The sequence below is a fragment of the Lithobates pipiens genome, unplaced genomic scaffold (assembly GCF_037356315.1).
Source record: "Lithobates pipiens isolate NorthernLeopardFrog02 unplaced genomic scaffold, aLitPip1_a1.2 Scaffold_121, whole genome shotgun sequence".
NCBI lineage: Eukaryota > Metazoa > Chordata > Amphibia > Anura > Ranidae > Lithobates > Lithobates pipiens.
In genome coordinates this window covers 120,384-192,101 of record NW_027507709.1, presented here as the reverse complement: position 1 = coordinate 192,101, position 71,718 = coordinate 120,384, and the positions used below count along the sequence as shown (strand labels likewise).

The window sequence follows — 71,718 nt, the reverse complement described above, 5'->3', positions numbered from 1 at the left end:
TACCAATCCCTCCACTGACCTCCATTCAGTGCCCTCCACCCCTCTCTACCAATTCCTCCACTGACCTCCATTCAGTGTCCTCCACCCCTCTCTACCAATCCCTCCACTGGTCTCCATTCAGTGTCCTCCACCCCTCTCTACCAATCCCTCCACTGACCTCCATTCAGTGTCCTCCACCCCTCTCTACCAATCCCTCCACTGACCTCCATTCAGTGTCCTCCACCCCTCTCTACCAATCCCTCCACTGGTCTCCATTCAGTGTCCTCCACCCCTCTCTACCAATCCCTCCACTGGTCTCCATTCAGTGTCCTCCACCCCTCTCTACCAATCCCTCCACTGACCTCCATTCAGTGTCCTCCACCCCTCTCTACCAATCCATCCACTGGTCTCCATTCAGTGTCCTCCACCCCTCTCTACCGATCCCTCCACTGGTCTCCATTCAGTGTCCTCCACCCCTCTCTACCAATCCCTCCACTGACCTCCATTCAGTGCCCTCCACCCCTCTCTACCAATTCCTCCACTGACCTCCATTCAGTGTCCTCCACCCCTCTCTACCAATCCCTCCACTGACCTCCATTCAGTGTCCTCCACCCCTCTCTACCAATCCCTCCACTCACCTCCATTCAGTGTCCTCCACCCCTCTCTACCAATCCATCCACTGGTCTCCATTCAGTGTCCTCCACCCCTCTCTACCAATCCCTCCACTGGTCTCCATTCAGTGTCCTCCACCCCTCTCTACCAATCCATCCACTGACCCCCCATTCCAGACACCACAAGATCTCCTTACCATGATTGACACTTTTTCCCAACTAGGGATCAGCTTTGAGTTCGCCTCGACCATTGCCTGTTCAGCGAACAGTGAACAATTTGGGGTGTTCGCTGCAAATTTGAAAAGAACACCCTGTACAAGTCTATGGGAGAAATCTAAAGTGGTAATTTTAAAGGCTAATATGCAAGTTACTGTCCTAAAAAGTGTTTGGGGACCCGGGTCCTGCCCCAGGGGACATGGATCAATGCTAAAACAAAGTTTTAAAAACTGACGTTTTTTCCAGGAGCAGTGATTTTAATAATGATTAAAGTGAAACAATAAAAGTGTAATATTCCTTTAAATTTCATACCTGGGGGGTGTCTATAGTATGCCTGTGAAGGGGCTCATGTTTCCCGTGCTCAGAACTGTCCCTGCACAAAGTGTCATTTCTGCAGGAAAAAAAGTCCTTTAAAATCACTCGCGGCTATAAGGAATTGTCGGCTCCCGTAATACAGAGAACACTCACTGAAAGTCATTGACAAAACAATAAATTTAAAAAAAAGCGTGGGGGTCCCCCAAATTCAATTACCAGGCCCTTCAGGTCTGTTATGGATTTTAAGGGGAACTCCACGCCAAATCTAAAAAAAAAATGGAATGGAGTTCACCCTAAAAATCCATACCAGACCCTTTATCCGAGCACGCAACCTGGCAGGCTGCAGGAAAAGAGCGGGGACGAGAGAGCGCCCCCCCCTCCTGAACCATACCAGGCCACATGCCCTCAACATTGGGAGGATGCTTTGGGGGTCTGTGACCCCTCAAAGCACCATGTCCCCAGGTTGATGTGGAGAAGGGCCTCATCCCCACAACCCTGGCCTGTGGTTGTGGGGGTCTGTGGGCGGGGGGCTTATCAGCATCTGGAAGCCCCCTTTAACAAGGGGACCCCCAGATCCCGTCCCCCCTGTTTGAAATGGTAAGGGCCCTACCATTTCACACAGAAAGTGAAAAAAATGGTTAAATAAGACAAACACACTTTTGAAAAATTCCTTTATTAAAAAAAAAAAAAAAAAAAGATTCCAGCGGTGCTAATCCACTCTTGCTATCCAGTGATGGATGATCTCTTCTCCGGGGTCCAGCGATGGATGATCTCTTCTCCGGGGTCCAGCGATGGATGATCTCTTCTCCGGGGTCCAGCGATGGATGATCTCTTCTCCGGGGTCCAGCGATGGATGATCATCTCTCCAGGGTCCAGCGAAGGCTGATCTCTTCTCCGGGGTCCAGCGATGCATGATCTCTTCTCCAGGGTCCAGCGATGGATGATCTCTTCTCCGGGGTCCAGCGATGGATGATCTCTTCCCTGGGGTCCAGCGATGCATGATCTCTTCTCCGGGGTCCAGCGATGCATGATCTCTTCTCCGGGGTCCAGCGATGGATGATCTCTTCCCTGGGGTCCAGCGATGCATGATCTCTTCTCCGGGGTCCAGCGATGGATGATCTCTTCCCTGGGGTCCAGTGATAGATGATCTCTTCTCCGGGGTCCAGCGATGGATGATCATCTCTCCGGGGTCCAGCGATGGCTGATCTCTTCTCCGGGGTCCAGTGATGGATAATCATCTCTCTGGGGTCCAGTGATGGGTGATCTCTTCTCCGGGGTCCAGTGATGGATGATCTCTTCTCCGGGGTCCAGCGATGGATGATCTCTTCTCCGGGGTCCAGTGATGGATAATCATCTCTCCGGGGTCCAGTGATGGCTGATCTCTTCTCCGGGGTCCAGCGATGGGTGATCATCTCTCCAGGGTCCAGCGATGGATGATCTCTTCTCTAGGGTCCAGCGATGGATGATCTCTTCTCCGGGGTCCAGCGATGGCTGATCTCTTCTCCGGGGTCCAGTGATGGATAATCATCTCTCTGGGGTCCAGTGATGGGTGATCTCTTCTCCGGGGTCCAGTGATGGATGATCTCTTCTCCGGGGTCCAGCGATGGATGATCTCTTCTCCGGGGTCCAGTGATGGATAATCATCTCTCCGGGGTCCAGTGATGGCTGATCTCTTCTCCGGGGTCCAGCGATGGGTGATCTCTTCTCCGGGGTCCAGTGATGGATAATCATCTCTCCGGGGTCCAGTGATGGCTGATCTCTTCTCCGGGGTCCAGTGATGGGTGATCTCTTCTCCAGGGTCCAGCGATGGATGATCTCTTCTCCGCGGTCCAGTGATGGATGATCTCTTCTCCGGGGTCCAGTGATGGATGATCTCTTCTCCGGTGTCCAGCGATGGGTGATCTCTTCTCCGGGGTCCAGTGATGGGTGATCTCTTCTCCGGGGTCCAGCGATGGATGATCTCTTCTCCGGGGTCCAGCTATGGCTGATCTCTTCTCCGCGGTCCAGTGATGGATGATCTCTTCTCAGGGGTCCAGTGATGGGTGATCTCTTCTCCGGGGTCCAGCGATGGATGATCATCTCTCCGAGGTCCAGCGATGGATGATCTCTTCTCCGCGGTCCAGTGATGGATGATCTCTTCTCAGGGGTCCAGTGATGGGTGATCTCTTCTCCGCGGTCCAGTGATGGATGATCTTTTCTCCGGGGTCCAGCGATGGATGATCTTTTCTCTAGGGTCCAGCGATGGATGATCTCTTCTCCGGGGTCCAGCGATGGATGATCTCTTCTCCAGGGTCCAGTGATGGATGATCTCTTCTCCGGGGTCCAGCGATGGATGATCTCTTCTCCGGTGTCCAGCGATGGCTGATCTCTTCTCCGGGGTCCAGCGATGGATGATCTCTTCTCCGGGGTCCAGCGATAGCTGATCTCTTCTCCGGGGTCCAGCGATGGATGATCTCTTCCCCGTGGTCCAGCGATGGCTGATCTCTTCTCCGCGGTCCAGTGATGGATGATCTCTTCTCTAGGGTCCAGCGATGGATGATCTCTTCTCCGGGGTCCAGCGATGGATGATCTCTTCTCCGGGGTCCAGCGATGGATGATCTCTTCTCCGGGGTCCAGCGATGGATGATCTCTTCTCTGGGGTCCAGCGATGGATGATCTCTTCTCTGGGGTCCAGTGATGGATGATCATCTCTCCGGGGTCCAGCGATGGATGATCTCTTCTCCAGGGTTCAGCGATGGGTGATCTCTTCTCCGGGGTCCAGTGATGGATGATCTCTTCTCCAGGGTCCAGTGATGGATGATCTCTTCTCCGGGGTCCAGCGATGGCTGATCTCTTCTCCGCGGTCCAGTGATGGATGATCTCTTCTCCGGTGTCCAGCGATGGGTGATCTCTTCTCCGGGGTCCAGTGATGGATGATCTCTTCTCCGGGGTCCAGTGATGGATGATCTCTTCTCCGGGGTCCAGCGATGGCTGATCTCTTCTCCGCGGTCCAGTGATGGATGATCTCTTCTCCGGGGTCCAGTGATGGGTGATCTCTTCTCCGGGGTCCAGTGATGGATGATCTCTTCTCCGGGGGCCAGCGATGACTGATCTCTTCTCCGCGGTCCAGTGATGGATGATCTCTTCTCCGGGGTCCAGTGATGGGTGATCTCTTCTCCGGGGTCCAGCGATGGATGATCTCTTCTCCGGGGTCCAGCGATGGCTGATCTTTTCTCGGGGGTCCAGCGATGGATGATCTTTTCTCTAGGGTCCAGCGATGGCTGATCTCTTCTCCGGGGTCCAGCGATGGATGATCTCTTCTCCGGGGTCCAGCGATAGCTGATCTCTTCTCCGGGGTCCAGCGATGGATGATCTCTTCTCCGGGGTCCAGCGATAGCTGATCTCTTCTCCGCGGTCCAGTGATGGATGATCTCTTCTCTAGGGTCCAGCGATGGATGATCTCTTCTCTAGGGTCCAGCGATGGATGATCTCTTCTCCGGGGTCCAGCGATGGATGATCTCTTCTCCGGGGTCCAGCGATGGATGATCTCTTCTCCGGGGTCCAGCGATGGATGATCTCTTCTCCGGGGTCCAGTGATGGATGATCATCTCTCCGGGGTCCAGCGATGGATGAGCTCTTCTCCAGGGTTCAGCGATGGGTGATCTCTTCTCCGGGGTCCAGCGATGAATGATCTCTTCTCCGGGGTCCAGTGATTGGTTATCTCTTCTCTGGGGTCCAGTGATGGATGATCTCTTCTCCAGGGTTCAGCGATGGGTGATCTCTTCTCCGGGGTCCAGCGATGGATGATCTCTTCTCTAGGGTCCAGCGATGGATGATCTCTTCTCCAGGGTCCAGTGATATATGATCTCTTGTCCGGGGTCCAGCGATGGCTGATCTCTTCTCCGCGGTCCAGTGATGGATGATCTCTTCTCCAGGGTTCAGCGATGGGTGATCTCTTCTCCGGGGTCCAGCGATGGATGATCTCTTCTCTAGGGTCCAGCGATGGATGATCTCTTCTCCGGGGTCCAGCGATGGATGATCTCTTCTCCAGGGTTCAGCGATGGGTGATCTCTTCTCCGGGGTCCAGCGATGGATGATCTCTTCTCTAGGGTCCAGCGATGGATGATCTCTTCTCCAGGGTCCAGTGATGGATGATCTCTTCTCCGGGGTCCAGCGATGGCTGATCTCTTCTCCGCGGTCCAGTGATGGATGATCTCTTCTCCGGTGTCCAGCGATGGGTGATCTCTTCTCCGGGGTCCAGTGATGGATGATCTCTTCTCCGGGGTCCAGTGATGGATGATCTCTTCTCCGGGGTCCAGCGATGGCTGATCTCTTCTCCGCGGTCCAGTGATGGATGATCTCTTCTCCGGGGTCCAGTGATGGGTGATCTCTTCTCCGGGGTCCAGTGATGGATGATCTCTTCTCCGGGGTCCAGCGATGGCTGATCTCTTCTCCGCGGTCCAGTGATGGATGATCTCTTCTCCGGGGTCCAGTGATGGGTGATCTCTTCTCCGGGAGCCAGCGATGGATGATCTCTTCTCCGGGGTCCAGTGATGGGTGATCTCTTCTCCGGGGTCCAGCGATGGGTGATCTCTTCTCCGGGGTCCAGCGATGGCTGATCTTTTCTCCGGGGTCCAGCGATGGATGATCTCTTCTCCGGGGTCCAGCGATAGCTGATCTCTTCTCCGGGGTCCAGCGATGGATGATCTCTTCTCCGGGGTCCAGCGATAGCTGATCTCTTCTCCGCGGTCCAGTGATGGATGATCTCTTCTCTAGGGTCCAGCGATGGATGATCTCTTCTCTAGGGTCCAGCGATGGATGATCTCTTCTCCGGGGTCCAGCGATGGATGATCTCTTCTCCGGGGTCCAGCGATGGATGATCTCTTCTCCGGGGTCCAGCGATGGATGATCATCTCTCCGGGGTCCAGCGATGGATGAGCTCTTCTCCAGGGTTCAGCGATGGGTGATCTCTTCTCCGGGGTCCAGCGATGAATGATCTCTTCTCCGGGGTCCAGTGATGGATGATCTCTTCTCTAGGGTCCAGCGATGGATGATCTCTTCTCCGGGGTCCAGTGATTGGTCATCTCTTCTCCAGGGTCCAGTGATGGATGATCTCTTCTCCGGGGTCCAGCGATGGCTGAGCTCTTCTCCGCAGTCCAGTGATGGATGATCTCTTCTCCGGGGTCCAGCGATGGATGATCTCTTCTCCGGGGTCCAGCGATGGCTGATCTCTTCTCCAGGGTCCAGCGATGGATGATCTCTTCTCCGGGGTCCAGCGATGGATGATCTCTTCTCCGGGGTCCAGCGATGGATGATCTCTTCTCCGGGGACCAGCGATGGCTGATCTCTTCTCCGCGGTCCAGTGATGGATGATCTCTTCTCCAGGGTCCAGCGATGGATGATCTCTTCTCCGGGGTCCAGCGATGGATGATCTCTTCTCCGGGGTCCAGCGATGGATGATCTCTTCTCTAGGGTCCAGCGATGGATGATCTCTTCTTCAGGGTCCAGCGATGGATGATCTCTTCTCCGGGGCCAGCGATGGCTGATCTCTTCTCCGCGGTCCAGTGATGGATGATCTCTTCTCCGGGGTCCAGCGATGGCTGATCTCTTCTCCAGGGTCCAGCGATGGATGATCTCTTCTCTGGGGTCCAGCGATGGCTGATCTCTTCTCCGCTGTCCAGTGATGGATTATCTCTTCTCCGGGGTCCAGCAATGGAAGATCTCTTCTCCGGGGTCCAGCGATGGCTGATCTCTTCTCCGGGGTCCAGTGATGGATGATCTCTTCTCTGGGGTCCAGCGATGGCTGATCTCTTCTCCGCGGTCCAGCGATGGATGATCTCTTCTCCGGGGTCCAGCGATGGATGATCTCTTCTCCGGGGTCCAGCGATGGATTATCTCTTCTCCGCGGTCCAGCGATGGATGATCTCTTCTCCGGGGTCCAGCGATGGATGAGCTCTTCTCCAGGGTTCAGCGATGGGTGATCTCTTCTCCGGGGTCCAGCGATGAATGATCTCTTCTCCGGGGTCCAGTGATGGATGATCTCTTCTCTAGGGTCCAGCGATGGATGATCTCTTCTCCGGGGTCCAGTGATTGGTCATCTCTTCTCCAGGGTCCAGTGATGGATGATCTCTTCTCCGGGGTCCAGCGATGGCTGAGCTCTTCTCCGCAGTCCAGTGATGGATGATCTCTTCTCCGGGGTCCAGCGATGGATGATCTCTTCTCCGGGGTCCAGCGATGGCTGATCTCTTCTCCAGGGTCCAGCGATGGATGATCTCTTCTCCGGGGTCCAGCGATGGATGATCTCTTCTCCGGGGTCCAGCGATGGATGATCTCTTCTCCGGGGTCCAGCGATGGATGATCTCTTCTCCAGGGTCCAGCGATGGATGATCTCTTCTCTAGGGTCCAGCGATGGATCATCTCTTCTCCGGGGTCCAGTGATGGATGATCTCTTCTCCGCGGTCCAGTGATGGATGATCTCTTCTCTGGGGTCCAGCGATGGATGATCTCTTCTCCGGGGTCCAGTGATGGATGATCTCTTCTCCGCAGTCCAGCGATGGATGATTTCTTCTCCGGGGTCCAGCGATGGATGATCTCTTCTCTAGGGTCCAGCGATGGATGATCTCTTCTCCGGGGTCCAGTGATGGATGATCTCTTCTCCGGGGTCCAGCGATGGATGATCTCTTCTCTATGTTCCAGCGATGGGTGATCTCTTCTCCGGGGTCCAGCGACGGATGATCTCTTCTCCGGGGTCCAGCGATGGATGATCTCTTCTCCGGGGTCCAGCGATGGATGATCTCTTCTTCGGGGTCCAGCGATGGATGATCTCTTCTCCGCGGTCCAGTGATGGATGATCTCTTCTCCGGGGTCCAGCGATGGATGATCTCTTCTCCGGGGTCCAGTGATGGCTGATCTCTTCTCCGCGGTCCAGTGATGGATGATCTCTTCTCCGGGGTCCAGCGATTGCTGATCTCTTCTCCGAGGTCCAGTGATGGATGATCTCTTCTCCGGGGTCCAGCGATGGATGATCTCTTCTCCGGGGTCCAGTGATGGCTGATCTCTTCTCCGGGGTCCAGCGATGGATGATCTCTTCTCCGGGGGTTCAGCGATGGATGATCTCTTCTCCGGGGTCCAGCGATGGATGATCTCTTCTCTGCGGTCCAGTGATGGGATGATCTCTTCTCCGGGGTCCAGCGATGGATGATCTCTTCTCTGCGGTCCAGCGATGGATGATCTCTTCTCCGGGGTCCAGCGATGGATGATCTCTTCTCCGGGGTCCAGCGATGGATGATCTCTTCTCCGGGGTCCAGCGATGGATGATCTCTTCTCCAGGGTCCAGCGATGGATGATCTCTTCTCCGGGGTCCAGTGATGGATGATCTCTTCTCCGGGGTCCAGCGATGGATGATCTCTTCTCCGGGGTCCAGCGATGGATGATCTCTTCTCCGGGGTCCAGCGATGGATGATCTCTTCTCTGCGGTCCAGCGATGGATGATCTCTTCTCTGCGGTCCAGTGATGGATGATCTCTTCTCCGGGGTCCAGCGATGGATGATCTCTTCTCCGGGGTCCAGCGATGGATGATCTCTTCTCTGCGGTCCAGCGATGGATGATCTCTTCTCTGCGGTCCAGTGATGGATGATCTCTTCTCTGGGGTCCAGCGATGGCTCATCTCTTCTCCGGGGTCCAGCGATGGATGATCTCTTCTCCGTGGTCCAGCGATGGATGATCTCTTCTCCGGGGTCCAGCGATGCATGATCTCTTCTCCGGGGTCCAGCGATGGCTGATCTCTTCTCCATGGGTCCAGCGATGGCTGATCTCTTCTCCAGGGTCCAGCGATGGATGATCTCTTCTCCAGGGTCCAGCGATGGATGATCTCTTCTCCGGGGTCCAGCGATGGATGATCTCTTCTCCGGGGTCCAGCGATGGCTGATCTCTTCTCCGTGGTCCAGTGATGGATGATCTCTTCTCCGGGGTCCAGCGATGGATGATCTCTTCTCCGGGGTCCATCGATGGTTGATCTCTTCTCCGTGGGTCCAGCGATGACTGATCTCTTCTCCAGGGTCCAGCGATGGATGATCTCTTCTCCGGGGTCCAGCGATGGATGATCTCTTCTACGGGGTCCAGCGATGGCTGATCTCTTCTCCGCGGTCCAGTGATGGATGATCTCTTCTCCAGGGTCCAGCGATGGATGATCTCTTCTCCGGGGTCCAGCGATGGATGATCTCTTCTCCGGGGTCCAGCGATGGATGATCTCTTCTCTAGGGTCCAGCGATGGATGATCTCTTCTTCAGGGTCCAGCGATGGATGATCTCTTCTCCGGGGTCCAGCGATGGCTGATCTCTTCTCCGCGGTCCAGTGATGGATGATCTCTTCTCCGGGGTCCAGCGATGGCTGATCTCTTCTCCAGGGTCCAGCGATGGATGATCTCTTCTCTGGGGTCCAGCGATGGCTGATCTCTTCTCCGCTGTCCAGTGATGGATTATCTCTTCTCCGGGGTCCAGCAATGGAAGATCTCTTCTCCGGGGTCCAGCGATGGCTGATCTCTTCTCCGGGGTCCAGTGATGGATGATCTCTTCTCTGGGGTCCAGCGATGGCTGATCTCTTCTCCGCGGTCCAGCGATGGATGATCTCTTCTCCGGGGTCCAGCGATGGATGATCTCTTCTCCGGGGTCCAGCGATGGATGATCTCTTCTCCGCGGTCCAGCGATGGATGATCTCTTCTCCGGGGTCCAGCGATGGATGATCTCTTCTCCGGGGTCCAGCGATGGATGATCTCTTCTCCGGGGTCCAGCGATGGATGATCTCCTCTCCGGGGTCCAGCGATGGATGATCTCTTCTCCAGGGTCCAGCGATAGATGATCTCTTCTCCGGGGTCCAGCGATGGATGATCTCCTCTCCGGGGTCCAGCGATGGATGATCTCTTCTCCAGGGTCCAGCGATAGATGATCTCTTCTCCGGGGTCCAGTGATGGGTGATCTCTTCTCCGGGGTCCAGTGATGGGTGATCTCTTCTCCGGGGTCCAGTGATGGATGATCTCTTCTCCAGGGTCCAGTGATGCATGATCTCTTCTCCGGGGTCCAGTGGTGATGGATGATCTCTTCTCCGGGGTCCAGCGATGGCTGATCTCTTCTCCGCGGTCCAGTGATGGATGATCTCTTCTCTGGGGTCCAGCGATGGCTGATCTCTTCTCCGCGGTCCAGTGATGGATGATCTCTTCTCCGGGGTCCAGTGATGGGTGATCTCTTCTCCGGGGTCCAGCGATGGATGATCTCTTCTCTGGGGTCCAGCGATGGATGATCTCTTCTCCGGGGTCCAGCGATGGATGATCTCTTCTCCGGGGTCCAGCGATGGATGATCTCTTCTCTAGGGTCCAGCGATGGATGATCTCTTCTTCAGGGTCCAGCGATGGATGATCTCTTCTCCGGGGTCCAGCGATGGCTGATCTCTTCTCCGCGGTCCAGTGATGGATGATCTCTTCTCCGGGGTCCAGCGATGGCTGATCTCTTCTCCAGGGTCCAGCGATGGATGATCTCTTCTCTGGGGTCCAGCGATGGCTGATCTCTTCTCCGCTGTCCAGTGATGGATTATCTCTTCTCCGGGGTCCAGCAATGGAAGATCTCTTCTCCGGGGTCCAGCGATGGCTGATCTCTTCTCTGGGGTCCAGTGATGGATTATCTCTTCTCCGGGGTCCAGCAATGGAAGATCTCTTCTCCGGGGTCCAGCGATGGCTGATCTCTTCTCCGGGGTCCAGTGATGGATGATCTCTTCTCCGGGGTCCAGCGATGCATGATCTCTTCTCCGGGGTCCAGCGATGGCTGATCTCTTCTCCATGGGTCCAGCGATGGCTGATCTCTTCTCCAGGGTCCAGCGATGGATGATCTCTTCTCCAGGGTCCAGCGATGGATGATCTCTTCTCCGGGGTCCAGCGATGGATGATCTCTTCTCTGGGGTCCAGCGATGGCTGATCTCTTCTCCGTGGTCCAGTGATGGATGATCTCTTCTCCGGGGTCCAGCGATGGATGATCTCTTCTCCGGGGTCCATCGATGGTTGATCTCTTCTCCGTGGGTCCAGCGATGGCTGATCTCTTCTCCAGGGTCCAGCGATGGATGATCTCTTCTCCGGGGTCCAGCGATGGATGATCTCTTCTCCGGGGTCCAGCGATGGCTGATCTCTTCTCCGCGGTCCAGTGATGGATGATCTCTTCTCCAGGGTCCAGCGATGGATGATCTCTTCTCCGGGGTCCAGCGATGGATGATCTCTTCTCCGGGGTCCAGCGATGGATGATCTCTTCTCTAGGGTCCAGCGATGGATGATCTCTTCTTCAGGGTCCAGCGATGGATGATCTCTTCTCCGGGGTCCAGCGATGGCTGATCTCTTCTCCGCGGTCCAGTGATGGATGATCTCTTCTCCGGGGTCCAGCGATGGCTGATCTCTTCTCCAGGGTCCAGCGATGGATGATCTCTTCTCTGGGGTCCAGCGATGGCTGATCTCTTCTCCGCTGTCCAGTGATGGATTATCTCTTCTCCGGGGTCCAGCAATGGAAGATCTCTTCTCCGGGGTCCAGCGATGGCTGATCTCTTCTCCGGGGTCCAGTGATGGATGATCTCTTCTCTGGGGTCCAGCGATGGCTGATCTCTTCTCCGCGGTCCAGCGATGGATGATCTCTTCTCTGGGGTCCAGCGATGGATGATCTCTTCTCCGGGGTCCAGCGATGGATGATCTCTTCTCCGCGGTCCAGCGATGGATGATCTCTTCTCCGGGGTCCAGCGATGGATGATCTCTTCTCCGGGGTCCAGCGATGGATGATCTCCTCTCCGGGGTCCAGCGATGGATGATCTCTTCTCCAGGGTCCAGCGATAGATGATCTCTTCTCCGTGGTCCAGCGATGGATGATCTCCTCTCCGGGGTCCAGCGATGGATGATCTCTTCTCCAGGGTCCAGCGATAGATGATCTCTTCTCCGGGGTCCAGTGATGGGTGATCTCTTCTCCGGGGTCCAGTGATGGGTGATCTCTTCTCCGGGGTCCAGTGATGGATGATCTCTTCTCCGGGGTCCAGTGATGCATGATCTCTTCTCCGGGGTCCAGTGGTGATGGATGATCTCTTCTCCGGGGTCCAGCGATGGCTGATCTCTTCTCCGCGGTCCAGTGATGGATGATCTCTTCTCTGGGGTCCAGCGATGGCTGATCTCTTCTCCGCGGTCCAGTGATGGATGATCTCTTCTCCGGGGTCCAGTGATGGGTGATCTCTTCTCCGGGGTCCAGCGATGGATGATCTCTTCTCCGGGGTTCAGCGATGGATGATCTCTTCTCCGGGGTCCAGCGATGGATGATCTCTTCTCCGGGGTCCAGCGATGGATGATCTCTTCTCTAGGGTCCAGCGATGGATGATCTCTTCTTCAGGGTCCAGCGATGGATGATCTCTTCTCCGGGGTCCAGCGATGGCTGATCTCTTCTCCGCGGTCCAGTGATGGATGATCTCTTCTCCGGGGTCCAGCGATGGCTGATCTCTTCTCCAGGGTCCAGCGATGGATGATCTCTTCTCTGGGGTCCAGCGATGGCTGATCTCTTCTCCGCTGTCCAGTGATGGATTATCTCTTCTCCGGGGTCCAGCAATGGAAGATCTCTTCTCCGGGGTCCAGCGATGGCTGATCTCTTCTCCGGGGTCCAGTGATGGATGATCTCTTCTCTGGGGTCCAGCGATGGCTGATCTCTTCTCCGCGGTCCAGCGATGGATGATCTCTTCTCCGGGGTCCAGCGATGGATGATCTCTTCTCCGGGGTCCAGCGATGGATGATCTCTTCTCCGCGGTCCAGCGATGGATCTCTTCTCCGGGGTCCAGCGATGGATGATCTCTTCTTCGGGGTCCAGCGATGGATGATCTCTTCTCCGGGGTCCAGCGATGGATGATCTCCTCTCCGGGGTCCAGTGATGGATGATCTCTTCTCCGGGGTCCAGGGATGGATGATCTCTTCTCCGGGGTCCAGCAATGGATGATCATCTCTCCGGGGTCCAGCGATAGATGATCTCTTCTCCGGGGTCCAGCGATGGATGATCTCCTCTCCGGGGTCCAGCGATGGATGATCTCTTCTCCAGGGTCCAGCGATTGATGATCTCTTCTCCGGGGTCCAGTGATGGGTGATCTCTTCTCCGGGGTCCAGTGATGGGTGATCTCTTCTCCGGGGTCCAGTGATGGATGATCTCTTCTCCGGGGTCCAGTGATGCATGATCTCTTCTCCGGGGTCCAGTGGTGATGGATGATCTCTTCTCCGGGGTCCAGCGATGGCTGATCTCTTCTCCGCGGTCCAGTGATGGATGATCTCTTCTCTGGGGTCCAGCGATGGCTGATCTCTTCTCCGCGGTCCAGTGATGGATGATCTCTTCTCCGGGGTCCAGTGATGGGTGATCTCTTCTCCGGGGTCCAGCAATGGATGATCTCTTCTCCGGGGTCCAGCGATGGATGATCTCTTCTCCGGGGTCCAGCGATGGATGATCTCCTCTCCGGGGTCCAGCGATGGATGATCTCTTCTCCGGGGTCCAGCGATGGATGATCTCTTCTCCGGGGTCCAGCGATGGCTGATCTCTTCTCCGCGGTCCAGCGATGGATGATCTCTTCTCCGGGGTCCAGCGATGGATGATCTCTTCTCCGGGGTCCAGCGATGGATGATCTCTTCTCCGGGGTCCAGCGATGGGTGATCTCTTCTCCGGGGTCCAGCGATGGATGAACTCTTCTCCGGGGTCCAGCGATGGATGATCTCTTCTCCGGGGTCCAGCGATGGATGATCTCTTCTCCGGGGTCCATCGATGGATGATCTCATCTCCGCGGTCCAGCGATGGATGATCTCTTCTCCGGGGTCCAGCGATGGATGATCTCTTCTCCGGGGTCCAGCGATGGATGATCTCTTCTCCGGGGTCCAGCGATGGATGATCTCTTCTCCGGGGTCCAGTGATGGGTGATCTCTTCTCCGGGGTCCAGTGATGGGTGATCTCTTCTCCGGGGTCCAGTGATGGATGATCTCTTCCCCGGGGTCCACTGATGGATGATCTCTTCTCCGGGGTCCAGTGATGGATGATCTCTTCTCTGGGGTCCAGCGATGGCTGATCTCTTCTCCCCCGCGGTCCAGTGATGGATGATCTCTTCTCCGGGGTCCAGCGATGGATGATCTCTTCTCCGGGGTCCAGTGATGGATGATCTCTTCTCCGGGGTCCAGCGATGGCTGATCTCTTCTCCGCGGTCCAGTGATGGATGATCTCTTCTCCGGGGTCCAGTGATGGATGATCTCTTCTCCGGTGTCCAGCGATGGGTGATCTCTTCTCCGGGGTCCAGTGATGGATGATCTCTTCTCCGGGGTCCAGTGATGGATGATCTCTTCTCCGGGGTCCAGCGATGGCTGATCTCTTCTCCGCGGTCCAGTGATGGATGATCTCTTCTCCGGGGTCCAGCGATGGATGATCTCTTCTCCGGGGTCCAGCGATAGCTGATCTCTTCTCCGGGGTCCAGCGATGGATGATCTCTTCCCCGTGGTCCAGTGATGGATGATCTCTTCTCTAGGGTCCAGCGATGGATGATCTCTTCTCTAGGGTCCAGCGATGGATGATCTCTTCTCCGGGGTCCAGCGATGGATGATCTCTTCTCTGGGGTCCAGTGATGGATGATCATCTCTCCGGGGTCCAGCGATGGATGATCTCTTCTCCAGGGTTCAGCGATGGGTGATCTCTTCTCCGGGGTCCAGCGATGGATGATCTCTTCTCTAGGGTCCAGCGATGGATGATCTCTTCTCCAGGGTCCAGTGATGGCTGATCTCTTCTCCGGGGTCCAGCGATGGCTGATCTCTTCTCCGCGGTCCAGTGATGGATGATCTCTTCTCCGGTGTCCAGCGATGGGTGATCTCTTCTCCGGGGTCCAGTGATGGATGATCTCTTCTCCGGGGTCCAGTGATGGATGATCTCTTCTCCAGGGTCCAGCGATGGCTGATCTCTTCTCCGCGGTCCAGTGATGGATGATCTCTTCTCCGGGGTCCAGTGATGGGTGATCTCTTCTCCGGGGTCCAGTGATGGATGATCTCTTCTCCGGGGTCCAGCGATGGATGATCTCTTCTCCGGGGTCCAGCGATGGATGATCTTTTCTCAAGGGTCCAGCGATGGATGATCTCTTCTCCGGGGTCCAGCGATGGCTGATCTCTTCTCCGCAGTCCAGCGATGGATGATCTCTTCTCCGGGGTCCAGCGATGGATGATCTCTTCTCCGGGGTCCAGCGATGGGTGATCTCTTCTCCGGGGTCCAGCGATGGATGAACTCTTCTCCGGGGTCCAGCGATGGATGATCTCTTCTCCGGGGTCCATCGATGGATGATCTCATCTCCGCGGTCCAGTGATGGATGATCTCTTCTCCGGGGTCCAGCGATGGATGATCTCTTCTCCGGGGTCCATCGATGGATGATCTCATCTCCGCGGTCCAGTGATGGATGATCTCATCTCCGCGGTCCAGCGATGGATGATCTCTTCTCCGGGGTCCATCGATGGATGATCTCATCTCCGCGGTCCAGTGATGGATGATCTCTTCTCCGCGGTCCAGCGATGGATGATCTCTTCTCCGGGGTCCAGCGATGGATGACCTCTTCTCCGGGGTCCAGCGATGGATGATCTCTTCTCCGGGGTCCAGCGATGGATGATCTCTTCTCTGGGGTCCAGCGATGGATGATCTCTTCTCCGGGGTCCAGCGATGGATGATCTCTTCTCCGGGGTCCAGTGATGGGTGATCTCTTCTCCGGGGTCCAGTGATGGGTGATCTCTTCTCCGGGGTCCAGTGATGGATGATCTCTTCTCCGGGGTCCACTGATGGATGATCTCTTCTCCGGGGTCCAGTGATGGATGATCTCTTCTCTGGGGTCCAGCGATGGCTGATCTCTTCTCCCCCACGGTCCAGTGATGGATGATCTCTTCTCCGGGGTCCAGCGATGGATGATCTCTTCTCCGCGGTCCAGTGATGGATGATCTCTTCTCCGGGGTCCAGCGATGGCTGATCTCTTCTCCAGGGTCCAGCGATGGATGATCTCTTCTCTGGGGTCCAGCGATGGCTGATCTCTTCTCCGCTGTCCAGTGATGGATTATCTCTTCTCCGGGGTCCAGCAATGGAAGATCTCTTCTCCGGGGTCCAGCGATGGCTGATCTCTTCTCCGGGGTCCAGTGATGGATGATCTCTTCTCTGGGGTCCAGCGATGGCTGATCTCTTCTCCGCGGTCCAGCGATGGATGATCTCCTCTCCGGGGTCCAGCGATGGATGATCTCTTCTCCGGGGTCCAGCGATGGATGATCTTTTCTCTAGGGTCCAGCGATGGATGATCTCTTCTCCGGGGTCCAGCGATGGCTGATCTCTTCTCCGCGGTCCAGCGATGGATGATCTCTTCTCCGGGGTCCAGCGATGGATGATCTCTTCTCCGGGGTCCAGCGATGGATGATCTCTTCTCCGGGGTCCAGCGATGGGTGATCTCTTCTCCGGGGTCCAGCGATGGATGAACTCTTCTCCGGGGTCCAGCGATGGATGATCTCTTCTCCGGGGTCCAGCGATGGATGATCTCTTCTCTGGGGTCCATCGATGGATGATCTCATCTCCGCGGTCCAGCGATGGATGATCTCTTCTCCGGGGTCCAGCGATGGATGATCTCTTCTCCGGGGTCCAGCGATGGATGATCTCTTCTCCGGGGTCCAGCGATGGATGATCTCTTCTCCGGGGTCCAGTGATGGGTGATCTCTTCTCCGGGGTCCAGTGATGGGTGATCTCTTCTCCGGGGTCCAGTGATGGATGATCTCTTCTCCGGGGTCCACTGATGGATGATCTCTTCTCTGGGGTCCAGTGATGGATGATCTCTTCTCTGGGGTCCAGCGATGGCTGATCTCTTCTCCCCCGCGGTCCAGTGATGGATGATCTCTTCTCCGGGGTCCAGCGATGGATGATCTCTTCTCCGGGGTCCAGTGATGGATGATCTCTTCTCCGGGGTCCAGCGATGGCTGATCTCTTCTCCGCGGTCCAGTGATGGATGATCTCTTCTCCGGGGTCCAGTGATGGATGATCTCTTCTCCGGTGTCCAGCGATGGGTGATCTCTTCTCCGGGGTCCAGTGATGGATGATCTCTTCTCCGGGGTCCAGTGATGGATGATCTCTTCTCCGGGGTCCAGCGATGGCTGATCTCTTCTCCGCGGTCCAGTGATGGATGATCTCTTCTCCGGGGTCCAGTGATGGATGATCTCTTCTCCGGAGTCCAGCGATGGATGATCTCTTCTCCGGGGTCCAGCGATGGCTGATCTCTTCTCCGCGGTCCAGTGATGGATGATCTCTTCTCAGGGGTCCAGTGATGGGTGATCTCTTCTCCGGGGTCCAGCGATGGATGATCATCTCTCCGGGGTCCAGCGATGGATGATCTCTTCTCCGGGGTCCAGCGATGGATGATCTTTTCTCTAGGGTCCAGCGATGGATGATCTCTTCTCCGGGGTCCAGCGATGGATGATCTTTTCTCCGGTGTCCAGCGATGGCTGATCTCTTCTCCGGGGTCCAGCGATGGATGATCTCTTCTCCGGGGTCCAGCGATAGCTGATCTCTTCTCCGGGGTCCAGCGATGGATGATCTCTTCCCCGTGGTCCAGCGATGGCTGATCTCTTCTCCGGGGTCCAGCGATGGATGATCTCTTCTCTAGGGTCCAGCGATGGATGATCTCTTCTCCGGGGTCCAGCGATGGATGATCTCTTCTCCGGGGTCCAGCGATGGATGATCTCTTCTCTAGGGTCCAGCGATGGATGATCTCTTCTCCGGGGTCCAGCGATGGATGATCTCTTCTCTGGGGTCCAGCGATGGATGATCTCTTCTCCAGGGTTCAGCGATGGGTGATCTCTTCTCCGGGGTCCAGCGATGGATGATCTCTTCTCCAGGGTTCAGCGATGGGTGATCTCTTCTCCGGGGTCCAGCGATGGATGATCTCTTCTCTAGGGTCCAGCGATGGATGATCTCTTCTCCAGGGTCCAGTGATGGATGATCTCTTCTCCGGGGTCCAGCGATGGCTGATCTCTTCTCCGCGGTCCAGTGATGGATGATCTCTTCTCCGGTGTCCAGCGATGGGTGATCTCTTCTCCGGGGTCCAGTGATGGATGATCTCTTCTCCGGGGTCCAGTGATGGATGATCTCTTCTCCGGGGTCCAGCGATGGCTGATCTCTTCTCCGCGGTCCAGTGATGGATGATCTCTTCTCCGGGGTCCAGTGATGGGTGATCTCTTCTCCGGGGTCCAGTGATGGATGATCTCTTCTCCGGGGTCCAGCGATGGATGATCTCTTCTCCGGGGTCCAGCGATGGATGATCTTTTCTCTAGGGTCCAGCGATGGATGATCTCTTCTCCGGGGTCCAGCGATGGCTGATCTCTTCTCCGCGGTCCAGCGATGGATGATCTCTTCTCCGGGGTCCAGCGATGGATGATCTCTTCTCCGGGGTCCAGCGATGGGTGATCTCTTCTCCGGGGTCCAGCGATGGATGAACTCTTCTACGGGGTCCAGCGATGGATGATCTCTTCTCCGGGGTCCAGCGATGGATGATCTCTTCTCCGGGGTCCATCGATGGATGATCTCATCTCCGCGGTCCAGTGATGGATGATCTCTTCTCCGGGGTCCAGCGATGGCTGATCTCTTCTCCGCGGTCCAGCGATGGATGATCTCTTCTCCGGGGTCCAGCGATGGATGATCTCTTCTCCGGGGTCCAGCAAAAGATTATCTCTTCTCCGGGGTCCAGCGATGGATGATCTCTTCTCCGGGGTCCAGCGATGGATGATCTCTTCTCCGGGGTCCAGCGATGGATGATCTCTTCTCCGGGGTCCAGTGATGGGTGATCTCTTCTCCGGGGTCCAGTGATGGGTGATCTCTTCTCCGGGGTCCAGTGATGGATGATCTCTTCTCCGGGGTCCACTGATGGATGATCTCTTCTCCGGGGTCCAGTGATGGATGATCTCTTTCTGGGGTCCAGCGATGGCTGATCTCTTCTCCCCCGCGGTCCAGTGATGGATGATCTCTTCTCCGGGGTCCAGCGATGGATGATCTCTTCTCCGGGGTCCAGTGATGGATGATCTCTTCTCCGGGGTCCAGCGATGGCTGATCTCTTCTCCGCGGTCCAGTGATGGATGATCTCTTCTCCGGTGTCCAGCGATGGGTGATCTCTTCTCCGGGGTCCAGTGATGGATGATCTCTTCTCCAGGGTCCAGTGATGGATGATCTCTTCTCCGGGGTCCAGCGATGGCTGATCTCTTCTCCGCGGTCCAGTGATGGATGATCTCTTCTCCGGGGTCCAGTGATGGGTGATCTCTTCTCCGGGATCCAGCGATGGATGATCTCTTCTCCGGGGTCCAGCGATGGCTGATCTCTTCTCCGCGGTCCAGTGATGGATGATCTCTTCTCAGGGGTCCAGTGATGGGTGATCTCTTCTCCGGGGTCCAGCGATGGATGATCATCTCTCCGGGGTCCAGTGATGGATGAGCTCTTCTCCGTGGTCCAGCGATGGATGATCTTTTCTCCGGGGTCCAGCGATGGATGATCTTTTCTCTAGGGTCCAGCGATGGATGATCTCTTCTCCGGGGTCCAGCGATGGATGATCTCTTCTCCGGTGTCCAGCGATGGCTGATCTCTTCTCCGGGGTCCAGCGATGGATGATCTCTTCTCCGGGGTCCAGCGATAGCTGATCTCTTCTCCGGGGTCCAGCGATGGATGATCTCTTCCCCGTGGTCCAGCGATGGCTGATCTCTTCTCCGCAGTCCAGTGATGGATGATCTCTTCTCTAGGGTCCAGCGATGGATGATCTCTTCTCTAGGGTCCAGCGATGGATGATCTCTTCTCCGGGGTCCAGCGATGGATGATCTCTTCTCCGGGGTCCAGCGATGGATGATCTCTTCTCCGGGGTCCAGCGATGGATGATCTCTTCTCTGGGGTCCAGCGATGGATGATCTCTTCTCTGGGGTCCAGTGATGGATGATCTCTTCTCCGGGGTCCAGCGATGGATGATCTCTTCTCCAGGGTTCAGCGATGGGTGATCTCTTCTCCGGGGTCCAGCGATGGATGATCTCTTTTCTAGGGTCCAGCGATGGATGATCTCTTCTCCAGGGTCCAGTGATGGATGATCTCTTCTCCGGGGTCCAGCGATGGCTGATCTCTTCTCCGCGGTCCAGTGATGGATGATCTCTTCTCCGGTGTCCAGCGATGGGTGATCTCTTCTCCGGGGTCCAGTGATGGATGATCTCTTCTCCGGGGTCCAGTGATGGATGATCTCTTCTCCGGGGTCCAGCGATGGCTGATCTCTTCTCCGCGGTCCAGTGATGGATGATCTCTTCTCCGGGGTCCAGCGATAGATGATCTCTTCTCCGGGGTCCAGTGATGGGTGATCTCTTCTCCGGGGTCCAGTGATGGATGATCTCTTCTCCGGGGTCCAGCGATGGCTGATCTCTTCTCCGCGGTCCAGTGATGGATGATCTCTTCTCCGGGGTCCAGTGATGGGTGATCTCTTCTCCGGGGTCCAGCGATGGATGATCATCTCTCCGGGGTCCAGTGATGGATGATCTCTTCTCCGGGGTCCAGTGATGGGTGATCTCTTCTCCGGGGTCCAGCGATGGCTGATCTTTTCTCCGGGGTCCAGCGATGGATGATCTTTTCTCTAGGGTCCAGCGATGGCTGATCTCTTCTCCGGGGTCCAGCGATGGATGATCTCTTCTCCGGGGTCCAGCGATAGCTGATCTCTTCTCCGGGGTCCAGCGATGGATGATCTCTTCTCCGGGGTCCAGCGATAGCTGATCTCTTCTCCGCGGTCCAGTGATGGATGATCTCTTCTCTAGGGTCCAGCGATGGATGATCTCTTCTCTGGGGTCCAGTGATGGATGATCTCTTCTCCGGGGTCCAGCGATGGATGATCTCTTCTCCAGGGTTCAGCGATGGGTGATCTCTTCTCCGGGGTCCAGCGATGGATGATCTCTTCTCTAGGGTCCAGCGATGGATGATCTCTTCTCCAGGGTCCAGTGATGGATGATCTCTTCTCCGGGGTCCAGCGATGGCTGATCTCTTCTCCGCGGTCCAGTGATGGATGATCTCTTCTCCGGTGTCCAGCGATGGGTGATCTCTTCTCCGGGGTCCAGTGATGGATGATCTCTTCTCCGGGGTCCAGTGATGGATGATCTCTTCTCCGGGGTCCAGCGATGGCTGATCTCTTCTCCGCGGTCCAGTGATGGATGATCTCTTCTCCGGGGTCCAGTGATGGGTGATCTCTTCTCCGGGGTCCAGTGATGGATGATCTCTTCTCCGGGGTCCAGCGATGGCTGATCTCTTCTCCGCGGTCCAGTGATGGATGATCTCTTCTCCGGGGTCCAGTGATGGATGATCTCTTCTCCGGGTTCCAGTGATGGCTGATCTCTTCTCCGGGGTCCAGCGATGGATGATCTCTTCTCCGGGGTCCAGCGATGGATGATCTCTTCTCCGAGGTCCAGTGATGGATGATCTCTTCTCCGGGGTCCAGCGATGGATGATCTCTTCTCCGGGGTCCAGTGATGGCTGATCTCTTCTCCGGGGTCCAGCGATGGATGATCTCTTCTCCGGGGTTCAGCGATGGATGATCTCTTCTCCGGGGTCCAGCGATGGATGATCTCTTCTCTGCGGTCCAGTGATGGATGATCTCTTCTCCGGGGTCCAGCGATGGATGATCTCTTCTCTGCGGTCCAGCGATGGCTGATCTCTTCTCCGGGGTCCAGCGATGGATGATCTCTTCTCCGGGGTCCAGCGATGGATGATCTCTTCTCCGGGGTCCAGCGATGGATGATCTCTTCTCCGGGGTCCAGCGATGGCTGATCTCTTCTCCGGGGTCCAGCGATGGATGATCTCTTCTCCGGGGTCCAGCGATGGCTGATCTCTTCTCCGGGGTCCAGCGATGGATGATCTCTTCTCCGGGGTCCAGTGATGGATGATCTCTTCTCCGGGGTCCAGCGATGGATGATCTCTTCTCCGGGGTCCAGCGATGGATGATCTCTTCTCCGGGGTCCAGCGATGGCTGATCTCTTCTCCGGGGTCCAGCGATGGATGATCTCTTCTCCGGGGTCCAGCGATGGCTGATCTCTTCTCCGGGGTCCAGCGATGGATGATCTCTTCTCCGGGGTTCAGCGATGGATGATCTCTTCTCCGGGGTCCAGCGATGGATGATCTCTTCTCTGCGGTCCAGTGATGGATGATCTCTTCTCCGGGGTCCAGCGATGGATGATCTCTTCTCTGCGGTCCAGCGATGGCTGATCTCTTCTCCGGGGTCCAGCGATGGATGATCTCTTCTCCGGGGTCCAGCGATGGATGATCTCTTCTCCGGGGTCCAGCGATGGATGATCTCTTCTCCGGGGTCCAGCGATGGCTGATCTCTTCTCCGGGGTCCAGCGATGGATGATCTCTTCTCCGGGGTCCAGCGATGGCTGATCTCTTCTCCGGGGTCCAGCGATGGATGATCTCTTCTCCGGGGTCCAGTGATGGATGATCTCTTCTCCGGGGTCCAGCGATGGATGATCTCTTCTCCGGGGTCCAGCGATGGATGATCTCTTCTCCGGGGTCCAGCGATGGCTGATCTCTTCTCCGGGGTCCAGCGATGGATGATCTCTTCTCCGGGGTCCAGTGATGGATGATCTCTTCTCCGGGGTCCAGTGATGGATGATCTCTTCTCCGGGGTCCAGCGATGGATGATCTCTTCTCCGGGGTCCAGCGATGGCTGATCTCTTCTCCGGGGTCCAGCGATGGATGATCTCTTCTCCGGGGTCCAGCGATGGATGATCTCTTCTCCGGGGTCCAGCGATGGATGATCTCTTCTCCGGGGTCCAGCGATGTCGGTTGGGGGGGGGTGTTCGGCTCATCTCTACTCCCAGCCATGAATGACACAGATCACTGATGTGGTGGAGATTTAGGAAATTCATATTTATATCATGGAGCTTCCCGGGAACCATGGCAAGGACTCTCATTGAATGATCATGCCTCTATGGTTATGTGTGGCGGCAGACGGGCTGGTCTGAGTATTTCTGAGATCTTCACACACAACCATCTCTTGGGATTACAGGGAATGGTGGGGAAAAGAGAAAATATCCAGTGAGCGGCAGTTGTGTGGAGAAAAATGCCTTGTTGAGGTCAGAGGAGAATGGGGCAGACTGGTTCCAGATGATAGAAAGACAACAGGAACTCCAATAACCTCTCATTACACCCGAGGTATGCAGAATACCATCTCTGAACACACAACACATCCAACCTTGGGGCAGATGGGCTACAGCAGCAGAAGACCAAACCAGACGCTACTCCTGTCAGCTAAGAACAGGAAACTGAGGCTACAATTGGCACAGATCACCGACACCAGACCATAGAAGATTGGAGAAATGTTGTCTGGTCTGATGAGTCTGCTTTATTACGGGGACCTAATAAAGGGGGTCCAACCCACTGCTAGCAAGGGGGACCTAATAAAGGAGATCCAACCAACTACTAGCAAGGGGGACCTAATAAAGGGGGTCCAACCAACTACTAGCAAGGGGGACCTAATAAAGGGGGTCCAACCAACTACTAGCAAGAGGGACCTAATAAAGGGGGTCCAACCCACTACTAGCAAGGGGGACCTAATAAAGGGGATCCAACCCACTACTAGCAAGGGGGACCTAATAATGGGGGTCCAACCCACTACTAGCAAGGGGGACCTAATAAAGGGGATCCAACCCGCTACTAACAAGGAGGACCTAATAAAGGGGGTCCAACCAACTACTAGCAAGGGGGACCTAATAAAGGGGGTCCAACCCACTACTAGCAAGGGGGACCTAATAAAGGGGGTCCAACCCACTACTAGCAAGGGGGACCTAATAAAGGGGGTCCAACCCACTACTAGCAAGGGGGACCTAATAATGGGGGTCCAACCCACTACTAGCAGGGTTGAACTAATAAAGGGGGTCCAACCCGCTACTAGCAAGAGGGACCCAATAAAGGAGGTCCAACCCACTACTAGAAGAGGGACCTAATAAAGGGGACCAAACCTGCTACTAGCAAGAAGGACCTAATAAAGGGGGTCCAACCCACTACTAGCAAGAGGGACCTAATAAAGGGGGTCCAACCCACTACTAGCAAGGGGGACCTAATAAAGGGGACCAAACCTGCTACTAGCAAGGGGGACCTAATAAAGGGGGTCCAACCCACTACTAGCAAGGGGGACCTAATAAAGGGGACCAAACCTGCTACTAGCAAGGGGGACCTAATAAAGGGGGTCCAACCCACTACTAGCAAGAGGGACCTAATAAAGGGGACCAAACCTGCTACTAGCAAGAAGGACCTAATAAAGGGGGTCCAACCAACAACTAGCAAGAGGGACCTAATAAAGGGGGTCCAACCCACTACTAGCAAGGGGGACCTAATAAAGGGGGTCCAAACCGCTACTAACAAGGTGGAACTAATAAAGGGGGTCCAACCCATTACTAGCAAGGGGTACCTAATAAAGGGGGTCCAACCCGTTACTAGCAAGGGTGACCTAATAAAGAGGCTGGTGAGTGTATATCTGAAGTTGAGAAGAGGACCTCCAGATAACCCTCTCAGGAGACTTGGAGAAGCCCTTCTCTTGCCCCCCCCCCCCACTTCTCTTTTACTACCTCTATTATCAGGAAACAAACTACAAATCGTGGACAAGATGCCAGAGCGCCCCAAACCCCCCATTCTACCCTTCCATCCATGCCATCAGTCGGCTGGTGCTGCAGGAAAGCCGAGGGGACATTTCTTCATGTTTCCTGCTCATGCCTAAATCTCTGAGGCTTTGGACGGGTGATTTCACAATGTACAGCTGATGTCATCCCACATGGCCCCGCCTTCATCCTCTTGCATCACAATGACAAAGAGAACATATCCAGTAAATGTTCCTTGATGGACACATTGGTGGACCCAGCTCAGCCTCGCACCCCCTTGTTGTGGCGTCACCCCCAACCCCCAACATGGTTTAATTTCTTCACTCAGATCAACGCCATTAAAAGGATTTCTGAGGTAAGTGGATTTATTGGAATACTCTTAGCTGCTCTGCTGACTACATTTCTTTTCTTGGCAACCCTTGAATCCTGATATAAAGATGTGATGGGCATGGGCTGCTGACATTGTGGGGAGCCCCCTACTCCCTTTCTACCCCCCAAACCTTTTTATTTCCTGTCCTCCTCCTCTCTTACCCTCCTATATCAGTGTTTGATTTATTTTCTTATATAGCAAGGTCTCCGGCCTCCTTTGGTCTCATGAGAACCTCCAGGGCTAGAGAAAGCTGACATCCTTCTGTATGTGGTGGTTGTGAGGTAGATGACAGAGGGGGGGGGAGTAGATGATAGAGGGGGGAGTAGTAGATGACAGAGGGGGGAGAAGATGACAGGGGGGGGTGGATGACAGAGGGGGAGTAGTAGATGACAGAGGGGGGGAGTAGATGACAGGGGGAGAGTAGATGACAGAGGGGGGGGAGTAGATGACAGGGGGGTAGATGACAGAGGGGGGAGTGGATGACAGAGGGGGGAGTAGATGACAGAGGAGGGGAGTAGATGACAGAGGGGGGAGTAGATGACAGAGGGGGGAAGTAGATGACAGAGGGGGGAGTAGATGACAGAGGGGGGAGTAGCTGACAGAGGGGGGAGTAGATGACAGAGGGGGGGAGTAGATGACAGAGGGGGAGTAGATGACAGAGGGGGGGAGTAGATGACAGAGGGGGGAGTAGCTGACAGAGGGGGGAGTAGCTGACAGAGGGGGGAGTAGCTGACAGAGGGGGGAGTAGATGACAGAGGGGGAGTAGATGACAGAGGGGGGGAGTAGATGACAGAGGGGGGAGTAGCTGACAGAGGGGGGAGTAGATGACAGAGGGGGGGAGTAGATGACAGAGGGGGAGTAGATGACAGAGGGGGGGAGTAGATGACAGAGGGGGGAGTAGCTGACAGAGGGGGGAGTAGCTGACAGAGGGGAGGAGTAGCTGACAGAGGGGGGAGTAGATGACAGAGGGGGGGAGTAGATGACAGAGGAGGGGAGTAGATGACAGAGGGGGGGAGTAGATGACAGAGGGGGGGGGTAGATGACAGAGGGGGGGTAGATGACAGAGGAGGGGAGTGGATGACAGAGGAGGGGAGTAGATGACAGAGGAGGGGAGTAGATGACAGAGGGGGGAGTAGATGACAGAGGGGGTAGTAGATGACAGAGGAGGGGAGTAGATGACAGAGGGGGGGAGTAGATGACAGAGGAGGGGAGTAGATGACAGAAGAGGGGAGTAGATGACAGAGGGGGGGAGTAGATGACAGAAGGGGGAGTAGATGACAGAGGGAGTAGATGACAGAGGGGGGGGAGTAGATGACAGAGGGGGGAGTAGATGACAGAGGGGGGAGTAGATGACAGAGGGAGGGAGTAGATGACAGAGGGGGGAGTAGATGACAGAGGGGGTGGGAGTAGATGACAGAGGGGGGGGGAGTAGATGACAGGGGGAGTAGATGACAGAGGGGGGGAGTAGATGACAGAGGGGGGGAGTAGATGACAGGGGGGGGAGTAGATGACAGAGGGGGGAGTAGATGACAGAGGGGGGAGTAGATGACAGAGGGGGGGAGTAGATGACAGAGGGGGGGAGTAGCTGACAGAGGGAGGATAACAATCCTTGGGGTGTCCTAATCCTGAGAGAGTCCTAATCCTGAGGGTGTCCTGATCCTGGAGGTCCTAGTCCTGGGGGGTCCTAATCCTCAGGGGTCTTAATCCTGGGGGTGTCTAAAATTTGGGGGGCCGTCATAATCCTGGGGAGGTCCTAATCCTGGGAGTGTCCTAATCTTGGGGTTTCCTAATCCTTAAGGGGTGTTCTAATCCTGGGGGGCCTAATCCTGGTGGTTTCCTAATATTTGGGGTTCTAATCTTGGGGTGTTCCTAATATGGGAGTGTCCTAATCCTATGGGGATATCCTGGGGTGGAGAATATCCTGGGGTGTTCCTAATCCTGGGAGGGTCCTAATCCTGGGGGTCCTATTCCTGGGGGTGTCCTAATCCTGGAGGGCATCTTAATCCAGGGGGTGTCCTAATCCTGGGGTTCCTAATCCTGAGGGGTGCCTAATCCTGGGGGTCCTAATCCTGGAGGGTGTCCTAATCCTGAGGGGTTCCTAATCCTAGGGGGTCCTTATCCTGCATGGTGTTCTAATCCTTAGGGGGTCCTAATCCTGGAAGGTCCTAAACCAGGGGAGCCCTAATCCTAAATGTGTCCTAATCCTAGGGGTGTCCTAATCCTGAGGGTGTCCTAATCCTGAGGGGGTCTTAATCCTGGGGATGCCCTAATTCTGGGGAGGATCATAATCCTAAGGGAGTCCTAATCCTGGGGGTCCTTTTCCTGAGGGGGTACTAATCCTGGGGGTACTAATTCTGGGGGGGTGTCCTAATCCTTGAGGGTTTCCTAATCCTAAGGGTGTCCAAATACTGAAGGGTCCTAACCCTTGGGGTCTTATTCCTGGGGGGTCCTAATCCTGAGGGGGTCTTAGTCCTGGGAGTGTCCTAATCCTGGGGGTCCTAATCCTGGAGGGCATTCTAATCCTGGGAATGTCCTAATCCTGGGGGCTCCTTATCCTGAGGGGGTCTTAATCCTGGGGCTCCTTATCCTGGGGATGTCCTGATCCTGGGGGTCCTAATCCTGAGGGGGTCCTAATCCTGGGGATGTCCTAATCTTGGGGGGTCCTAATCCTGAGGGGATCTTAATCCTGAGGGAGTCTTAATCCTGGGGATGTCCTAATCCTGGGTGGTCTTAATCCTTGAGGGCATCCTAATTCTGGGGGTCCTAATCCTGAGGGGGTCTTAATCCTGGGGATATCCTAATTCTGGGGGTCCTAATCCTTAGGGTGCCCTAATCCTAAGGGAGTCTTAATCCTGAGGGGGTCTTAATATTGGGGTTGTCCTAATCCTGGGGGTCCTAATCCTGGAGGGCATCCTAATCCTGTGGATGTCCTAATCCTGGAGGTCCTAATCTTGGAGGGCATCCTATTCCTGGGGGGTCCTTATCCGGTGGGGGTCCTAATCCTGGAGGGTTCCAAATCCTAGGAATGTCCTAATCCTTGGGGGTCCTAATCCTGGGGGGCCTTAATCCTGAGGGGAACTTAATCCTGGGGTTCCTAACCATGGGGATTTCCTAATCCTGGGGGTCCTAATCCTGAGAGGGTCCTAATCCTTAGGGGGTCTTAATCCTGGGAATGTCCTAATTCTGGGGAAGTCCTAATCCTTAGGGGGTCTTAATCCTGGGAATGTCCTAATTCTGGGGGAGTCCTAATCCTAAAGGGGTCTTAATCCTTGGGGGTCCTAATCCTGGAGGGCATCCTAATCCCGGGGGGTCCTAACCCTGAGGGGGTCTTAATCCTGGGTGGTCCTAATCTTAGGGTGTTCTAATCCTGGAGGGCATCCTAATCCTGGGAATGTCCTAATCCTGGGGGTCCTGATCCTGGGAGGTCCTTAACTTGAAGGCCATCCTAAACCTTGGGATGTCCTAATCCTCGGGTGTCCTAATCCTGAGGGGGTCTTAATCCTGTGAGTGTCCTAATCCTTGGGGTCCTAATCCTGAGGGGGTTTTATTCCTTGGGGGTCCTAATCCTTGGGGGTCCTAATACAGGGATATCCTAATCCTGGACGTGTACTAATCCTGGGAGTGTACTAGTCCTGGGAGGTCCTAATCCTAGGGGTGGTCTAATCCTGGAGGGCGTCCTAATCCTGCTGGATCCTAATCCTGGGGCGTGTCCTAATCCTGAGGGGGTCTTAATCCTGGGGTCCTAATCCTGGGGTGTTCCTAATACGGGAGTGTCCTAATCCTATGGGGATATCCTGGGGTGTTCCTAATACGGGAGTGTCCTAATCCTATGGGGATATCCTGGGGTGTAGATGACAGAGGGGGGGAGTAGATGACAGAGGGGGGAGTAGATGACAGAGGGGGGGAGTAGATGACAGAGGAGGGGAGTAGATGACAGAGGGGGGGAGTAGATGACAGAGGAGGGAGTAGATGACAGAGGAGGGGAGTAGATGACAGAGGGGGGTAGATGACAGAGGGGGGGAGTAGATGACAGGGGGGAGTAGATGACAGGGGGGGAGTAGATGACAGGGGGGGAGTAGATGACAGAGGGGGGAGTAGATGACAGAGGGGGGGAGTAGCTGACAGAGGGAGGATAACAATCCTTGGGGTGTCCTAATCCTGAGAGAGTCCTAATCCTGAGGGTGTCCTGATCCTAGAGGTCCTAGTCCTGGGGGGTCTTAATCCTCAGGGGTCTTAATCCTGGGGGTGTCTAAAATTTGGGGGGCCGTCATAATCCTGGGGAGGTCCTAATCCTGGGAGTGTCCTAATCTTGGGGTTTCCTAATCCTTAAGGGGTGTTCTAATCCTGGGGGGCCTAATCCTGGTGGTGTCCTAATATTTGGGGTTCTAATCTTGGGGTGTTCCTAATATGGGAGTGTCCTAATCCTATGGGGATATCCTGGGGTGGAGAATATCCTGGGGTGTTCCTAATCCTGGGAGGGTCCTAATCCTGGGGGTCCTATTCCTGGGGGTGTCCTAATCCTGGAGGGCATCTTAATCCAGGGGGTGTCCTAATCCTGGGGTTCCTAATCCTGAGGGTTGCCTGATCCTGGGGGTCCTAATCCTGGAGGGTGTCCTAATCCTGAGGGGTTCCTAATCCTAGGGGGTCCTTATCCTGCAGGGTGTTCTAATCCTTAGGGGGTCCTAATCCTGGGAGGTCCTAAACCAGGGGAGCCCTAATCCTAAATGTGTCCTAATCCTAGGGGTGTCCTAATCCTGAGGGTGTCCTAATCCTGAGGGGGTCTTAATCCTGGGGATGCCCTAATCCTGGGGAGGATCATAATCCTAAGGGAGTCCTAATCCTGGGGGTCCTTTTCCTGAGGGGGTACTAATCCTGGGGGTACTAATTCTGGGGGGGTGTCCTAATCCTTGAGGGTGTCCTAATCCTGAGGGTGTCCAAATACTGGAGGGTCCTAACCCTTGGGGTCTTATTCCTGGGGGTCCTAATCCTGAGGGGGTCTTAGTCCTGGGAGTGTCCTAATCCTGGGGGTCCTAATCCTGGAGGGCATTCTAATCCTGGGAATGTCCTAATCCTGGGGGCTCCTTATCCTGAGGGGGTCTTAATCCTGGGGCTCCTTATCCTGGGGATGTCCTGATCCTGGGGGTCCTAATCCTGAGGGGGTCCTAATCCTGGGGATGTCCTAATCTTGGGGGGTCCTAATCCTGAGGGGATCTTAATCCTGAGGGAGTCTTAATCCTGGGGATGTCCTAATCCTGGGTGGTCCTAATCCTTGAGGGCATCCTAATTCTGGGGGTCCTAATCCTGAGGGGGTCTTAATCCTGGGGATATCCTAATTCTGGGGGTCCTAATCCTTAGGGTGCCCTAATCCTAAGGGAGTCTTAATCCTGAGGGGGTCTTAATATTGGGGTTGTCCTAATCCTGGGGGTCCTAATCCTGGAGGGCATCCTAATCCTGTGGATGTCCTAATCCTGGAGGTCCTAATCTTGGAGGTCATCCTATTCCTGGGGGGTCCTAATCCGGTGGGGGTCCTAATCCTGGAGGGTTCCAAATCCTAGGAATGTCCTAATCCTTGGGGGTCCTAATCCTGGGGGGCCTTAATCCTGAGGGGAACTTAATCCTGGGGTTCCTAACCATGGGGATTTCCTAATCCTGGGGGGTCCTAATCCTGAGAGGGTCCTAATCCTTAGGGGGTCTTAATCCTGGGAATGTCCTAATTCTGGGGGAGTCCTAATCCTTAGGGGGTCTTAATCCTGGGAATGTCCTAATTCTGGGGGAGTCCTAATCCTAAAGGGGTCTTAATCCTTGGGGGTCCTAATCCTGGAGGGCATCCTAATCCCGGGGGGTCCTAACCCTGAGGGGGTCTTAATCCTGGGTGGTCCTAATCTTAGGGTGTTCTAATCCTGGAGGGCATCCTAATCCTGGGAATGTCCTAATCCTGGGGGTCCTGATCCTGGGAGGTCCTTAACTTGAAGGCCATCCTAAACCTTGGGATGTCCTAATCCTCGGGTGTCCTAATCCTGAGGGGGTCTTAATCCTGTGAGTGTCCTAATCCTTGGGGTCCTAATCCTGAGGGGGTTTTATTCCTTGGGGGTCCTAATCCTTGGGGGTCCTAATACAGGGATATCCTAATCCTGGACGTGTACTAATCCTGGGAGTGTACTAATCCTGGGAGGGTCCTAATCCTAGGGGTGGTCTAATCCTGGAGGGCGTCCTAATTCTGTTGGATCCTAATCCTGGGGCGTGTCCTAATCCTGAGGGGGTCTTAATCCTGGGGTCCTAATCCTGGGGTGTTCCTAATACGGGAGTGTCCTAATCCTATGGGGATATCCTGGGGTGTTCCTAATACGGGAGTGTCCTAATCCTATGGGGTTATCCTGGGGTGTAGATGACAGAGGGGGGGAGTAGATGACAGAGGGGGGAGTAGATGACAGAGGAGGGGAGTAGATGACAGAGGGGGGGAGTAGATGACAGAGGGGGGAGTAGATGACAGAGGAGGGGAGTAGATGACAGAGGGGGGTAGATGACAGAGGGGGGGAGTAGATGACAGGGGGGAGTAGATGACAGGGGGGGGGGAGTAGATGACAGGGGGGGAGTAGATGACAGAGGGGGGAGTAGATGACAGAGGGGGGGAGTAGCTGACAGAGGGAGGATAACAATCCTTGGGGTGTCCTAATCCTGAGAGAGTCCTAATCCTGAGGGTGTCCTGATCCTGGAGGCCCTAGTCCTGGGGGGTCTTAATCCTCAGGGGTCTTAATCCTGGGGGGTGTCTAAAATTTGGGGGGCCGTCATAATCCTGGGGAGGTCCTAATCCTGGGAGTGTCCTAATCTTGGGGTTTCCTAATCCTTAAGGGGTGTTCTAATCCTGGGGGGCCTAATCCTGGTGGTGTCCTAATATTTGGGGTTCTAATCTTGGGGGGTTCCTAATATGGGAGTGTCCTAATCCTATGGGGATATCCTGGGGTGGAGAATATCCTGGGGTGTTCCTAATCCTGGGAGGGTCCTAATCCTGGGGGTCCTATTCCTGGGGGTGTCCTAATCCTGGAGGGCATCTTAATCCAGGGGGTGTCCTAATCCTGGGGTTCCTAATCCTGAGGGGTGCCTAATCCTGGGGGTCCTAATCCTGGAGGGTGTCCTAATCCTGAGGGGTTCCTAATCCTAGGGGGTCCTTATCCTGCAGGGTGTTCTAATCCTTAGGGGGTCCTAATCCTGGGAGGTCCTAAACCAGGGGAGCCCTAATCCTAAATGTGTCCTAATCCTAGGGGTGTCCTAATCCTGAGGGTGTCCTAATCCTGAGGGGGGTCTTAATCCTGGGGATGCCCTAATCCTGGGGAGGATCATAATCCTAAGGGAGTCCTAATCCTGGGGGTCCTTTTCCTGAGGGGGTACTAATCCTGGGGGTACTAATTCTGGGGGGGTGTCCTAATCCTTGAGGGTGTCCTAATCCTGAGGGTGTCCAAATACTGGAGGGTCCTAACCCTTGGGGTCTTATTCCTGGGGGGTCCTAATCCTGGGGGGGTCTTAGTCCTGGGAGTGTCCTAATCCTGGGGGTCCTAATCCTGGAGGGCATTCTAATCCTGGGAATGTCCTAATCCTGGGGGCTCCTTATCCTGAGGGGGTCTTAATCCTGGGGCTCCTTATCCTGGGGATGTCCTGATCCTGGGGGTCCTAATCCTGAGGGGGTCCTAATCCTGGGGATGTCCTAATCTTGGGGGGTCCTAATCCTGAGGGGATCTTAATCCTGAGGGAGTCTTAATCCTGGGGATGTCCTAATCCTGGGTGGTCCTAATCCTTGAGGGCATCCTAATTCTGGGGGTCCTAATCCTGAGGGGGGTCTTAATCCTGGGGATATCCTAATTCTGGGGGTCCTAATCCTTAGGGTGCCCTAATCCTAAGGGAGTCTTAATCCTGAGGGGGTCTTAATATTGGGGTTGTCCTAATCCTGGGGGTCCTAATCCTGGAGGGCATCCTAATCCTGTGGATGTCCTAATCCTGGAGGTCCTAATCTTGGAGGGCATCCTATTCCTGGGGGGTCCTAATCCGGTGGGGGTCCTAATCCTGGAGGGTTCCAAATCCTAGGAATGTCCTAATACTTGGGGGTCCTAATCCTGGGGGGCCTTAATCCTGAGGGGAACTTAATCCTGGGGTTCCTAACCATGGGGATTTCCTAATCCTGGGGGGTCCTAATCCTGAGAGGGTCCTAATCCTTAGGGGGTCTTAATCCTGGGAATGTCCTAATTCTGGGGGAGTCCTAATCCTTAGGGGGTCTTAATCCTGGGAATGTCCTAATTCTGGGGGAGTCCTAATCCTAAAGGGGTCTTAATCCTTGGGGGTCCTAATCCTGGAGGGCATCCTAATCCCGGGGGGTCCTAACCCTGAGGGGGTCTTAATCCTGGGTGGTCCTAATCTTAGGGTGTTCTAATCCTGGAGGGCATCCTAATCCTGGGAATGTCCTAATCCTGGGGGTCCTGATCCTGGGATGTCCTTAACTTGAAGGCCATCCTAAACCTTGGGATGTCCTAATCCTCGGGTGTCCTAATCCTGAGGGGGTCTTAATCCTGTGAGTGTCCTAATCCTTGGGGTCCTAATCCTGAGGGGGTTTTATTCCTTGGGGGTCCTAATCCTTGGGGGTCCTAATACAGGGATATCCTAATCCTGGACGTGTACTAATCCTGGGAGTGTACTAATCCTGGGAGGGTCCTAATCCTAGGGGTGGTCTAATCCTGGAGGGCGTCCTAATTCTGTTGGATCCTAATCCTGGGGCGTGTCCTAATCCTGAGGGGGTCTTAATCCTGGGGTCCTAATCCTGGGGTGTTCCTAATACGGGAGTGTCCTAATCCTATGGGGATATCCTGGGGTGTTCCTAATACGGGAGTGTCCTAATCCTATGAGGTTATCCTGGGGTGTAGATGACAGAGGGGGGGAGTAGATGACAGAGGGGGGAGTAGATGACAGAGGGGGGGAGTAGATGACAGAGGAGGGGAGTAGATGACAGAGGGGGGGAGTAGATGACAGAGGGGGGAGTAGATGACAGAGGAGGGGAGTAGATGACAGAGGGGGGTAGATGACAGAGGGGGGGAGTAGATGACAGGGGGGAGTAGATGACAGGGGGGGGGAGTAGATGACAGGGGGGGAGTAGATGACAGAGGGGGGAGTAGATGACAGAGGGGGGGAGTAGCTGACAGAGGGAGGATAACAATCCTTGGGGTGTCCTAATCCTGAGAGAGTCCTAATCCTGAGGGTGTCCTGATCCTGGAGGCCCTAGTCCTGGGGGGTCTTAATCCTCAGGGGTCTTAATCCTGGGGGGTGTCTAAAATTTGGGGGGCCGTCATAATCCTGGGGAGGTCCTAATCCTGGGAGTGTCCTAATCTTGGGGTTTCCTAATCCTTAAGGGGTGTTCTAATCCTGGGGGGCCTAATCCTGGTGGTGTCCTAATATTTGGGGTTCTAATCTTGGGGGGTTCCTAATATGGGAGTGTCCTAATCCTATGGGGATATCCTGGGGTGGAGAATATCCTGGGGTGTTCCTAATCCTGGGAGGGTCCTAATCCTGGGGGTCCTATTCCTGGGGGTGTCCTAATCCTGGAGGGCATCTTAATCCAGGGGGTGTCCTAATCCTGGGGTTCCTAATCCTGAGGGGTGCCTAATCCTGGGGGTCCTAATCCTGGAGGGTGTCCTAATCCTGAGGGGTTCCTAATCCTAGGGGGTCCTTATCCTGCAGGGTGTTCTAATCCTTAGGGGGTCCTAATCCTGGGAGGTCCTAAACCAGGGGAGCCCTAATCCTAAATGTGTCCTAATCCTAGGGGTGTCCTAATCCTGAGGGTGTCCTAATCCTGAGGGGGGTCTTAATCCTGGGGATGCCCTAATCCTGGGGAGGATCATAATCCTAAGGGAGTCCTAATCCTGGGGGTCCTTTTCCTGAGGGGGTACTAATCCTGGGGGTACTAATTCTGGGGGGGGTGTCCTAATCCTTGAGGGTGTCCTAATCCTGAGGGTGTCCAAATACTGGAGGGTCCTAACCCTTGGGGTCTTATTCCTGGGGGGTCCTAATCCTGAGGGGGTCTTAGTCCTGGGAGTGTCCTAATCCTGGGGGTCCTAATCCTGGAGGGCATTCTAATCCTGGGAATGTCCTAATCCTGGGGGCTCCTTATCCTGAGGGGGTCTTAATCCTGGGGCTCCTTATCCTGGGGATGTCCTGATCCTGGGGGTCCTAATCCTGAGGGGGTCCTAATCCTGGGGATGTCCTAATCTTGGGGGGTCCTAATCCTGAGGGGATCTTAATCCTGAGGGAGTCTTAATCCTGGGGATGTCCTAATCCTGGGTGGTCCTAATCCTTGAGGGCATCCTAATTCTGGGGGTCCTAATCCTGAGGGGGGTCTTAATCCTGGGGATATCCTAATTCTGGGGGTCCTAATCCTTAGGGTGCCCTAATCCTAAGGGAGTCTTAATCCTGAGGGGGTCTTAATATTGGGGTTGTCCTAATCCTGGGGGTCCTAATCCTGGAGGGCATCCTAATCCTGTGGATGTCCTAATCCTGGAGGTCCTAATCTTGGAGGGCATCCTATTCCTGGGGGGTCCTAATCCGGTGGGGGTCCTAATCCTGGAGGGTTCCAAATCCTAGGAATGTCCTAATCCTTGGGGGTCCTAATCCTGGGGGGCCTTAATCCTGAGGGGAACTTAATCCTGGGGTTCCTAACCATGGGGATTTCCTAATCCTGGGGGGTCCTAATCCTGAGAGGGTCCTAATCCTTAGGGGGTCTTAATCCTGGGAATGTCCTAATTCTGGGGGAGTCCTAATCCTTAGGGGGTCTTAATCCTGGGAATGTCCTAATTCTGGGGGAGTCCTAATCCTAAAGGGGTCTTAATCCTTGGGGGTCCTAATCCTGGAGGGCATCCTAATCCCGGGGGGTCCTAACCCTGAGGGGGTCTTAATCCTGGGTGGTCCTAATCTTAGGGTGTTCTAATCCTGGAGGGCATCCTAATCCTGGGAATGTCCTAATCCTGGGGGTCCTGATCCTGGGAGGTCCTTAACTTGAAGGCCATCCTAAACCTTGGGATGTCCTAATCCTCGGGTGTCCTAATCCTGAGGGGGTCTTAATCCTGTGAGTGTCCTAATCCTTGGGGTCCTAATCCTGAGGGGGTTTTATTCCTTGGGGGTCCTAATCCTTGGGGGTCCTAATACAGGGATATCCTAATCCTGGACGTGTACTAATCCTGGGAGTGTACTAATCCTGGGAGGGTCCTAATCCTAGGGGTGGTCTAATCCTGGAGGGCGTCCTAATCCTGTTGGATCCTAATCCTGGGGCGTGTCCTAATCCTGAGGGGGTCTTAATCCTGGGGTCCTAATCCTGGGGTGTTCCTAATACGGGAGTGTCCTAATCCTATGGGGATATCCTGGGGTGTTCCTAATACGGGAGTGTCCTAATCCTATGGGGATATCCTGGGGTGTTCCTAATCCTGGGAGGGTCCTAATCTTGGGGGTCCTATTCCTGGGGGTGTCCTAATCCTGGAGGGCGTCTTAATCCAGGGAGTGTCCTAATCCTGAGGGGTGCCTAATCCTGGGGGGTCCTTATCCTGGAGGGGGTCCTAATCCTTAGGGGTTCCTAATCCTGGGGGTTCCTAATCCTGGAGGGTGTTCTAATCCTTAGGGGGTCCTAATCCTGGGAGGTCCTAAACCGGGGGAGCCCTAATTCCAAATGTGTCCTAATCCTGAGCAGGTCTTAATCCTGGGGATGCCCTAATCCTGGGGAGGATCATAATCCTAAAGGAGTCCTAATCCTGGGGGTCCTTTTCCTGAGGGGATACTAATCCTGGGGGTCCTAATTCTGGGGGGGGTGTCCTAAACCTGGAGGGTTTCCTAATCCTGAGGGTGTCCAAATACTGGAGGGTCCTAACCCTGGGGGTCTTATTCCTGGGGGGTCCTAATCCTGGGGGGGTCTTAGTCCTGGGAGTGTCCTAATCCTGGGTGGTCCTAATCCTAGGGGTTCTAATCCTGGAGGGAATCCTAATCCTGGGAATGTCCTAATCCTGGGGGTCTTGATTCTGGGAGGTCCTAATCTTGAAGGCCATCCTAATCCTTGGGATGTCCTAATCCTCGGGTGTCCTAATCCTGAGGGGGTCTTAAACTTGGGGGGTCTTAATCCTGGGGGGTCCTAATCCTGCGGGTGTCTTAATCCTGGGGATGTCCTAATTCTGGGGGAGTCCTAATCCTAAAGGGGTCTTTATCCTTGGGGGTCCTAATCCTGGAGGGCATCCTAATCCCGGGGGGTCCTAATCCTGAGGGGGTCTTAATCCAGGGTGGTCCTAATCCTAGCTGGTCCTAGTCCTGGAGGGCATCCTAATTCTGGGAATGTCCTAATCCTGGGGGTCCTGATCCTGAGAGGTCCTAATCTTGAAGGTATCCTAATCCTTGGGATGTCCTAATCCTGAGGGGGTCTTAATCTTGGGGATGTCCTAATCCTGAGGGTCTTAATCCTGAGGGGGTCATAATCCTGATGGGGTCCAAATCCCGGGGATGTCCTAATTCTGGGGGTCTTAATCCTGAGAGGGTCTTAATCCTGGGGGTCCTAATCCTGAGGGGTCCTAATCCTGGGGATGTCCTAATCCTGAAGGGGTCTTAATCTTGAGGGGGTCCTAATCCTGGAGATGTCCTAATTCTGGGGGGTCCTGATCCTGAGGGGGCCTCTTTCCTCTCCCCCAAGTGTTTTGCTCTCTCTCCTCCCTCTTACCCTGTCGGGGTCTATCACTATTTGAGCATGGGCTGTTCAGGGGGATCCCTGCAGGAACAGAGCGCTCTCCCGCAGGGACTCAAGTCCAACACCGGCAGAGGAGGGAGGCGGGATAAAGAGAAGCCATGCACGTAAGTTGCTGCCCGGATATCACCTCCATCCACCTCTTCCCCGAGGACAGGCAGCATGTCACCCATAGAAGAACAGGTCCTGTATGGAGGAGGTACAGGTGGGGAAAGATGTTGAGGGTATAGAGGGGAACAGGTGTCCAGAAATGGGAGGGACAGGCACTCAGGAGGAATGGGGAGGTGATCTGAGGGGTGAAGGTGCAGGAATTGGGGTGACCTGAGGGGTGAAGGTGCAGGAATTGGGGTGACCTGAGGGGTGAAGGTGCAGGAATTGGGGTGGTCTGAGGGGTGAAGGTGCAGGAATTGGGGTGATCTGAGGATGAAGGTGCAGGAATTGGTGTGATCTGAGGGGTGAAGATGCAGGAATTAGGGTGATCTGAGGGATGAAGGTGCGGGAATTGGGGTGATCTGAGGGGTGAAGGTGCAGGAATTGGGGTGATCTGAGGGGTGAAGGTGCAGAAATTGGGGTGATCTGAGGGGTGAAGGTACAGGAATTGGGGTGATCTCAGGAGTGAAGGTACAGGAATTGGGGTGATCTGAGGGGTGAAGGTGCAGGAATTGGGGTGATCTGAAGGGTGAAGGTGCAGGAATTGGGGTGATCTGAAGATGAAGGTGCGGCAATTGGGGTGATCTGAGGATGAAGGTGCAGGAATTGGGGTGATCTGAGGGGTGAAGGTGCAGGAATTGGGGTGATCTGAGGGGTGAAGGTGCAAGAATTGGGGTGATCTGAGGGGTGAAGGTGCAGGAATTGGGGTGATCTGAGGGGTGAAGGTGCAGGAATTGGGGTGATCTGAGGGGTGAAGGTGCAGGAATTGGGGTGATCTGAGGTGTGACGGTGCAGGAATTGGGGTGATCTGAGGGATGAAGGTGCATGAATTGGGGTGATCTGAGAGGTGAAGGTGCAGGAATTGGGGTGATCTGAGGATGAAGGTGCAGGAATTGGGGTGATCTGAGGATGAAGGTGCAGGAATTGGGGTGATCTGAGGTGTGAAGGTGCAGGAATTGAGGTGATCTGAGGATGAAGGTGCAGGAATTGGGGTGATCTGAGGATGAAGGTGCAAGAATTGGGGTGATCTGAGGATGAAGGTGCAGGAATTGGGGTGATCTGAGGGGTGAAGGTGCAGGAATTGGGGTGATCTGAGGGGTGAAGGTGCAGGAATTGGGGTGATCTGAGGGGTGAAGGTGCAGGAATTGGGGTGATCTGAGGTGTGAAGGTGCAGGAATTGGGGTGATCTGAGGATGAAGGTGCAGGAATTGGGGTGATCTGAGGTGTGAAGGTGCAGGAATTGGGGTGATCTGAGGATGAAGGTGCAGGAATTGGGGTGATCTGAGGGTTGAACGTGCAGGAATTGGGGTGATCTGAGGTGTGAAGGTGCAGGAATTGGGGTGATCTGAGGTGTGAAGGTGCAGGAATTGGGGTGATCTGAGGTGTGAAGGTGCAGGAATTGGGGTGATCTGAGGTGTGAAGGTGCAGGAATTGGGGTGATCTGAGGATGAAGGTGCAGGAATTGGGGTGATCTGAGGGGTGAAGGTGCAGGAATTGGGGTGATCTGAGGGGTGAAGGTGCAGGAATCGGGGTGATCTGAGGGGTAAAGGTGCAGGAATTGGGGTGATCTGAGGGGTGAAGGTGCAGGAATTGGGGTGATCTGAGGTGTGAAGGTGCAGGAATTGGGGTGATCTGACGATGAAGGTGCAGGAATTGGGGTGATCTGAGGTGTGAAGTTGCAGGAATTAGGGTGATCTGGGGATGAAGGTGCAGGAATTGGGGTGATCTGAGGGGTGGAGGTGCAGGAATTGGGGTGATCTGAGGGATGAAGGTGCAGGAATTGGGGTGATCTGAGGATGAAGGTGCAGGAATTGGGGTGATCTGAGGGGTGAAGGTGCAGGAATTGGGGTGATCTGAGGGATGAAGGTGCAGGAATTGGGGTGAACTGAGGATGAAGGTGCAGGAATTGGGGTGATCTGAGGGGTGAAGGTGCAGGAATTGGGGTGATCTGAGGGATGAAGGTGCAGGAATTGGGGTGATCTGAGGGGTGAAGGTGCAGGAATTGGGGTGATCTGGGGGGTGAAGGTGCAGGAATTGGGGTGAACTGAGGATGAAGGTGCAGGAATTGGGGTGATCTGAGGGGTGAAGGTGCAGGAATTGGGGTGATCTGAGGGGTGAAGGTGCAGGAATTGGGGTGATCTGGGGGGTGAGGGTGCAGGAATTGGGGTGATCTGAGGATGAAGGGGGAGGTGAAATAGATCAGACCAATCGTCTGTTGAGTATTAGGCCTGAATAACTTTATGCACATGTAGCACTGACCCCCGAAGGAGCTTCTGGTTATTTCTGGGGTTACCGTTACCTTCCGTTCTCCTTGTGACACGTCTAGGGGGTGTCCCGTGGTCGGTGTCCCGTGGTCGGTGTCTCGTGGTCGGTGTCTCGTGGTCGGTGTCCCGTGGTCGGTGTCTCGTGGTCGGTGTCCCGTGGTCGGTGTCTCGTGGTCGGTGTCTCGTGGTCGGTGTCTTGTGGTAGGTGTCCCGTGGTCGGTGTCCCGTGGTCGGTGTCCCGTGGTCGGTGTCTCGTGGTCGGTGTCTCGTGGTCGGTGTCCCGTGGTCGGTGTCTCGTGGTCGGTGTCTCGTGGTCGGTGTCCCGTGGTCGGTGTCCCGTGGTCGGTGTCCCGTGGTCGGTGTCTCGTGGTCGGTGTCTCGTGGTCGGTGTCCCGTGGTCGGTGTCTCGTGGTCGGTGGCCCAGTAACTTCAGACTGACAATAGATCCAGTTGAATGGATTTTAATTGCAAAGCTCAGACATTGAAGAGTCTATAACTTGGGATCAGAGGGCTGGGAAGGAATTCAGGGTCTCTTAGGGCCGGTTCACACAGGGGGCGATGCGAGGCGACACCGACTTGGCTCGCCGCGACCTGCCGCGACCTCAGCGGTGACTTGCAAATGACTTCTGTATAGAAGTCAATGCAAGTCGCCCCGAAGTCGCCCAAAAGTAGTACAGGAACCTTTTTTCTGAGTCGGAGCGACTCGAGTCGCTCCTCTCAGAACGGTTCCATTGTACAGAACGGGGGCGACTTGTCAGGTCGCGGCACGGCAAGTCGTGTCGCCTCGTGTCGCCCCCTGTGTGAACCGGCCCTTAGTGTCAAAGTCTATAAACATTGAAGAACTTGATTACTTTGACTGCATCCAGAGAACAGCCAATCACAGCTGGATGATCACTCAGGTTGGACAGTCCGTCTCTCACAAGGTCTCGCAGCCAACAAGGTGCTTCCTCAGGAACAAAGTCTTTATCACAGACGTTGTTGTAGAACATGGAGGACACTAATCTGTAGAACTCTTGTAGGATTCCTGGATCTCTCAGCCCACTTGGTGATATCCACAAGACCGGATTCTCTCGGTATCTTCAGCCCTTCCAGGTTCTTGCTCAGAAAACCAACCCGTACGTGGTGTTCTTCTGAAGAGTCCTCCCCTGGAATGCTTGAAGTACAATATCTCCCGAACCGGAGACGGCACCCAACCACCTTGGAATCCTCCTTTAGTTTCCATGCCTTGGCCTAGTCAGCCTCGAGACATTAAAGTCGGGTGGATCCGCACCCCAGGCCATAGCCTTCCAGGGGGCTGGTCAGGAGGACCAGGACCATGTAATCAGCACAGTATACTGGTCCGGAACCCCCGAACCACATGACGTCCGTGTCTTATATACCCTCCCCCAGAGGGCACAGCGAGAGCGCCACTCCCACTGACCTGACTCTGAAAGAGAGTAACTTAAGCGCCTGACCAGACCCTAGTTCCACGCCTGCCACCAAAGACAGCGCCCCCTGTAGCCAGGCTGAACATCTCACAGCCCAGTCAGACTAATGCAGAGGTCCATTTTAGACAAATAAAACCCAAACCAAACTGCAGTTTAGGTAAAGTTTAACCTTAAAATAAAACGCACAGCGCGTGCTCTTCATAACGAAATACCACACTGAGCCTCTGTTCAGATACGTGATAGATCTTTCTTCTTCCTGGTTACAGTTATATAGGTGGGCAGCTAGTTCTGTGAAGGAACGAATCATTAGTATATACTTGTAGCTTCTTGATTGGTCATGTCCATATAAGGTGACTTCCTTCAAGACCTTGGGTGTAGTCCTGTTTGGGTGTAGTCCTGTTTGGGTGTAGTCCTGTTTGGGTGTAGTCCTGTTTGGGTGTAGTCCTGTTGGGGTGTAGACCTGTTTGGGTGTAGTCCTGTTTGGGTGTAGACCTGTTGGGGTGTGGTCCTGTTTGGGTGTAGTCCTGTTGAGGTGTAGTCCTGTTTGGGTGTAGTCCTGTTTGGGTGTAGTCCTGTTGGGGTGTAGTCCTGTTTGGGTGTAGTCCTGTTTGGGTGTAGTCCTGTTTGGATGTAGTCCTGTTTGGATGTAGTCCTGTTGGGGTGTAGTCCTGTTTGGGTGTAGTCCTGTTGGGGTGTAGTCCTGTTTGGGTGTAGACTTGGGCGAAGACGCCATCCTAGATTCACATTCCTTTCACGCGATGGGAGGGGGGTGCGACTGGCAGCTTCTTCCAGCATGCCCCGGGACTGTGATGTCATAAGGAGCGGGGTCACCGAGTGACATCACCGAACGACCACGCCCATGCCTATATAAGTCATTGCGCACTGTGTCTGCAGCATTACAGTGGGAGAGATTGTGACGTGTCAACATTGGAAGAACAGAAGAAGAAGAAGAAGACGAAGACAACGAAGAAGAAGGAGAAAGCCGGGCCAGCAATAGCAAAAGAGCAGAAGATAGCAGAGGAGCCCGGGAGAAGATTCGGAGAGAGGGAGAAGAGGCCGGAGGGCGAGAGAAGAACCCGAAAAGCGCAGAGAAGTTGGACGAGACCCCCGAAATCGGAAGAAGACCCCTGGAGCTGCCTAATAAACTACTTTAAAAACCTGTCTAGTGTGTTTTTTTTTATTGACACTTTTTCCCCCCAGGTGAATGGGTAGGGGTACAATGTACCCCATACTTATTCACATAGGGTGGGGGGGCTGGGATCTGTGGGCCCCCCTTATTAAAGCGGCGAGATTGACTTACTTTTCTAGTCCCGACGTAACTTATCACGTTGAAAATGAACAGACTATAGTCCGTGTGTGTGGGAAAGTCCGTTCATTTGGAAGTCCGTCGGAACTCCTTCGGGAAGACCGGCGGACCTAGTCTGCCGGAAAGTCCGGTCATGTGTGGGGAAGTCCGTTCGTTCGGAAAGTCCGTAGGAACTCAGCCGAAATTCCAGTGGGAAATCCATCAGACCTAGTCTGCCGGAAAGTCCGGTCATGTGAATGAATGAATGAATGAAATACTTATATAGCGCGCAATGCGAACTGAATCGCCTCTAGGCGCTGTGGCGAGCTTTGATCATCTGCTAAAAGAGGAAGGTCTTGAGTTTTTTCCTAAAAGCCAGGTGATTTTCTTCCAGGCGGATGTTGATTGGTAGAGCATTCCATAGCAGAGGCCCTTGGACAGCGAATCTCCGATCACCCTTGGATTTATACCGGGCTTTGGGCACGAGGAGGAGGTTTTTGTTGGCTGATCGAAGACTGCGGTTTGGTGTGTAATGATTTATTTTCTCCATTAGGTATTGCGGAGCTTCTCTATGCACGCATTTGTGGGTGAGGCAAAGGGTCTTGAACGTGATCCGATTTTTTTACGGTTAGCCAATGTAAGCTCCTCGGTGAAGGAGAAATGGATTCCCAGGGTTTTTTTCCTGTTATCAGCCTTGCCGCCGTGTTTTGGATCAGTTGTAATCACACAAGTTGATATTGTGGTAATCCTATGTAAAGCGAGTTTGCGTAGTCCAGTCCTGAATTAATGATTGTTCCAACTACCACTGCTTTGTCATTCCTTGGGATAAAAGGGATGAGTCTGCGAAGCATGCGCAGTAGATGGTGAGATCGACTGACTACAGATCCTATTTGCGCATCCATTGACATTTGTGCGTCTAAAATAACCCCGAGACTCTTGGCTTTGGTCTTTGGGGAGATAGTCTGCCCAAAGACGGTTGGTGGAGACCAGAAGGTTTTGGTTGCGGGCTTATGATTTGGGTGTAAGATAAGAAGCTCTGTCTTTGATTGGTTCAGCTGGAGGGAGTTGGTGGTCATCCAGTCCTCTATTGATTTGAGGCAGTTTTCAAGTTGTTGTTGGTGATCTTTTTTTCCATTGATCCGGAAATAAAGTTGTGTGTCGTCAGCGTAAGAGTGGAAGCAGAGATCTGAGCATCTGATGATTTGAAGGAGTGGGCGAATGTAAATGTTGAAGAGAACGGGTGACAACGGAGAGCCTTGAGGGACTCCGCAGGTGACTGCCCGAGTTTCGGAGAGGAATTTTCCTAGTTTCACTGTCTGTGACCGATTTCCTAGGAAGGACGCGAACCAATGGAGATCTATGTCTTGGACTCCGGCTACTTCTGTGAGGCGGACAAGTAGAGTATTGTGATCTACTGTATCAAACGCTGCACTTAGGTCTAGCAGTACGAGGAGACACGGCTCTCCGTCATCTGCTGCTTCGAGGGCGTCATCCCAAATCTTGAGGAGAGCTGTTTCTGTTCCATGACCTGGGCGGAAGCCTGATTGCAGCGGGTCCAGGAGTTTGTGAGTATCCAGGTGAAGTTGTAGCTGATGTACTACAGCTTTCTCCATGATCTTAGAAATGGTGTTGAGGCTTGTAATCGGCCTACGGTTGTTTGGATCCTGAGGGTCCAGGTTTGATTTCTTGAGTAGAGGTATGACGATGCCTTGTTTGAGGATGCTGGGAACAATCCCTTCGTGGAATGATCGGTTTATGAGGTGGGTTATGGTTGGAGCCACGATGTCGGAGCATTCTTTCAGTAGTTTTGTGGGGATGATGTCAATAGGTGAGGTACTGTCACGCAGTTTATTAATGATGTTTTTTGCGGTGTCTACGGTAATTGGGGATAGTGAAAATTTTGGCGGTTGCGGTATGTTGGTGCGGACATCCTCTTTATGTATTTGCTGGCTGAGGTTGGATGTTTTCTTCTGACAAATTGTTTCCCTGATGGTTTTGACTTCATCGATGAAAAAATCCGACAGTTTGTCACAGTAATCCTGGGATTCGCTTTCTGGGGGTTCTAGGCACACTGGATTCATTGATTGATTAACCAGTTTAAACAGTTCCCGTGGTTGGTTTGCGGCCGTTGAGATTGTATATGAGAAGTGGTCCTTTTTGGCTTTGAAGATTGCTTTCCGATAATTCTCTGTCAGACCTTTGTAGTTAAATAGGTTTTCCTCGGTGGGATTTCTTCTCCATGTTCTTTCCGCTCTTCTGCGTTCTTGCTTTAGTACGGAGAGGGAGCTATTAAACCATCCAGCATTTTTCTTCCTGATGAGAGCCCTGCGTTTTGGTGCTACAGAGTCTGCTGATTGCAGTAATGCCTTGTTCAGGGAGTTGAGTGTTTCCTCCGTAGAGTGGTTTAAGGTTATTGTAGATATTTTTTTGGACAGAGTGGTTTTGAAGGCTTCGGAGTACAGTTTTTTATGCGATCTGGTCCAGTGCGTTGTTACAGGTTTCCGTTTTGCGTTGGTGATGTTGGTAGCGATTTTGAATTTGATGGCGTGGTGATCCGTCCATGGCAGAGTTATGTTGTCGAGTATGTTGACGTCGATGTTCTGTTTGAAAATGAGGTCCAGGGTGTGTCCTGACCCATGCGTGGGAGTCTTTATCAGTTGCTGTAGACCCAGTTCTTCTAGTTGATTGATGCAGGCAGTCGCGATGGGGTCTTTAGGCTCGTTTGCCCAAAGGTTGAAATCTCCGAGTGCCAGGAAATTTTAGAATTTTAGGGTGTGCATTGCAAAGGATTCCGTGAGGGGTGAAAGAAGATTGGACTTTGGTCCCGGTGGTCTGTAGCACAGTAGAATATGAGTGGTGTCATGGGGTGTTGGTTGAAAATGTAGCGTCAGGGTTTCCATAAAAGACACTGGGTTCTGAGCTGATGGTTTAGTGAGATCAAGGTGACCTTTAAAGATCACTGCTAGGCCTCCTCCTTTTTTCCCTATCCGGTGTTCGGTTAGGATCCTGTAGTTTTCCGGCACCAATTCGGTGAGGATGGTGTTGCAGTCAGAGGTTAACCAGCTTTCGGTGATGAAGAGGCAGTCTACATTGTTCTCGATGATGAAGTCGTGTACTTCCAGTCTATGTTTGACTGCAGACCTGGCGTTAATCAAGGCGCAATCTAATTGTAGTGGTCGAGTAGATGTCTTCCTGTGGTTGGGAGCTGCTTGTCGTCCGGTTTTTAATAGTTGTTCTCTTTGAAGTATTTTTTGTATGGAAGATGGCAATGTGGTGTTGATGTTCCTTAGTCTGTGCAGAACTTCAGCTGAGTATTTGAAGTAGCACATGGTTTGTGGATGCTGTTGATGGTACTATGGGCCTAAGATGATGATCCTGATCAGGGTATTGATCCTGAGGTGGGGCTAGGTATCAGACTTGCCGCCGTGCTTGAGGCTATTAGCGCGCAAGTTGATCAGGGGATGCCTATATGGATGCGGAAGGAGTTGTATTCGGTTGCTGGCTGTATTCGGTTGCTGGCTGTTCCAGCTGCCTTTACTTAAGGTTGAGGTCTCCGCTTAGAAAAGAAGTCTGGCTGTGATCTGGAATATTTGTCCTAGGATAGCGTAAAAAATGGAAAGGAGGCCGGAGGTAGGGGTATGCTAACCTATGGTTGTTCCAGAGGAAGGCGAAAAACCCCCTGACAGTAGCAGCCAAACGCACCAGTGGGGCAAAAATTCCTTCCTGACCCCCGTAGGCGGTCGGACGGAGTCCCTGGAACAATCACTGGGGGGGGGGGGGAAGTGGAGGTGCGAGCTTACCTGGCTGCGGTTGTCCCCTTTAAACACTCTGGTTCCGGTGAATCTGGCTTGCTGTCAGCCTGATGTTTCTGGAAAGCTGTCTGGTTGCCCCTTGCAGTGGGATCTTTAAAATGGAGGGGAGGATGGAGGTTAGAGACTCCTGTTTTAACTCCTGTTTTCAACTCCTGGTTATTAACTCTCCACTTAGTTCAAAAAATCCACTTGTGTTCAGAAAATCCACATGCAAGCCACAATCAGGGAGCAAGCTCAAGGGGGAGTTTGCCTTTATACACCTGTGAACAATTAACCCCTCCCCTATTTTGGCAGGAAGAAAGAGGGGAAAAAAAAAAATGCTGTTTAAAAAGTGTCAGAAAAAAAGGTCTTTTAAAAACTGCTAGCAAATGTATCAAATAAAGGAGGGGAGAAAATAAAACACCCCCAAAAACAACACTTGCAAGCAGAAGCAGTCAAGCAGAAGCAGTCAAAGCACAACTCCTGGTTATTAACTCTCCACTTAGTTCAAAAAATCCACTTGTGTTCAGAAAATCCACATGCAAGCCACAATCAGGGAGCAAGCTGATGTGTGGGGAAGTCCGTTCGTTCGCAAAGTCCGTAGGAACTCTGCCGAAATTCCGGCGGGGAAATCCATCAGACTCGGTCGTGTGTACAGGGCATAAGGTTTCTCATCTGTCCCATTAAAAAATATCCTCCTTCTTGGTTCAAGAAGGTCGGGGTGCTATTTTCCACAGTTTTCTGCACTAACTTCTTCAGACAAGGTAAAATGCAACAAACCATCAGAGCGAGGAAGATCAAAATGATGAAAACAGCTATACCTATTTGGGCTAAAATATTCCGTCCATCCAGCTAAAATATTGGTCCCCATGGGTCTGAGATGCCTTCTTCTTCAGCTCTACTAGCTCTTTTTTATGGCCAGGGTGACCTTACCATTTGTTCCGGTGTTGTCAGGGATTTATGTGACTTCTATCATTTTACAAACACCCCCCTTCTCCGCTAAAATCATGTCCAAGGCCGTCCTATTCTGAAATGTCATGTAAGATGTGGGGGCTAATTGGTCAGCAATCCCATGTAGGGCACCTCTGGTGTAATTCACAAACCACTGCTGGTTGTAATATATGTCATTTATCCAGTCTACATTTTTGTTGACAGTGATTATGGGAATCAGAGACTCAAAACCTGCCTTTAATTGGTCTCGGGCTTTAAACTCACCTGGGGACCCCCCTTTGGGACCCCTATGGCATCTATATACACATGTGGGTCAAACCTTCCCTCAGGAGCGTTCCTCTTAGTGATAGCCACCTGTTGGGCCCTCACCAGATTTACCAGGAAGAGGATATACAATGTAGACATCATGGTGCAGTCAATGTCTCGTCCTCCGGGTTTGGGACTTTCTTACAGCGGGAGGCACGGATCCGAGTGTTCTTCCCAGCCAACTTTACAGATGTGCTTGTGGTCAGCAGGACCCGGAAGGGACCGTCATATCTGGGTTCAAGAGAAGGTTTTCTCACAAATTTATTTACCAGCCCCCAATCTCCAGGCAGTAGTTGGTGTGTTCCTGTATCTAATTCAGGATCTGGAATGGAAGAAAACACCTGGGCACGTATTCGGGGTAATTTTCGTGATAATGCGGTTATGTAGTCAACACATCAGACTGCAGTTATAACTGTTGTGGAAAATAACAACCAAGTCTAAAGGCTGAACCAAACAAAATCTCATAAGTGGATAGGTAGTGTTCTCCCCTTGGTGTGTATCTGATGCTGAACAGGGCAATGGGCAGACTGTCCGGCCAGCTCATGCCAGTCTCATGGGCCATTCATTCTTTCTACCTTCCCGCTACTCTGGGGGTGGTAGGGTGTGTGAAACTACCAAGGCGTACTCAAATCATCCACTCTTTGGCATTTGGATGTGGTCAATTTGTATCCGCAGGAAAGGGTACAAGGGCTTTGCCGGGTGTTTTTGTGGCGGCTTCTCTGTGCGTCCCGGGTTACACTTTGCACAAATGGCGCATGGCTTACAGAAGTTGCTAGGCAGTGGAATGATTCCTGGTACTACATAGTATTTGTTGATGAAGGAATTCATAAGAGTCTTTGACAGATGGGCAGCTCCATGTGCCCATTGTACCACAGCCGGGTACATATTCCTGGGCAAGCAAGGTTTCTTGTTGCACTCGAATAGTCCATCCCCTCCGCTTCCAGCTTTCCTTCTCATATGGACTTGCTGCTTCCAGTAGTTCTTTCAGATAAACTCTGTCCACTGGGAGAGTCTGTAAGGCAAGCATAGGGTGGTCTTCTTCTACCACCCTGCTTTCCACTTCCTGTGGACCGCTGGCTGCCTGTTTGGCAGCTGAGTCGGCTAGGTGATTGCCTCTGCCTTCATTCGAGTCCAGTTTGCCGTGTGCTTTTACTTTCAGAATAGCCACTTGGGTTGGGAGAAGCAAGGCGTCCGTCGGGTCTTTGATAGCTGAGCTGTGTTTTACAGGTGTTCCTGCAGCTGTCAGGAATCCTCTGGTCTTCCAGATAACACCAAAATCATGGGCAACGCCAAAAGCTTATCTTAAAGTGGTTGTAAACCCTTACAAACCACTTTGACCTACAGGTAAGCCTAGATTAAGGCCTAGATTAAGGCTTACCTGTAGGTCCAAGAAATATCTCCTAAACCTATACGGTTTAGAAGATATTTACCTGAAGACAGCCACCGATGTCTACAGCGCATGCACCGTAGACAGCGGCGCGCAGGCGCACTGGGTAAGCCACAGATCGCGGCGATATGCCGCGAGTGTCGGCTCCTGTGCCCACGAAGACCCACCAAGAAGATGGACGCTCGGAACTACAGGGGACATCGGTGACTTCGCTGGCTCCTGTGTCAGGTAAGTGACACATAATGGACTGCGATGCGATGCGATGCGATGCATAGTAGTCCATTATGCTTTACCTATGCAGGGAATCAAAGAGGAAGTAACACTCATCAGGGCTTACTTCCTCTTTAAGTCTATATGAATGTTGGCTCTTTTTCCCTCTGCCAGTTTACATGCTGTAGTGAGTTCTTGCAGCTCTGCTTCCTGTGCAGACATCACCGGTGGTAAGGATTCAGCTTGTAGAACCGTGTTTTCAGTGGTGATCGCTTATCCCGTGTGGTATTTGCCTCGTTCATTAGCACACAATTGTTAGGTCTGGATTCTGCAGGGGTATTTCACTCACGGTGAGGAGATGTGTGGTTTCCAGCCACATTCATTCAAAGCAGTCATGGGTTGAGGAGTCAGGACTCGGCGGCTCCTCCGCTATTCCCCCCTCGGGAAGTGGAAAAAGGGTTGAAGGGTTCAGTGTTTGACAATGTAATAGAGTAATGTTGTCCAGTAGAAGGAGGGAGCATTGGCGTCTCAAATGTCTGGCAGTGGACAGAAGTTTCGGCTGGATCTGGTTGAGTATGGCAGCAATATGGGAGCAAGCAGAATGAGGAAATGTCTGAGGACCAAGTCCGAAGTTTTGTCAAGCAAGGCTTGTGCAGCAAAGACATCTCGCAGACACAATGGACCTCCTATTGCCACCGCATCCAGCGGACAGGAATAATATCCTATGGGGCGTAGGCGGTTGCCGTATGATTGGGCGAGTACAGCTGCAGCATGTCCCAGACATTCGCCTACAAAGAGCTTGATTGTTATTTCGTAGTCTGGGAGCCCTAAAGCCGGAGCTGATGAAATGACTTGTTTGAGGGCCTCGAAGTTGGATATTGCCTCTGAGGACATTTGGAAGGGGTCAGACTTCAGGGCATCATAAAGGGGTTGCATCAGTAAGGAAGCTTCCGGAATCCATGCTCTACAATAGGAGATCAGCCAGAGGAAGGCATGAACGGGCTTCTGGCCTTGTGGCAGCGGAATGTTTGAGACTGCTTTCACTCAGTCTCTTGTTAGGTGTCTTATTCCGTGGAACAGACAGTGTCCAAGGAAAGTGGCAGATGTTGAGCACCACTGCAATTTGGGTTTTGAGGCTTTGCAAACCCTGGTTGGCAAGATAGCACAACTGGCTTTCTGAGGTGACTTCAGCAGTGGGTAAGTTATCTGTGCAGAGGAGAAAGTCATCCACATATTGGAGGAGAATCACATCCGGGGGATCCTTTTGCCATGTGTCAAGGACTGTAGCCATAGCTGAAGAAAGTGTTTGGCAAGGTCCACCACTGTGAAGTATGTACCTGTTGGAGGCACCGCCGCAAGCAGAGTGGGAGGGTTAGGCACAATTGCTGTGTCTAAGTCTGTAGCCTCATTAACTGCTCGGAGGTCCTGGACCATTCTGTACTTGTCTGGTTCTCCCTTATGGGCTCTCTTCTTCACAGGGAACAGAGGTGTGTTGCATGAAGATGTACAGGGTATCAGGGCTCCATTTGACACAAGGGCCTTGACATGCTTTGAAATAGCTGCAGATTGGGCTAACTTTAGAGGGTATTGTGGTTTCTGGGACAGAGGAGCTCCAGGTTTCAACTGCACCATGACTGGTGGCACCTTTAATTGTCCTACATCCTCAGCTCCTGTGGTACATAGACAATCTGGAATTCTGTCCATCACATCCGGTGGAATTGTAGTAGTAGGTGATTCTTCTATGGACATTAGCAGAGGGATGGAACACAGTGCAGAAGTGTCCTTAATGTCCAGTGGAGAAGAGACAGTAACAGATCCATCTTTAGAGAAGATAATGAAAGCTTGAAGTCTGGACAGTACATCTTCTCCCAAGAGATTGAGTGGACAGGTGGAAGAGACAACGAATCGAGCCAGAAGGTCTGGGTAGTTTCCAACTTGTAGAGGGCAGGTCAATGGGTTCGTTCTGGGAGTTCCATCTATGCCCACACAGGATATGTCAATATCGGAAAGGTAGGAGTGGTCAGGTAAACCCTCTTCTCTAATCATGCTTCTGGCTGCACCTGTGTCGATTAGGAAAGTGGTTTGATGTCCCTCAATGGGTAGGGTCATCCTTGCTAATGGGCCTTCTGAGTTCTTTGAAGAGGTTGTCATGACAGGGGTTAGTGACACCGGCTTGCCCAATTCCTAGCGTAGGAGATCCAGGTGTTCCGAGGTGGAACGTCAAGGGTTTTGGTCTTGTTGCTGTAGATATTAGTACTATTGCTGAGGATATTGATATTTTGCATTTGGGCTCCCTGGTGGGGAAATTGCCTAGGGTGTCTGGGTGCTTTACAGTCCCTTTTGTAATGTCCAGGATTTCCACAGTTGAAACAGGTTGGTGGTGGCCTTGGTGTGTATGGGGTATTCCCCGCAACCATAAGTGGTGTGGTTTTCTTGGTGGTCTGAGAAGATTCCAGACCCTTTGCTACCAAAAGGAGGGTGTCAAGGGGCAGCACACGGTACTCCGGTCGGGCCATGGGGAGGCCTTTTTGGATTGACTCCTTGAGGCCTGCCACAAAGGCTGAGGACAGCATCTGACTGTGTGCCTTGTTATGGGTGGTGAATCCCAAATCTGGAAAAAACATGTAACAGTCCGGTGTAAGACTTTTCTACTGACTCTGTTTTGTCTTCAGCAACATCTTGGATACTTGTGGCTTGGTCGGCCAGTCTGTCCCTCGCCCATTTGCGCAGCTGCTCACAGAATTCCACACCAGAAGTAAAGGTATTGTCATTGAGAATCCTTGCATCGTGTAGATTTTTCTCCATGATGGGCCAGTAAGCGTCTCAAGCTTTTATTTTACATAAACTGACTAGATCTCTCCATGCTGCTGAGTAGGTTTTTTTTGGATCTGGGCCAACCTACGGTAAAAGGACATGGATTGTTTTTCGAGGTCTGGTCACCAAGGAGGATGCTTGGGATGGAGTGAATGTGACATACATCACAGGTGCATCGGCCACTGGCCTAGGAGCTACTGTCCATGCCCGTGGCATTGGGGTGTGTGGAGGGGGGTTCCAAGTAATCAACTCCTCATCCTGTAAAGAGGATTGGAAAGTGTCCGGTATGGACATGGGGGAATGTTGATATGAATGTAAACTCACATCTGGCCTTGCCATTGCATGGGGAAAGGCCGGAACTCCACCTGTGGCATATGGTCCTACTAAGTGGAGCATGTCGGGACATCAGTTAGGGTCGGTAGGGGAGGCATGTAAAAGGTACCGTCCACCCTTATGGCCTGGTAGATGGAGGTTATAGGGTCTGTAGGCCTTCCTGTGCTCTGACTATGTGTACCAAGTTGGCTGCCGGAAGGGGTCATTGGGAGTCTTCCAGCATCTTGAATGGGTGTACTAAGATGGCCTTCGGAAGAGGTGTGTTGGTGTCAGGGCTGGTCAGCATTTCCTTCTCTGAGCTGTCAGCTAATTGCCAGCTCTCATGTCTCTTCACAGTTTACCAGCTGTTGTGGATCTGCTCATCAGTCCCGCCTACTTAAAGATCTGAAGCTCACTTCAATCCTGCCTTCGCCTTGGTCACATCATAAGAAACCATCTCCTGCTTTCCTGTTTAATGACTGGCTTGCTGATATCCCTTCTGGCTTCTTATCCTGCTTGCTGTTCCTCTACTTGGACCCCTGACTTCTGGCCTGGCTGATTACCCGATCCGGTTACTGGACTCTGGCTATGCTTTGACTATGCTTACTCTATTTACCTTTTTATTTTTATTAATAAACAAGTTTGATTTTACTGTACTTCTGTCTCGGGCTGATTCATGGTTTAGGCAGTTGAGCTGTGGGCAGAAGTACGGGCAGCGACAGGGCGTGTGATGCCAGGCGGGGGGCTCAGTGGAGTGACAGTCATCATAGGGTGGTGTCTTGTTATCGTCAGTCAGCACACATAACGGTTCATTCTTGTCAATGCATTTATGATACCCATCAGTTTCCCCTGCTGCACCTCCTGCTCTATCCATCGTTCCCTGTGGATGGCTTTTGCCACATTTAAAGTAATCAAATCATCCTCATCCTTTTCTTGTCTCACATCCAGCAATCCTCATTAATAATTCTATAACATTCCTTCTGATTTCTCTCCTGAATAATTCCTTTAATATTCTGGAATGCTGAAATAATAAATCAACCAGGTATATATATATATATATATTTATCACTCAAATTTAAACATCACATGTTATACTAGTAATTTCATGGCTGGTCAAGAGTTAACATTTTTACAGACATCCTCTCACCCAGGAATTTGAAGGGAGGGGGTACTTCAACAACAGAGATGGGTCAGGTAATGGTAAGGTGCTAAAAAGTATGTCTTACCGTACTCTGGAGGTGATCAGTCTCCAGCCTGTCCACGTTGGTCCACCTCTGCGTCTTCTCTGTCGGCTGTCCATTGGTTCACAACCCAGGGCCCCATGTTGGGCGCCAGCTGAAGTTGAGTATCTGCCCCCATCCTAATTAGGCCTGAATAACTTTATGCATGCATAACGAAATACCACACTGAGCCTTTGTTCAGATAGGTGATAAATCTTTATTCTTCCTGGTTACAGCGAGTTATATAGGTGGGCGGCTAGTTCTGTGAAGGAATGCATCATTAGTATATACTTGTAGCTTCTTGATTGGTCATGTCCATGTAGCGCCGACTCCCGAAGAGCATGCGCTATATGTTTTGAAAGTTAAGGTTACACCTGAACTGCAGTGTGGTTTGGGTACAATTGTTTCAAATTTGGACCTCAGCATCAGTCTGACTGGACTATAGGATGTATAGGGGCACTGTCTCTTCTGGCAGGCTTGGAACCACGGTCTGGTTGGGTGCTTTAAGGTTACCTTCTCTCAGAGCCCGCCCAGTGGGAGTGTTGCTCTTGCTGTGCTTTCTGGGAGAGGGTACTTAAGATGCGAACGTCACGTGGTTTGGGGTTTTCTGGTCCAGTAGTATGGTCCTGGTCCTCCTGACCAGCCCCCAGGAAAGCTATGGCCTGGGGTGTGGATCCACCCAACTTATTGTCTCGGGGCTGGCTAGCCCGAGGCAAGGAAACTAAAGAAGGATTCCGAGGTGGTCCGGTGCCGTCTCCGGTAGTTGGAGAGGCCCAATAACTTCGTAGCTATCCAGGGGAGGACTCTTCAGAAGAAGGCCACATACGGGTTGGTTTCTTAGCAAGAGCCTGGTGGGGCTGAAGTACCTAAGTTTATATTTGTGTATATTCCAGTCTCATGGGTATCGCCAAGCTGGCTGAAAGATCCAGGTATTGCACAAATGTTCTACAAGTTTTAGTTTCCTGAATGATCTACAACAACGTCTGTGGCAGAGATTTGTTCCTGAGTTAAGCACCTTGTTGGCTGCCAGGCCTTGTGAGAGAGGGACTGTCCAACCTGAGTGACCATCCAGCTATGATTGGCTGTTCTCTGGATTTAGTCAAAGTAAGAGAGTTCTTTATTATTGACTTTGACACTAAGAGTACCTGAACTTTATTCCTAACCCTCTGATCCTATTTTAAGAGACTGTTGTCTATGTTGTTTGCAAATAAAAATCCCTTTATGCGGATCTGTCATCAGTCTCTCAAGTTACGTACTGGGCCATCTACCACGGGAAACCCCTAGACACAAATCGAGGAGAAGAAGGTAACAGTAAGCCCAGTTAAACCAGCAGCTCCTTCGGGGGTTAGTGTTAAATCCATATAAGGTAACTTCCTTCAAGACCTTGGGTGTAGTCCTGTTTGGGTGTAGTCCTGTTTGGGTGTAGTGTTGGGCGAAGGCGCCATCTTAGTTTCACATTCCTTTCACACGATGGGAGGGGGTGTGGCTGGCAGCCATTTTGAGCAAGGAATAAGCAAACAACACTTCTATATGCAAACAAATATAAACTTTGTAATATAAAAGACAGAAATAGAAAATGGCCATTTTATCTGATCCGTCACAACAATGAAGTCACAACACTACAAGCTGGAGCCATTGTGATGGGGTCTTCTCCTGTCTTTGAAGAGTTGGGGTTCTCCTTTATTTAGATTACTCCGACTTCTACAAGAGGTGTAAGGCTCTGTAGTAATTTGGGGAGATCTTGCAGCTGGTGTCCTTGATGATTATAAGGAAGCCAGCTGGTTGTCCATCCTCCGCTTAAGTGAAATTTTGGTTTTAGGTATTCTTATCGTTGACCGTTTTGGTCGAAGTTGATGTTTCGTACACCTGACTTCATTCTTATGTCTCTTTTCCAGGTTGCTGAAACTGGACACAACGGAGACCATGCAGAGCATTAAGTGTGTGGTAGTCGGGGATGGAGCTGTGGGGAAAACTTGTCTTCTCATCTGTTACACAACCAATGCTTTCCCAGAGGAGCACATCCCCACAGTGTTTGACAACTACAGTGCCCAATGTACAGTGGATGGATATACCGTAAACCTGAACTTGTGGGATACAGCTGGCCAAGAAGATTACGACCGACTAAGGACATTGTCTTACCCCCAGACTAATGTCTTCATCATCTGCTTCTCCATTACCAGTCCTTCATCTTATGAGAACATTACGCACAAGTGGTACCCTGAAGTGGACCACCATTGTCCTAAAGTTCCCATTCTCCTGGTGGGCACCAAGAAGGATCTAAGAGACAACCCAGATGTCATCAAAAAGCTAAAAGAGCAGAGCCAGACACCGATCACCCACAAACAAGGGGTCAGCTTGTCCAAGCAAATTCACGCAGTGAAGTACATGGAGTGCTCAGCGCTGAACCAAGATGGCATCAAAGAGGTTTTCTCAGAGTCAGTGAGAGCCGTTCTCAACCCAAATCCAGTAAAAAAGAAGAGTCCGTGCTTCTTACTGTGAAATAAAATGCCTCCAAGATGATGATCTGGTCACTTTGATCTCCGTGTTGATCTCAGATTATGTGACTTTGTCATGAAGAACCACAACCTATGTAGACCTCAAGGACCGAAATTACAGACTCTTCCTTACTGTTCCTTATGTAAAATGTTCATTAGACCAAAGAAACTTAATATTTCAGATAGCACCAAACGGTTTTGTCTGTTCCAATGTTGGTCATGAAATTTCGCACCTCATAACATTCATGGAATATAAGAAGACGTCTCGTGTTTTGTGTGGCACCACCTGAGACTGCTGAGGTTATAGAAAGTACAGAACTATGCAAATTCTTCTTACATTATGAGAAATTTTTATCGCAATACTGCATTTTTACAATTTTTTTTTTTGCAACATAATCGTGTTTTCTTTTTAACTATCATTTTTTGCTTCTTGAAGAAACCAGCAGCCATATTACTATATGTGAAGCTTGAAGACTTGGAAGAACTCTGCTTAGACGCTATTTGCATCTAAACTGGTCATATATTGAAAGTTCAATGCGAAAACAACCTGTGAAAAACTGCTTGCAGTTTAGGGGTCCCTATGGCTTTAACTGGCAAGACTCATGAAGAATTTTAACATCATAATGGCCACAACCTGTACCTGTACATTTTTTATGATTCTTCATAGACCTTCAATGAATCCTCATGAAACTTTCATAAAACCCTCAAGGAATCTTCATGGAACTTTCATAAAACCCTCATGGAATCCTCAGTGACCCTTTAATGAATCCTCATGGAATTTTCATAAATCCCTCAATGAATCCTCGCAGAACTTTCTTAAAACCCTCAATGAATCTTCATGAAATTTTCATAAAACCCTTAAGAAATCCTTATGAAACTTTAATAAAACCCTCAATGAATCCTTATGGAATGTTCAAGAATCCCTAACCATCATAAAGTATTTGTGGAGCATTCATAAAACCCTCTTGAAATATTTGCGGAACTCTCATGGATCCTTCAGTAAACCCTAATGGAATCATTATGGAGCACTCAAAAAACCCTAATGAAATCCTTGTGGAACCCTCATAAAACCTTCAGCGTACCCTCAAGGAAACTTTGTGGAAGTCTCAAAGAACCCTCATAAAACCCTCATGGAATCCACAGTGAACCTTTAATGAATCCTCATGGAATTTTGATAAATCCCTCAATGAATCCTCACAGAACCTTCTTAAAACCCTCAATGAATCCTCATGAAATTTTTTATAAAACCCTCAAGAAATCCTCATGGAACTTTCATTAAACCCTCAATGAATCCTCATGGAAATTTCATAAATCCCTCAATGAATCCTCATGGAACTTTCATAAATCCCTCAATGAATCCTCATGGAACTTTCATAAATCCCTCAATGAATCCTCATGGAACTTTCATGAAACCATCATGAAGTATTTGTGGAATATTCATAAAACCCTCATGAAATCTTTGAGGAACTTTCATAAAACTCTCATGGATCCTTTATTAAACCCTCATGGAATCATTATGGAGCCCTCAAATAGCCCTAATGAAATCCTTGTGGAACCCTCATAAAACCTTCATCGTACCCTCAAGGAAACTTTGTGGAAGTCTCAAAGAACCCTCATAAAACCCTCATGGATTGTTCATGTTTCTTTGCTTAGTTTGCCAAACCTTTATGTTTTATTTGATATATCAGACCACAGGAATACAGTATGTCTGTTTGTTAAACCTTTTTGAACATAAACATCTCTTTCTGGCTTACAGGCCACTATGTATATTTTTATAGATCTGTGTAAGTGAGGCATTAATAGTATTCATGGATAGATACATGAAGGTGCCCATAGATGTAAGATGTTCTATGGACTGACATAAACATACACAATCTACATTGGTCAAGCATACTGGTTTACCTATCGCAGACATCCCCATGACTGGCTTAGTTCTGGAGAACGAAGGAAACATTCAGGCTTATCCTCAGGGGTGTCTGGACAGATTGGGGAAGTCCATAGACATACAGTCCTTCCCTGATATGACCGATGACAAGACTGGTCCACAATTGTCTTATATCTATGGGCACATTAAAAGTGTTGAGGAGAGGATTAGAATAAAAGAAGTATGGAAGGAAGGTGTTATAGCAGAAGATGAAAGAAGTCTGATATTTTATCTACTCAGCCATCAGCATCTAACTCAGGGTTCCATGGTTTGTGTATTGTCCGAATTCAGATCGCTATGTTCCTGTTATACGCCTCGTAGCCGCTGTTTTCGCTATCACTATTTCTGAATAAAGAATATTAATATATCGTTGTGTGTCTGATCATGTCACACCAAATAAAGAACGTTCATTTTATAGAAGGGAGGTTGGATTATAAGTACGAACCCTGAACCCCAGGCAAACAAATCCAATTCTATTGATGAAGTATTTATTAATTGGTGATCAGTCTGAAGACTGTGCCGGTATCTGGAGCCATAATTGGTGATCAGTCTGATGACTGTGCCGGTATCTGGAGCCATAATTGGTGATCAGTCTGATGACTGTGCCGGTATCTGGAGCCATATTCGGTGATCAGTCTGAAGACTGTGCCGGTATCTGGAGCCATAATTGGTGATCAGTCTGATGACTGTGCCGGTATCTGGAGCCATATTCGGTGATCGGTCTGATGACTGTGCCGGTATCTGGAGCCATAATTGGTGATCAGTCTGATGACTGTGCCGGTATCTGGAGCCATAATTGGTGATCGGTCTGATGACTGTGCCAGTATTTGGAGTAGGGATGAGCTTTCTGTTTGGGTTGAACATGAGTTCAGCTTGAACATTGGCTGTTCGCCGTTCACCGAAAGCTGAACATTATGGGCCATTCATGGCAAATTCAAGCAGTGTGTAACAGCCCATGATGCATTGCTGTATGATGATTGGCCAGAGCATGCACCATGACCTGCATGCTATGGCCAATCCCAGCACCCTCAGCTAAGAGAGCCATAATTAGCCAAAGGCAGGGTGCCTTTCACCAATCATGGCTCAGGGGGACTAAGTCCATGCCCACACTATATAAGGCTGAGTGCACGTCGGCCCCATGTAGTGTGTTAGCGTGGACGTAGAGAGAGTCTCATTTAGATTGAGCAGACAGGCAGATTATTCAGTTAGCTGCAGTGTATTTAATAGTCCATTCCTGGTGTACTGTTTATACTATACTTCTGGCAGGCAAGTGATTCCTTTAGCTGCAGTGTATTTAATATATATATATATATATTTATCCACTGCATACAGTTTAGCTAGATCTCACTGCAGTCTGTTCCTGGTGTACTGTTTCTACTATACTTTGGGCAGGCAGGTGATTGAGTGAGCTGCAGTGTATTTAATATATATATATATATATATATATATACAGCCCTCAAATTTTCCACTCTCAGAAAATGAAGGCTTGCGAGCTGGGCTGCCTTGCAGGATAGCACACTGTTACCAGTGCTTACATTATAATTGTCTCCGCTCTGCTCAACACAGCCCTGCCTCCTCCTGACCTGCGCCTGTGATAGACAGAGCACCAGTCCAATGTTGTGATGCGTTCTATCTATCGCAGGCATGGGGTCAGGAGGAGGTGGGGCTGTGTTGAGCAGAGCGGAGACAATTATAATGTAAGTTCCGGTAACAGCGTGCTATCCCGCGGCTCTCCTCTTCGTCCAGCCATGCATTCCTCTGCCCAGAGGAGGCTGCAATGGGCACAGTATGGCTGCGATGAGCACAGTGTGGCTGCAATGGCCACAGTGTGCCTGCAATGGGCACAGTAAGGCTGCAACAGGCACAGTGTGGCTGCAATGGCCACAGTGTAGCTGCAATAGTGGGAAAAGTGAGGCTGCAATGGTGGGCATGGGTGAGGCTGCATTGAGGGGCACAGGGGAGGCTGCACTGATAAAGTTGTTGTTAATATTTATGTTTATAATATTTTTGTAACTTATTTTTGCATAAAACATTTAAGTGTCATTTCATGAGATAATTTATGAGGGCGTGTCTAGGGGCAGAATTAGGGGCGGGCAGGGTAGGGATTGAGTAGGGCACTGGTGGTGAGTAACCTTTGAGGCCTGGCTAGTAGCTCAGGACTTGAAATTGTGAGCCCTGTATATATATATATATTTATGGTGTGGAGCCCTCTGACCGATACGGTTAAGGATGACAAACAAGGTTAACATAAACTCGCTTACTTGAAATGGACCTGAAAGTGTGCCCTGGTCTGACGTACGGTATACCAAAATAAGGGGGCATACCTTAGATAGAAAGTGGGTGATAAATGAAATGAATATGAATGGAGTGAAATGAGTACTCTCATGAGGAGTATGATGCTTGAGAAATGCCCTGAAAAAGGGGATGGGTGGGTGGGTATCGCGCACCGGAACCGACGAGGAAGACAGGCGAACGGGCTGGTTATATACTCCACCGGGCTCCTCCCATAATTTCAGGCCACCATACTGGCCTTTCTATTTATGGTGTGGAGCCCTCTGACCGATACGGTTAAGGATGACAAACAAGGTTAACATAAACTCGCTTACTTGAAATGGACCTGAAAGTGTGCCCTGGTCTGACGTACGGTATACCAAAATAAGGGGGCAAAAACATTCAGGTAGGGGTTGCATTTTATTGATCCAAGTTTGTTACTGGGTGAGCTCGACAAAGGCCTGGGTCATCTCCGCTTGCGGATTGGGTATGTAGCGGGCGAAACAGGTGGACCTCCATCTGCCCAACTTCTTGATAATGTGAGTAGGACAGAGGTGAAGGATACCCGGGAGTATCCTGACACGTTCCACCGGGCAGCGTTCAGAGGTTTAGTGAGAAATGGCAGAAGAGGACTAACTCCTGGTTGATCAGCCAAAAAGGGTCGACAGGCGCGTGAGAATGGCGACCGGGTACCAGCGGTTGTTGGACTTATAGAGGTGTATGTCCGAACCCGAGCCAAGCTGCTGCGTCTTGGAGACTGCTAAGTGTAAGACGAAATGGTCTTCGTATCGGACCAGGTGGTGCTCGCACAGCATGCGTGCTGTGAGGCTACAACAAGTAAACTCGCTTGGCCGTAAGAAGCCGTAGAAGGCCAGGTGTATGGCTGCTTGTAAATGACACTAATGTGGAGACCGAAAAGGTGAAGTGGCCAGGAAATCTGACATATTTCTAAACGTCTCCTGTGATAGGCAGTCGTTTTGGTGCCGGCCATCGGCTGGCGCTTTCTGGATACCGCGCATAACAGCCCGAACGGCGTGGTAAAAATAGGAAGGGTACGGTAGGGTCCTGGAGGGACGTGAAATGTTGTACACCGGTCAGGTATAGCCGGATCGCATTAAAGGATAACGCCAACTGCGAGTGGCAGTAGGAAATGAAGGCTATGACTTGCTTGACACGGGACGTCTCTGTACTGTGATACGTGATGAAGTTGGTTAAAGGCCCTCCAGGCTGATTGATAGGCCTTGAGGGTATTGCGGGAAAGGGAGTGATCAAATGAGTTGGGTAGCCGCTAGGAGGTGAGGGGCTAATCCAGGGTCAGTTGAGACCAGTCCGGGATAGCTGCTGATGTTGGTCCGGCTCCGGGTACCTGAACGAAAACGACACAAGGTTAAAAGCGGGAGAGGGCGTCCGCTGCCTGATTGAATTTACCGGGGATAAAGGAAGAATGGATGTTGAACTGAAACAACAACAAGAGCTGGACCAGTCGACGTAGGAAGGACATAACCAACAGAGAGGGCGCCTTGGCGCAGCCAGGAATTGCCAGTAACTGGGGAGGCCAGGAAGCTGCGAGCCAGAGGTGGCCAAAAAGCAGCCGCAAGCCCGTGGAGGCCGCTGCGTCGGTCATCACCTGGGGAGAAAGGGAAGACACGGAGGGAATGAACAGGGAGACGTCATTCCCAGACGATAGGAATTCCTCCCGCATAGCAAGGACTGCTATTGCCGCGGGAACCCGGCTGAGGACTTGCTCTGGATCCTGTGAGAGGGACAGTAAGACCAATAGGCGTGACACAAAGGCGCGACCCCTGAGGGATGATGTGCATAGCGACGCTCGACATGCCGTGAAGGGACTGTAGGTGTCTTTTGGATGACTAAACTGGGGAATATGCGAGGATATTATATGTCCGTAAAGATGGCAGTTGTAATGGGCGAGCATTGGCCGATGGCTATGGGCTGATGCCTCTGGACGCCTCGTAGTGGGGATCTTGCTGTATGGGCCGTAACAACAGATGGCTCTCCGAGCATTGTAAGGATAAGAAATGCTGAACGCTGGCTAGAAATAGCCTGGGCGTGCTACAGGAAGAAGCCAGTCGCGTGTGTCAACATGATCCTGGTGCGGACGGAAGTTGAACTCAACTGTCCCAAGGAAGAGACGGACAGACAGGCAACAGTGAGTGGCTTGTAAGAAAAGCCACAGGAGACGAGTGGCCAATTAAGTGCTGCTGAAAATGACGTGTAGCCAGTTAGCGTGCCACTGAGAACGTGCTTGCAACAAATGATTGCAAGAAGTTATGCTAAGTCACGAGCCTTGGCATGACTAAAGGTTGTGTTTGAACGTGTGCTTGCGACAATTGCCCGGGAGTTTGTCACAGGAGATGTGTACGTGGTGACTGTGAGCAATTCGTGTTACCGCATGTGCACTGCGAAGACTGCGGGAGTTGTGCTTGCATGTATGTTTGGACGCGTGCTTGCGATGGTTGCAAGATGTTACCCAGGATGCGTGCTTGCCACGACTGCAAGATGTTATGCTAGGACGCGTGCCTGCAACGATTGCAAGGATTTACAGTGGGCTTCATGGGTAGCCAGGCCGGAAAAGACAGAAGTCCATCCGGTCCAACCACAAATCAAAATAATAAGGTATCACACCACCCGACACCCCGATTCTACGCCCGCAGCTGATCCAGAGGAAGGCAAAAAACCCCAACAGAGCATAGCCCAATTTGCTACAGTAGGGGAAAAAATTCCTTCCTGACCCCTCGAGAGGCAATCGGATTTTCCCTGGATCAACTATGCCTATAAGTATAAGTACCCTGTAATACAACGAACATTTAGGAAGGTATCCAGGCTTTCCCCAAAGCAACCTATTGAGCAGCCAGAAGTGCCTGCCAGCAATGATTGCCATAAGTTGTGCCTGGACATCAGCTTGCAATGATTGCAAGAGGCCTATGCTTGAATGCGTGCTTGCCATGATTGCAAGAGGTCTACGCTCGAATGCGTGCTTGCAATGATCGCTAGAGGTCTATGCTCGAATGCGTGCTTGCAACGATTGAAAGAGGTCTATGCTCGAATGCGTGCTTGCAATGATTGCAAGAGGTTTATGCTCGAATGCGTGCTTGCAACGACTGCAAGAGGTCTATGCTCGAACGCGTGCTTGTAATGAGTGCAAGAGGTCTATGCTCGAATGCGTGCTTGTAATGAGTGCAAGAGGTTTATGCTCGAATGCGTGCTTGCAACGACTGCAAGAGGTCTATGCTCGAATGCGTGCTTGTAATGAGTGCAAGAGGTTTATGCTCGAATGCGTGCTTGTAATGAGTGCAAGAGGTCTATGCTCGAACGCGTGCTTGTAATGAGTGCAAGAGGTTTATGCTCGAATGCGTGCTTGCAACGACTGCAAGAGGTCTATGCTCGAATGCGTGCTTGTAATGAGTGCAAGAGGTCTATGCTCGAACGCGTGCTTGTAATGAGTGCAAGAGGTCTATGCTCGAACGCGTGCTTGTAATGAGTGCAAGAGGTCTATGCTCGAATGCGTGCTTGTAACGAGTGCAAGAGGTCTAGGCTCGAATGCGTGCTTGCAATGAGTGCGAGAGGTCTACAATGATTGCGATTAGTCTATCTCTGGATGCGTGCTTGCAACGATTGCAAGAAGTCTACGCTTGGATGTGTATTTACGACGATTGCACGAAGTCTACGCTTGTATGTGGAGAAAAACAACGAAACACGCCTAAACGAAGCTGTGTTCTTCCCTTTTGAGGCAACTTTATAATGAAATGAGGCCGAGGAGCAAGGCCCCCCTGGTAGGCATCCAAACCTTGAAAAATCAACTGGACCCAAACCGGGGAGCGGCATGTGACAGTGAGATGAGAGAACCTGCCATGACAGAGATCCGGATCGCCATGCCACAACTTGCGACTGAGCACGAAACGGATTCTGGAGCATGTACTGAAATGAGGCCATTCCTGGGGCACGCCGAGACGAATTTGGTACACCGATGTGACTATTCGTACCGGAACGTGATAGGTGAAATGAAATGAAAACCCATGACAAAGACAAGAATCAGAGGACGAGCCCTTGAACCAAACGGATGAATCCTGTCCTTGGAGCATGTACTGAAATGAGGCCATTCCTGGGGCACGCCGGGATGAATTTGGTACACAGATGTGACTATTCGTACCGGAACGTGATAGGTGAAATGAAATGAAACCCATGACAAAGACAAGAATCAGAGGACGAGCCCATGAACCAAACAGATGAATCCTGTCCTTGGAGCATGTACTGAAATGAGGCGTAACAGCTGGGCGCACCGGAACGAATCGGTGCATAAATAAATGCAACAGGATTCGAATCGGAGCGTAATAAGTGACCGAAATGATATGCCATGACAGAGATAAGATTCAACGACTGGACTGATGGTTACAACAAAGAATCCGACTCTGGAGCATGTACTGAAATGAGGCGTAGCAGCTGGGCACACCAGAACAAATCGGTGCATAAAAGAATGCGACAGGATTCGAATTGGAGCGTAATAAGTGACAGAAATGATATCCCATGACAGAGACAGGATTCAACGACTGGACTGTAGGTTACAAAGAATCCGTCTCTGGAGCATGTACCGAAATGAGGCGTAGCAGCTGGGCACACCAAGACGAATCGGTGCATAGAAGAATGCGTCAGGATTCGATTTGGAGCGTAATAAGTGACAGAAATGATATGCCATGACAAAGACAAGAATCAGGGACCGTGCGTGAACCTGCGAGTGACTCAGTCTCTGGAGCATGTACAGAAATGAGGCCGAACCCTGGGGCACTTCAAAGCGAATCGGTGCACCAGAGGTGCGACAGGATTCGCGCCGGAGCGCGACTAGTGACAGAAATGATTCGAAACGGAAGAAATGACTGGGACTGAAATGACTTGGAATGAGATGAAATGAAATACATAACATAACTGCATGAATGAAGAGATATATATTCGAACTGGAGCAGACCAAGCAAAACGTGCGGACTGCTTGCCTTGTCGTAACAAGCAGTCGGCTGTGAGTCGAACGATTCGACCGATACTAATAGAAATGCTCGGGCAGTCGAACGGTTTCGAATGCCGTACCTGCGAATGAATCGCCTGACGTGGCGTAATCGAACGTGTCGAAAGGTGATAACGACTACATCAAAAGTAGAAAACAGTGACATGCGTACGAGGGCCACAGAAAACATTCGATATGAAAGCAGCGAGCGGCTCGTGAGCACAGGGAATGTTGACGGTACATCGAAATACATGAATTGAAAAAGGGGGTGCCGAAGCCCTACCTGCGACAGCCAGCCCGACGTGCAACGACAAATTCGATGGGTACGACGACACTCCGACGGCGAAACCGACGGACGCTGATGAACGAGAAGACGAGTTGTCAAGACGGGGGCGAAAAATGCGGGAACTGACGAACAGGCTCACTGCGTCTGGTCTGGATAGTCGGCCCTTGATACCTGACGTATCAGGTATCGCGCACCGGAACCGACGAGGAAGACAGGCGAACGGGCTGGTTATATACTCCACCGGGCTCCTCCCATAATTTCAGGCCACCATACTGGCCTTTCTATATATATATATATATATATATATATATCCACTGTATCCAGTTTAGCTAGATCTGACTTCAGTCCATTCCTGGTGTACTGGTTCTAATATACTTCAAGCAGGCAGGGGATTCAGTGAGCTGTAGTGCATAAAATATATATACAGTCTTCTACATATATATCCACTGCATTCCAATCTAGCCAAGCCTATATGTGACTGTAGGCTATTCCTGGTGTACATTTTCAAATATACTTTCAGGCCGGCAGGTGATTCAGTGAGCTGCAGTGCATAAAATAAATATACAGTCTCCTACGTATATATCCACTGCATTCTAGTCTAGCCAAGCCTATTTCTGACTGCAGGCTATTCCTGGTATACATTTTCAAATACACTTTCAGGCAGACAGGCAGGCAGGAGATTCAGTGATCTGCAGTGCATAAAATATATATAGTTTTCTACATATATATATATATCCACTGCATTCTAGTCTAGCCAAGCCTATGTCTGACTGCAAGCCATTCCTGGCGTACGTTTTCAAATATACATTCAGGCATGCAGGTGATTTGGTTAGCTGCAGGTGTATTTAATATATATATATATATATATATATATATATATATATATATATATATATATATATATATATATATATATATATATATATCCACTGCATACAGTTTAGCTATATCTCACTGCAGGCCATTCCTGGTGTACTGTTTCTATTATACTTCAGGCGGGGTACACAGTACTGTGGACCCCTAGCGTAGTTGCTCCTACTTCTCTGGTGGTGTACACGGTACACAATACAGTGTAGTGTGGTGTTTCAAAACAAAATCCCATCATGTCCGGAAAGCCACCAAGGAGAGGCAGACGCTCACAGACCACTAAAAGAGGGCAAGCAGGCTCTGTGTCTACATTCCACAGTGCTGGTCATGGATATGGTGCATCTTCTGTAAGTGGCTGTGGGGCACGCTTGCCCTTTTTTTTTTTCTGCTGCTGGGACAGGGGCAGCAAAATTGGGCCTTTGGTGGTGGTGCCACAACACTGTAACCCCTCACAGTTACTCTTGTTGGGTGCAGGAACGGGCCCTGCTGTGAAATATTAGATCAGAAAGTGTAACTGCATGCCCCCATTAAACAGGGACAGAAAAATTGGGCCTGAAGCCGCGTACACACGGTCGGAGAATCCGTCGGAATGCGTCTTATCGGACCGTGTCGTCAGATAATCCGACTGTGTGTGGTATGCATCGGACTGATTCCGTCCGAATCTCCGTCCGACCCAATTTTCCAACATGTTGGAAATATTTCCCGACCAACTGGGCCGGTCGGACCTAATCCGATCATGTGTAGAGAATTTTAATCAGACCAAGTGCCACGCATGCTCAGATCAAATTCCTACATCAAAGCTATTGGCTACTAGCCTGAATCTAGTCCCATCGTAACGAAATTACGTCATCACGTTCTGAAAGATCGGATTTTACGACAACTTAGTCCGACTGTGTGTATGCAACAGTTTCGGACACAATCCGTCCGACTAAATCTGACGGACAAAATCCGACGGATTTGGTTGGCAGAATCTCCGACCGTGTGTACAGGGGCTTAGGCAGTGGTGGTGGTGCACTAAACCAAAAATATTGTTGGAAGCTATCATTATCAAGATTGAGGAGGAATAGGATAATCAGTCAGCATAGGCAGTCTTCAAGGGATCCCACATCCATAGAAAAATCAATCAGTTACATTAGCATCAGGTGCTTGATAGCTGCTTCTGATCAAAGACTGATTCATTTTTATGAATGTGAGCCTATCAAGGGAGTCTGTGGACAGGCGCACTCTATGATCCATTACAAACCCTCCAGCAGCACTGAATGTGCATTCAGAAAGAACGCTGGATGCAGGACAGGCCAGTAGATCAATTGCATATTGAGATAGTTCTGGCCAGTGGTCCATCCTTAAGACCCAGTAAACCAGTGGATGCTCTGTTGGAAAGGTCTCCAAGTTTGCTCTTGCCCCTAGATATTCCTAAACAATGTAAAGAAGACGCTGGCGATGGTTGCTTGAACTGATCAGACCTTGGCGGTGAGGACTGAAAAATTGTCTAAAGGCATCGGTCAGCCGGCCACCTTCTCTACTGCTCTTCCTCTGACTGAACAAAGCTGTCATGGTTATGCAGTAATCTTTGCCAACTTACCTCTCCTCAATGTGTTCACCTTTAGAGACCAGCTACTCTCACCTGGCTACTTAAATAATCTCTCCTCAAAGCATGGCTCCACCCCGGCCCCTATCAGGGAACTCTATATTAATCTGTCCACCCCTGCCTGCTTGTGACCCTGACCTAACAGTCTGCTACTGATAGTCACCCTGACCTTTGGCTTATTCCTTTACTATCTCTGTCCTCCTGTAGCCTACTGTGGGCATGAGCTAAGAGACCCTGGGGGTCACGACCTGGAGCCAGTTGCAGTTGCATCCTAACCACTAGAGGCTCTGGTGAACACCTGGGAACTGAAATCCACCCCTTGATGGCTGCTGCTGAGTGTTATCCTCCACATCCATGCTGACACAATCCTCCTCCTCCTCCTCCTCCTCTTCCTGTGTGTTTGGCGGGTCTGCAGGAATAATATCTGGATAAAAGGGGCCTTGAGAGGTAAGGAAATCATACATACATAAGGAAGTCCTACTCTTCCTCTCACTGTTCTGCCTCAAGTGCCCTGTCCATTATTCCATGAAATGTGTGCTCCAACAGGAAGACAATAGAGACAGTATCACTGGTGCATGCATTGCTCACCATCCTTGATTAGTAGCCACTGGCATGGCGTAAAGAAGCCAAGCTCCCCTGAGCCTGTCCTGGTGCCATACTCACATAGGTACTCATTGATGGCCCTCTGCTGCATGTTCAGCCACTACAGCATTGCCAACGTTGACTTCCACCTGGTGGGCATGTCACAAATGAGGCGGTTGGTGGGCAGATTGCATTCCCTTTCAATGTCAGCCAGCCGAGCACTGGCATTGTATGACCATTGGAAATGACTACAGACTTTTCTGGCCTGCCTCAGGAGATTTTGTAAGCCTGGGTACCTGCCCAAGAACCGCCAAATTCAGGACGTGAGCCAAACATGGAACATGGGTCAAGTGTCGGAGGGCAGAGAGAAGGTTGGTGCCATTGTCGCATACAACCATTCCTGGCTGAAGTTGGCGTGGCGTCAACCACTTCTGAGCCTGCCCCTGCAGAGCTGACAGAATCTCTGCCCCAGTGTGGCTCCTGTCCTCTAAGCAGTGGTTTAACCTTAAACTAGATAGAGGGTTATTTACTGTAAGAGTGGCAAGGATGTGGAATTCCCTTCCACAGGCGGTGGTCTCAGCGGGGGGTATCGATAGTTTCAAGAAACTATTAGATAAGCACCTGAATGCCTGCAACAAAAATACAATGTAATACTGTATTTTGCCAACCTCACCTACTATGTAACTATGTAACTCATACACTACATGGCATCTTTTTGCCTGACTGCTTGCGTAGCCCCTTGACTTCTTACAGAGCACCGCTGGTTCAGAGAACAAATCTACAGAAGAGCCCATAGAGGAAGAAGAAGAGGAGGAGGTGGAGGAGAGACCTGTGGCAGAATCACTGCTAGCATTTTGGGGGCATGGTGGTGGAACAAGCTCCAAAAATACTGAACCCTACCCTGTATCCTTCCCAGCTGCGAGCAGAGTTACCCAGTGCACCCAGAAGGAAAAGTAACCTTCCTGCCCATGCCTGCCAGACCATGAGTCTGCGGTAATATACATCTTACTGCTGACCGCCCTGTCCAACAAGACAAAAACATTGCCTTCCACATGGCGGTAGAAAGCTGGAATGGCCTTCCATGAAAAGAAAGGATGTTTTGGAACCTGCAACTGAGGAACAGCACATTCCACAAATTCACGAAAGGGAACAGAGTCTACCAGCTGAAAAGACAGTAGTTGCAGTGCTAGCAATTTGGCCAAGATGGCATTCAAGCTAGCATTCAGAATGTGAGCATGTAGATGGCTGGGACCGAATTTCTTTTTACGGTTTAGCAAGTGGGGTAGGGAAATTTGCCTGTTAAAACCAGATGGCGGTGTACTGCTAGCAGATTGGCTGCAAGTACTTGGGAAACCTATTGCTATACCTTCATTCCTCTCAGTGCAGGTTTTTGAGAGGACTGGAGGTATACCCTGGGAAAATAAGACCTAGCGTGATTGTCGGTGATGGCTGCAATATAAGCCCTACCCCTCAAATAAGCCCTACCCTGTTTCTCCAAAAATAAGCCCTACCCTGAAAATAATATCTACAAGGTCTTTAACTAGGGCTTATTTGGGGGGTAGGGCTTATATTGCAGCCATCACCGACAATAATGCTTGGTCTTATTTTCGGGGAAACAGGGTAGTAGGGTTGGAGATCCCAGATGAGGAGCAAGGAAAAGTCTGATTTTTTCTTTGATGTTCGTCTTTCACGTGCTGTTGCCAACGGACTTGTTGCCTTATGAGTTTATGTGAAATCTACATTAATAACTGTAAAATATTGTAATTATGAATATATTTAATTTAGCTTTTATCTATGTAGGGCGGAACTGTCAGGGCTGGCTTAGCCCTTCCTTCTCTGGACTGGCCGCTCAGCTGTCGGCTAATTGCCAGCTCTCTTCTCTCTCCACAGTTACCAGCTGTTTCCGATGATGCTCGCCTGGCCTGCCTATTTAAAGTCTTCCAGCTCATTTCTCCATTGCCTTCACGTTTGGTCACATCACTAGGAACCATCTCCTGCTGTTGTTTCAAGACTGGCTTGCTGACATCCCTCCTGACTTCCATCCTGCTTGCAGTTGCTCTCCTTGGATCCCTGACGTCTGGACTGGCTGATTACTGGATCTGGTTTATGACCTTTGGACTGGCTGACTACCCGATCTGGTTACTGGACTCTGGCTATGCTTAACTACGCTTTTTCCTATTTACCTTTTTATTTTTATTAATAAACAAGTGTGATTTGATTGTACTTCTGTCTCTGTCTGTTTCATGGTTCCTGACAGGAACATATTACCTTCACAGAAATCTCTGGTAGACCAGACAAGTCGGTGCTTAGGCTTGTGTATACAAACAATGGAATCCAAACCTCATTGTTTTACACATACTCACTTCAAAGGATCCAATGCTGGGATATGCAATGAAGGGAGGTCAACCCGTAATCAATACTTAACTTCCCAGGAAAATTCAAGTTAAGCTCCTGCTCAGAATAGTCACAAGGATTTGCATTAAAGGGGGCAGACTTATGCAAAGTATAGGGGTGGGAGATGTAGCCAGCCCTTAACCAGGAATAGGGAAGCTCACCAATCAGAGCCACGCTATGCCAACCAATGAGGCATCAGCATGTAATGATTTACACAAACAAGATGGGAGGGAAACACACACTTTTATGAGAGAGCAACCATTAGAATGGAACCTTGGTGCAAAGGGT

The 71,718-nt window shown here is 51.6% G+C and overlaps 1 pseudogene; it reads left to right on the top strand.

Moving 5' to 3' along the window:
- The first annotated feature begins 24,984 nt into the window (after positions 1 to 24,984).
- LOC143973823 (rho-related GTP-binding protein RhoG-like) lies at positions 24,985 to 58,796 on the top strand (annotated as a pseudogene).
- The last annotated feature ends 12,922 nt before the right edge of the window (positions 58,797 to 71,718 follow it).